At 46.2% G+C, this 72,089-nt stretch overlaps 1 protein-coding gene across 1 annotated transcript; it reads right to left on the bottom strand.

Moving 5' to 3' along the window:
• Positions 1-22,599: 22,599 nt before the first annotated feature.
• Positions 22,600-56,519, bottom strand: TUBB4B (tubulin beta 4B class IVb). Its single transcript, XM_033960151.1, has 4 exons — positions 56,362-56,519; positions 54,156-54,264; positions 53,931-54,041; positions 22,600-23,807 (listed from the first exon to the last, which is right to left on the bottom strand). The coding sequence occupies exons 1-4, from the start codon at positions 56,416-56,418 to the stop codon at positions 22,747-22,749; spliced, it is 1,338 nt and encodes a 445-aa protein (XP_033816042.1). The 5' UTR covers positions 56,419-56,519; the 3' UTR covers positions 22,600-22,746.
• Between the last annotated feature and the right edge of the window lie 15,570 nt (positions 56,520-72,089).

Consider the following 72,089-nt stretch of genomic DNA (forward strand, 5'->3'; position numbering starts at 1 on the left):
CGCGCCTTTGTCTTCCGCGGTTTTGTCTATGAACCAAAATAGTACAAATACAGAACCAGTCAAAACTTCAACTGCTCTGCTCCACAGAAAAAGACTGCTGGTTCCATGCGCTCACATTGAGCAGGAAGACACCTGTGCAACTGTTACAATGCTGCCAAAGGTTTCAGAAAATACTAGAATGCTGAATAGTATAGCATCCATTCCAGATTCCATTGGATGATTTCACCCATATGAAGTGTTGTCCTGCTTGTCCTCAGAGAAAACTTTCTCCCTTGCAACCCCTACCCACCCTTCTCAGTCTATTCCATAGCTATGGACAAATTCAGTCACGAAGGGAGGTAGAAGGGTTATTAGGCTGATTTATCTAGCTGTCCCAAGGAGAGTCTATGTTCCAAGTAAGCAACTTTCTTTCTCCAGGGACAAGCAGTATATAAATCAGCCACATGTATGGATGAATCCTAAACTCAGCATGCAAGGGAACATGATAATCTAACTATATTCTCCTAACCCTGAAGTTTCACTTTACTTTCAACCCACCACAGTGTATGGAATCATGTGTGACCATAAAAACATGGAAAATAATGTGAAAGGGAAAATGTAAATAAGGGGAAGGCCATTTAATTAAAAAAAATTAAAATAAATGATGAGTTTGGACTGACAGAGAAGCACAGTGAGAGTAATCGGTCATTTAAAAAGTGGTGGTGGGGAATGGACAGACATGAAGAATAAATATTGATGTGTTCTGGAGACAAGTACCAGCAATACCCGATAACTGCCTATAAAAGTTTTCAAGGGTGAGCAAGTGGAACAAGATCTGTGTATGTTTCCCTGTCACCTCCATCTGGATACCCAGAACCCAGCTGTAAGACATAATCTGAATGCAGGCCTACAGAAACCCTGTCCCTATCTGCAGTGGGACTTCTCAAGGCCTGGTATCATTGTGGATTCTTGGAAGAGAAGGACACGCAGGAAGCAGAGGACTAGTTATGCCTGGAACCGGAAAACCTCTACTTGTAGACCTGGGAGAATTTCTGCAATGTGGCACTAACACTGCCAAGAGTGCCTGGGGCTACAAAAATTAGAATACCCTGAGCCAGGCAGTCTCTGGATGACAGTTCACCATGCTATTTATGAAATCATCCAGGCCTTTACTAAAACAGCAGCCTTTTAAATGGGAGTCTGGCAAGAGTAGCTTAACATAGAAACATAGAAAGATGACGGCAGAAAAGGGCTACAGCCCATCAAGTCTGCCCACTCTTTTGACCCACCCCATCAAGTCTGAGTGCTAATGACCCAGATCCTTAGCTTGACCTCCATAGGGATCCCACGTGGATGTCCCATTTATTCTTAAAGTCGAGCACGCTGGTGGCCTTGACCACCTGCACCGGAAGTTTGTTCCAGTGATCTACAACCCTTTCTGTGAAGAAATACTTCCTGGTGTCACCATTGAATTTCCCTCCTCTGAGTTTGAGCGGGTGCCCCCTTGTGACCGAGGGTCCCCTGGGGAAGAATATATCGCTTTCTGCCTCGACACAACCTGTGATGTACTTAAATGTCTCAATCATGTCTCCCCTTTCTCTACGCTCCTCAAGAGTGTATAGCTGTAGTTTGCCCAGTCTTTCTTCGTATGAGAGACTCTTGAGTCCTGAGACCATTCTAGTGGCCATTCGCTGGACCAATTCAGCTCGAAGCACATCTTTTTGGTAGTGTGGTCTCCAAAACTGCACACAGTATTCCAGGTGAAGTCTCACCATGGTTCTGTAAAGCGGCATTATGACTTCAGGTTTGCGGCTGATGAAGCCTCTATTGATACATCCCAACATTTGCCTTGCCTTGGATGAGGCCTGCTCCACTTGTTTGGCAGCCTTCATGTCTGCACTGACGATTACTCCCAAGTCCCATTCTTCTGAAGTCCTAGCTAGTGTTTCTCCATTTAAGGTGTAAGTTTTGCATGGATTTCCGCAGCCGAGATGCATGACCTTACATTTCTTAGCGTTGAAGCCCAGCTGCCATGTCGAGGACCAGTTTTCCAACGTGATCAGATACTGCGTCATACTATCCTTGAGATTGCTTTCACTTACTATATTACACAGTTTGGCGTCGTCGACGAACAGTGTTACTTTACCCTGAAGCCCTCGGGTCAAGTCCCTTATGAATATGTTGAAAAGGGATGGTCCCAGGACTGAGCCCTGCGGTACTCCGCTAGTCACCTCCGATGTCTCAGAGAGGGTGCCGTTGACCACCACCCTCTGAAGTCTTCCACTCAGCCAATCACTGACCCATGCTTCTCGCCTAAACCCATTGATTTCATCTTGTTTAATAGTCTACGGTGTGGGATACTGTTAAACGCTTTGCGGAAATCCAAGTATACTATGTCCAGAGACTCTCCCGAGTCCAGCTTTCCTGTCACCCAATCAAAGAAGCTTATAAGATTGGATTGGCATGACCTGCCTCTGGTGAATCCATGTTGACAGGGATCCCTTAGATTCCCTTCATCCATTATCGTGTCTAATTTACCTTTAAGTAGAGTTTCCATGAGTTTACACACTATTGATGTGAGACTCACTGGTCGGTAATTCGCAGTCTCTGCTCTGCATCCCTTTTTGTGCAGAGGAACAACGTTAGCTGTTTTCCAGTCCAGGAGGACTCTCCCCGTACTTAGGGAGAGATTGAAGAGCATGACCAACGGTTTCGCTAGAACATCGCATAGCTCTCTGAGCACTCGTGGGTGTAAATTGTCCGGTCCCATGGCTTTGTTCACCTTGAGTCTCGACAGTTCTCTGTACACATCAGCAGTTGTGAACTCAAAATTCTGAAATGGATCTTCCATGCTTTGCTTTGTTTCCAGCCTTGGCCCGTGCCCTGGTGCCTTGCAGGTAAAGACAGAGCAGAAGTAATCATTCAGCAGTTTGGCTTTATCGGAATCTGTTTCCACATAATTCTCGTCTGGCGTTCTAAGGCGTACTATCCCATTTGTGTTCTTCTTCCTGTCACTAATGTACCTGAAGAAGGATTTGTCCCCTTTCTTAAAGTTCTTCGCTAGAGTTTCTTCCATTCGAAGTTTGGCCTCCCTGACTGCTGTTTTGACCGCTGCAGACTTTGTCTTGTATTCAATGTTTGCTTCCTTCTCCCCGGTGCGTTTGTATAAGAAAAATGCTCTTTTCTTCTCCTTGACGCGGTACGAGACCTCATCAGTGAACCATTTGGGTCTCTTGTTTCTTTGTTGTTTATTTACTGATTTAATGTAGCGGATAGTTGCCTCATGAAGGGTCGATTTCAAGGTTGACCACATAGCTTCCACATTATCAGTTACTTCTTGAACCTGTAGTGTCTGATGACCAAAATCTCCCATGCGTGCAAAGTCAATGCCCCGGAAATTGAGTACCTTTGTTCTTGTTTGAGATCTAGGGAAGCCTTTCCTAAGGTTAAACCATACCATGTTATGGTCACTGGTGGCTAGCGTTTCTCCCACCGAGACCTCCGAGACGCTTTCCCTGTTCGTAAGTACCAGGTCCAGGATGGCCTGAGTCCTAGTAGGCTCTAGCACCATTTGTTTGAGCTGTACTCCCTTCATGGACGCTAATATCCTCCTGCTATCACAAGTTGTCGCTGAAAGTGTGTTCCAGTCTACATCAGGCATATTGAAGTCTCCTAATAGAACAACATCCCTCCGCAAGGTGATATTCTCAATGTCTTCGATTAATTCTGCGTCTTTGTCCTCCGATTGTCTGGGAGGTCTGTATACCACACCAAGGTACAGGCATTTTTCTCCGCCTCTGGCCAGGTTTACCCAGATGGATTCCCCAGTATACTTGACATCCGTGATCCTGGTGGAATCACCAGCCCATTGTCTGATCCAGAGCATTCTATGATCAGAAGTCAAATAAGCCGACACTTCATCCAGGACATAAAGAATGTCATACAGAGCAGCCCTGTACTCAACACCAGACAAAAGAAGCTGAGGAGGATGATCACCCTTACTCTCCAAAGTGCAGAGTCTGGACAGACAAGCCCATGTGACAATGTTCTCGCTCTGAGAATCTCGGAGAGAGCGAGACCAGAAGGCCTTGAGCATGCGCAAATGCTCAAGGCCCAGTCTAGCCCAGCACAGGCAAGAGGGAGGATCTCGGGCGCACCGCCCAGCCCAGCCAAGAGGGAGGATCTTCAGGCACTGGCACGTCCTGTGCGTTGGTGTTAGTGCCAAATCGGGCTAAGGGATGTTATTTCAGTGCTCCGGGGGGGATGTAGGATTACAGGGGGGGGGGGGTGACATGACTTGAGCGGGTGGGGGAGGAGATACCGGATCGCTGGGGGTGGCGCTCGTAAATCAAATCAAACCCGGTTTCCGAGGCACCGATTTTGCGAATGTTTTGCTCGTCTTGCAAAACACTCACAAACCAGTGCACTTGTAAACCGAGGATTGACTGTACTTGGAGGGCCGCAGAAAAAATAGTTAATGTCTTAAAGAAATGACAACTTTGCATGAGGTAAGACTCATAGTTTATAAATCTTTCCTTAATTGCTTCTGATTAATTTCAGCTCTACACAGCTGAAAGCAGTGCAACATGCAGAAAGTGGGGGGAAAAAACCCCCACTATGTAAACTTCACTTTCTGCATGTTGCACTGCTTTCAGCTGTGTAGAGCTGAAATTATCAGGAGCAATTAAGGAAAGATTTATAAACTATAAAGTTTTACTTCATGCAAAACTGTGATTTAGATTCTAATCTAAAATATCAACTGCAAGAGACAAGATTTTGGTGTAGTCCTCTAGGCTTTTTGTAGAGGGGAGAATCCATATCTACCTGTGCTCAAACATGCACCTACTTTTGCCTTGTGCCTGGAAAACTTGTGTCTTAAGTATCCGGTGGTCACACGATTACATACACACCCACAAGCTGCACTGCCTCCAATGGTTACCTTACATTCTGGAACATTGCCAGCCTCACTGCTGTAACCTCACGCAAGCGCTTTCCTGTGTCTTTATGCAATTGTCCTCTCCAATTCCACCTCGCAATCGTGTACAGACACAAGAAAGCGCTTGTGTGAGGTTACAGTACCTGACAGGCGGCATGCGGCCCATGGGCTGCAAGTTTGAGACCACTGTTCTAGACAGATGGGTAATAGCCCCATAGCCGCGTGTATCTGCAGAAGAAATCCACTCTGGATGTTTCCTTTTCCCTTTGCTGTAGTTCACTGGGTTCCTTAGCGCCACCTACAGTTAGGACCCAAGCACTGAGAGCCACCCATATGTGAGTAGGAGGCACCTGTAGCAACAGGCTTAGAAACAAACTGTTCTAGTCAAAAAGTAAAAACAGTAAGGGCAATCGCCAAAGACTTCAAAAGGAGCACAGAACTACTCCCCCATAAAACAATCATATACAAAATGCTTCCCAGCTCCAAGGGCTGACAGACATCCAAGAATCAGCTTGGCGAAGCATAAACCAGGTGAAATGGTAGGCAGGCGCAGGAAGGACTGGGCAGGAGTCTAGAATGACTCAGCTATATACTGGAAGAGAGCTTACCAGGATAAGTACATAATCTCTTTTTTCCAATGCAATAGGCGAGACATTCTAGACCAGGGGTCTGCAACCTTTAAGACATAAAGAGCCACTTGGACCCGTTTTCGAAAAGAAAAAAAAAACTTGGAGCCGCAAAACCATTATACAGTGGTGCCTCACACAACGAACTTAATTCGTTCCAGGAGCAAGTTTGTTATGCGAAAAGTTCGTTGTGTGAAACGCGTTTTCCCATAAGAATACATGTAAAACAAAATAATTCGTTCTGCAGCCCTACATTTCCCTCCCTCCACCTCACCTTATATGCAGAGTTTGCCAGCTTTCTTTTTCACCCAGCCGCACGCTTTCAAAAAGCTGTGCACGCGCAGCTGCTGGAGTTGATCAATGTTCTCCTCTCCTGCAACTTCCGGTTTCCGGTTGCGTCAGAGGAGAAGATTGAACAACAGAGCATGCGCGCATGTGCTGCTCTTTGAAAGTGTGTGGCTGGCCGAAAAAGAAAGCCGGAAAACTCGGCATCTAAGGTAAGGTGGAGGGAGATGATGGAACACTGCATTCAGACAGGAGGGTGCTGCTGTTCCCGGCTCACATTAGGAAGTGGCGAGAGTAGTTCCGCCCCCCCCCCGGGCCCCTCGGGTGACTTCGTTGTGTGAAACGAAGTTCGTTATAGGGAGCAAGACAAAAAGTTCGTTATGCGCAGCGTTCGCTGTGCGAGGCGTCCGTTATGCGAGGCACCACTGTAAAACAAATCTAACACTGCATATATTGTTTCTTATCTTAATGCTATATACAGGATCACTAAATTGAAAATAAAATCATTTTTCCTACCTTTGCTATTTGGTGATTTCATGAGTCTCTGGTTGCACTTTCTTCTTCTGACTGAGCATCCAATCTTTCTTCCTTTCTTTCAGCCTCCTGTATGTTTCCTCTCCTCCAGACCTCATTCTCTCCCCCAACTTTTTCTTTCTGTCTCCCTGTTCCCCCTTCTTTCTGTCTCCGTGCCGTCCCCCAAGCCACTCGGTTTGCTGCCACCGCAATCGGGGAACAGCCCCCAAGCCACCGCCGTCCCAAGCTTTCCCTGCAGAAGTGTTGCGCTGACCAGCATTCCGCTCCCTGACGTCAATTCTGACGTAGGAGAGGAAGTTCCGGGCCAACAAGGCATTTCTCCTCATTCCATCCAGCCTGAGCCCCATCTCTCCTTGATCCAGCATTTCCCTTCTGTGTCTGTCAGAATTACCATTCCACCTATTTTCCAGCATCACCCTTCTTTGTGTCCATCTCACCTATATCCCTATCTCACCACTTTTTCAGAATCTTCATTTCTCTCTGTCCTTATCTTTACGCCATGTTCACCATTTGCCCTTTCAATGTCTTTATCTCCCCCACACACTTTTTCAGCATTACTTCTATGTCTCTATTTCACCTCCTCTTCATGTCCCCTCTGTATCTCTATCCTTATTCAGTAGGTCCTGCTTACCCTTTCTCTTCTTTGTGTCACTATCTCCATTTTCAGCTTTCCCCCCTTTTCCTTTGTTTCTGCACCCGGTAGCCAGAATCTTTCCACCCTCCCTCCACTCCGGCCCAGCCCAGTATGAAATATTTCCTTTTGTTTCCCTCCCCTCTCTCTTTCTCTCTCTCTTCTGCTCCCTCACCCACGAGTCCTGCATCTGGCCCTCTCCCTTCTACCTGCACCTGGCAACACCCCCCTGCTCCGCGGCTCTCTTCAGCAACTTGTCAGCAGCGGTGATCAAGACAAGCTGCCAACATCGAGGCCTTCCCTCTACGAGTCCCGCCTTTGTGGAAAAAGGAAGTTGAAACAAGCGGGACTCGCAGAGGGTAGGCCCCGACGTCAGAAGCTTGTGTCGATCGCTGCTGCTGAGTTGCCGAAGAGAGCCGCGGAGCAGGGGATGTGGCCGGAAGCAGGTAGAAGGGAGAGGGAGATAGGAAGGCTGTAGATCTCCGGAGCATGACACCGACCCCGGCCAGGATTTCTTTTTCAGCGTGCACCTTACAAGTCCAGCGTCGCGGCGGGAAATAGCCATGCTGAGTAATGAGCTCAGCACTACACAGATGAAAGCCTTGCTTGCTGATTGGTCCGGCGGCACGGCGGGGCGGGGCCGCCGGACCAATCAGCAAGCAAGGCTTTCATCTGTGTATGTGCTGAGCTCACTGCTCAGCATGGCTATTTCCCGCCGCGACGCCGGACTTGTAACTGCATGCCTGCGTGACACACTACCGGAGCCGCAGCAAAGGTGGAAAAGAGCCGCATGCGGCTCTGGAGCCGCAGGTTGCCGACCCCCGTTCTAGACAGATGGGACATACAAAAGTAGTCCCCAAAAAGCTAGGGAAAGCTTGCTGCGCTGACCCTCAAGACCAAAGACCCGAAGGCAGAGTCTGGTCTTGCCGCCACATCACTCTATGAAATTGGGCAAACATGTGAAGAGAAAACCACAATGCCGTCCTTCAAATCTCCTCAGGGGAGACAGCTCAAGCTGCAGCCCATGAAGCAACCACACTACTGGAAGAACACCTTGATGGAATCAAGAGACTGTTTCTCTAGAAAGCATGCAGGCTGAAGAAATGGCCCTACAGCTTAATCTGGAAATCATGGTCTAATCAAATGAGTCATCACAAATGGTCAGACGTGAAACTCGTTAAGTGACCTCCAGCTAAAGCAGAACACTGTGCACATCCAGTGTTTTCAACAGGCGATCTAGTGTCCTGGTACCAGTAGGCTGAAAGGCAGACAAATGCACTTCCTGATTAACATGGAAAGCCAAAACCACCTTCGGCAGGAAGGAAGGAACCATCCTTAGGGAACCCCCAGTCTCTGAGAGATGGAGAATCTGTTCTCTACAAGAAAGAGCCTGTAGTTCTGATCCATCGCGCTGAAATAATGGCAACCAGAAAAAGTCAAGCATCAAGTCCAAGAGGGAAGCCTCTCGAAGTGTTCAAAAGGAGCCTTCGTAAGGCTAGACAGCATCAGGTTAAGGTCCCAGGAAGGGAAAGGTTGTTTAACCGGTGGTCTGACACGAAAAGCCCCCTTCAGAAATCTAGCGACATCATGTTTCCTACTGAAGGAGTCTGCCAGGATATTGAGTTTCCATGGAATATAGACTGCATGAAGGTCCGCTTGAAGAGAGTGTGTGTAATCCCACAGATGGTAGGCTTCTCTGCAATATCTGAGGGAACTGGAATCCCCCTTATTTATATAAAACATTGTCACTTGATTGTCTGCTCTGAATGAGAATGTTTCTTTGGGAAATCCACAGACTGAAGGCTTGCAGCACATACAAAACTGCTCAGAGCTCTAAGTGATTGATATGAAAGGACTTTTCATTTGACAACCATTGACCTTATGTCTTGAGGGTATCTAGATGCACAACCCCCCCCCCCCCCCCAGCCTTGATTGGAAGCATTAGTGGTTATGGTAAGGGAAGGCGGCAGAGGTTGAACGGACATCCTCTTTGTAGGCATATGAAGTGAATCCACCACAGCAGGGAATTTTTGATGTGTGAAGAGATGAATCAGTTTTGACAGTGAGTGGAGATGCCGATTTCCGTACAGCTTCAGGTGTCACTGTAATGGTCGCATGTAGAAACTGGCATGAAGTACCAGCGAAAGAGACACTGCCATGTGGCCTAGTAGGCATAAGATAGTTCAAGCTGGTAGGGAAGATTTTCTTGCTTGGTTTACTAGCTGGTCTTACTATTTGCTGAGGAAGATAGACCCTTGCAAAGGTGGTGTCTAAGAGTGCTCCAACGAACATGAGGAACGAACTGGAGTCAGTTTGGACTTCTAGAAGTTAATGATGAAACCCAGGGTTTGTAAGGTGTGTACTGTGGTTTGAATGGTAAGCAGTAGCCGGTCCTTGGAATGGGCCACTAGTAGCCAATCGTTGAGATAAGAAAGCAATGTTACTTACCGTAACAGTTGTTATCCAGGGACAGCAGGCAGCTATTCTCACTAGTGGGTGACGTCATCCACGGAGCCCCAATGCGGACATCTCACAAGCATACTTGCTTGTAGAAACTTTTAGAAGTTTCGAGTTGCCCACACCGCGCATGCGCGAGTACCTTCCCGCCCAATGCACCGAGCGCATCTCCTCAGTTCAAATAGCCAGCAGAGAAGCCAACCCAGGGGAGGTGGGTGGGACGCGAGAATAGCTGCCTGCTGTCCCTGGATAACAACTGTTACGGTAAGTAACATTGCTTTATCCCAGGACAAGCAGGCAGGTATTCTCACTAGTGGGTGACCTCCAAGCTAACCAGAATGGGATGGTGGTAGTGTTGGCAAGTTAGGAGAATAAATTTTGTAATACTGTTTGGCCAAACTGTCCATCCCGTCTGGAGAAGGTATCCAGACAATAGTGTGAAGTGAAGGTATGAACCGAGGACCAAGTGGCAGCTTTACAAATCTCCTCAATCGGTGTCAATCTGAGGAAAGCTACAGAAGCTGCCATTGCTCTGACCTTATGGGCTGTGACTTTACTGTGAAGGGGTAATCCAGCCTGGGAATAGCAGAAAGAGATACAAGCCGCCAACCAGTTGGAGATGGTGCACTTAGAGATAGGGCGTCCCAACTTGTTCGGATCGAAGGAGATGAAAAGTTGAGGAGCAGTTCTGTGAGGCTTGGTGCGTTCCAGGTAGAAAGCTAAGGCACGTTTACAGTCCAGAGTGTGAAGAGCTGATTCTCCAGGATGAGAATGAGGCTTTGGAAAAAGCACAGGAAGAACAATGGATTGATTCAGATGAAATTCCGAGACCACCTTGGGGAGGAATTTGGGATGAGTGCGAAGGACCAGCTTGTCATGATGAAACACTGTAAAGGGCGGATCCGCAACCAATGCTTGAAGTTCACTCACTCGACGAGCAAAAGTGAGGCCAATGAGAAGCACCACTTTCCAAGTGAGAAATTTCAGAGGAGCCTTGTTAAGAGGTTCAAATGGAGGCTTCATAAGTCGAGAAAGAACAACATTGAGGTCCCAAACCACCGGAAGCGGGTTTGAGGGGAGGACTGACATGGAAAAGTCCTTTCATGAATCTAGAAACCACAGGATGTGCAGAAAGAGGTTTCCCTTGAAGAGGCTGGTGGAAAGCAGCAATTGTACTAAGATGGACTCTGATCGATGTAGATTTGAGGCCAGATTGAGACAGGTGCAAAAGATAGTCCAAAACAGAGGACAAAGATGCATGTTGAGGCTCCTTTACGAAAAGTAGAGGAAGGACTAAATTGTTGAGCGATCTGAAGGACACACTGAAAGTTTGACTAGCTGAAGAATCTTCCTTGAATTGTATAATGGTGGCCTATACTTTTGCCCTAAACAGGGAGCATCTGCCAGTCTGTCATGAAGATCCTCTGAGGTCCAACGCTCTTATCCATGCTGTGCATCTGGTGGCTGTAGCAACTGTCACCTTTCTAGTTATCTAATCTAATCCTTAGGTTTGTATACAGCATCATCTCCACGTTCGTAGAGCTCGACGCGGTTTACAGTAGGAGAAATAGGAAGGAACTACAACAGAGCGTTAGAGGTAGAAGTGTGAAGAAAATTTAGAGGACTTGGGATGCCAAGATATAAGAGTTTCCTTGATTCCTAAGTTGGAGGGAGACTTACATTTTTTGAGAAAAGCCAGGTTTTCAGGTGTTTGCGGAAAACTTGGAGAGAGCTCAAGTTCCGAAGAGGGGAGATAAGGTTGTTCCAGAGCTCAGTGATTTTGAAGTGGAGGGAGGTCCCTAGCTTTCCTGTGTGGGAAATGCCTTTTAGCAAGGGGAAGGATAGTTTTAATTTGTGGGAGGATCTGGTGGTATTAGGGTTTGAGGAATTCCAAGAAAGAGAGATAAAGGGAGAGAGGATACCATATAGGATTTTGAAAGTTAAACAGGCGCATTTATAGTGGACCCTGGCGATTATCGGAAGCCAGTGGAGCTTGGCCAGGAGCGGGGAGACATGGTCAAATTTACTTTTAGCGAAGATGAGCTTGGCCGCGGCATTCTGAATCCGTTGGAGTCTGTGGAGGTTTTTCTTAGTTAGGCTTAAGTAGATAGAGTTGCAATAGTCCAATCTGGAGAGGATGATGGATTGGACAAGGAGGGTAAAATGTTTTTGATGGAAGCAGGATCTAACTTTCCTCAGCATGTGAAGGCTGAAAAAGCATTTTTTTTTACCAAGGATTGGAGGTGGTCATTGAAGGACAATGTAGAATCAATGATGATGCCCAAGACCTTGCTCGAAAACTCAAGCTGCAGAGAGGAGCCAGAGGGTAGTGGGATGGAGGTGGGTAGGTGATCTAGTTTTGGACCGAGCCAAAGAAGTCTTGTTTTGGATTCATTCAATTTAATTTGCAGTGTAGGCCCAGGATTGTAGGTTCATTATACAAGAGAATATGTTCTTAGACAGGTCGGTGAGGTTCGAATCAGTCTCGAGGACGAGGATGTCGTCTGCATAAGTGTAAATTGTTCCAAGGGGGGATAGGTGGAGGAGTTTTAGGGAGGACATATAGATGTTGAAAAGGATAGGGGATAGTTGAGAGCCTTGCGGGACTCCACAATTCGGTTTCAAGGGGGAGGATGAGGTGCCATTCATGTTAACAATGTAAGAACGAGAGCGGAGGAATTTAGAGAACCAACCTAGGACTGTGGAGTTGATACTTATCTCAGAGAGTTGGTAAACAAGAATATCATGGTGAACAACGTCGAAAGCAGCGGAAAGGTCAAATTGTAGGAGGACGGCGAACTTGTTTTGAGAGTGAAGTTGTTGAACCCTTGAAATCAGGGAAGACAGTAGGGATTTGGTGCTGAAGTTAGGACGAAAGCCATATTGATAGGGTAAAAGAATAGAGAATCTCTCTAAGTATGATGAAAGTTGGGAAGAAATGATGGACTCTAGCATCTTGGTTAAGAGAGGGATATTTGCAATTGGGCGATAGCTGGATGGTATGGAAGGGTCAAGGTCAGATTTTTTCAGTAGTGGGGTCAAGGCGATATGACCCATTTCTGGGGAGAAATGGCCCGACTGAAGGGCGGAGTTTATGAGAATGGTGATAGAAGAAATAGCCTGAGCGGGAATGCTCTCGTATAGGTAGGAGGGGAATGTGTCCAAGGAGCAATTACAGGATTTCAGTTTGAGGCAGAGATTAAAGACCAGGGATTCAGATACGCGCTCAAAGGTGGTCCAGGATCTGTCAGCTGGGATAGGGTTGGAGACCATTAAGGTGGGAGTGGAATCGGTGGGCACTAGGGAGTTGTAAGAGACTGAAGAGGGAAAGAGCATCTCAAGGAAGAAACCTTATCATTGAAGAATTTTGCTAGAACATCGGCTGAGGGAGAGGAGGGGAGCAAGGTGGGGTCTCTTTTGGAGGTTAAGGAGTGCCAGATGTTGGACCTGGATATTTTGTCACCATAAAAGTTCTTTCTTGCTTTTTTTAGTGCTATATTGTACAGCTTGATATTGACTCTCCAGGACTGTCTGTCTATAGGACATTTTGATTTTTTTCCATATGTGCTCCAGAGCTCGACATTTCTGTTTTAGCTCTCTGTGATATGGGAGGAACCAAGGGGCCTTGCGGGGATAGGAGATGGATTTAGTGGAAAGGGGGAAAGGGAAAGATAGGTGGATTTGGAGAGAGCAACCCAGTTATGCCAATTAGTACCTGAATCTGCAGGCTTAGGGGCAGAGGAGGATAGATTGAGAAATTTAGACCAGAACAGGTCGCTTGTGATTTTTTTGCGGAAGGTAATGGGGCTGGAAGTACAGGGTGGAGCCCCAAGGTGCGACATAAAGATGGGGAGACAGAAAGCCCCTAGGAAGTGGTCAGACCAGGGGACATGTTCCCAGGGAGTGTCGTCAATTGACGTCTTGTGAGCGGTAAGGTCGAGGAAGCTAATGAGCATCATAATTGTTTTTTAATCAAGTAATAAGTGGATTCTTGTAGAGCAACATGCAGATTGGGAATGGCCTCAGGCAAAGCTGTATCCAGCTGCTGTAGAATTGAATGTTGAAAATGTAAAATTAAGCCACTGCGCCATGATTTTTGCTGAAAGCATAGAACCCTGGTAAACCTTATGGCCAGTAGAATCTAAAATATGGCAGTCCTTCCTTGGAGGAGCATTAGGAGTTTTTGATGCCTTGCACTTCTTGATGGCTGTCTAAGACCATAGAATGGTGGTAAAGTTAAAGGTCATGGCGAAGCGCCTTTTGTACTTTGTATTTTAGCTCAAGACGTTTAGAAGCCAGAGACTGATAGAGGCTTCTGCCAATTATCCAGTTATAGATCCTTCAGGACCTGATGTACTGATAAGGAAATCATTTCTCTCACTTGAGTTACAGGATTGAAAAATAGATTGAAAATCCTTACTCCCTGTGGGTGTGGTGTCATAACCAAGACTTAGAGAAGATACCTTTCGTAACTGTTTGGATGAGTGCTCCTCCCATAGCTGGTTGCAGAAGAGGCAGCGTAGGTTGATCCAAGTCTACATTGATGACATCTTCCTGGTCAGACCACTCCTTGGGAAATGAAGGTCCTTGAGCTGGAAAGGACCAGATGGGATACAGGGCCCAAAGCCACAGCCTATGTAATATCCACCAAGTAGTCTGTATGAAAGTGTTCTACACAGCCAGGCTACTGGAATAGCAGCAGCAGGGTCTGAAGGCTGAAGCACACTCCCACATAAAAAGGGGAAAAAACGTACAACTTGACAGGGACTGAATAGAAGCTAGAGCTTGAGATGAGGTTCTGGGATTAAAGTAGGAAGAGCAATATATTTAGAAGGTACCTGTTCAAGGTCCAATGATAGAGAAGAGGCAATTAGTTTGGTCTTTGTCTGAGTTTTTGTCTGCTTGGCTGAGGCCCCAGCCATTGGAGGCATATCCTGTAATATAATGATAGGAGAGAACTGCGAGGCCGAAACTAGGCCTGGGGGAGCTCTCTAAAAAAAATGCCATTAACAGAACTGTCCCTGAATCTCCATAAGGGATGTGCCATTGAAGCCATCACCGGGAGTGTCAGGTCTCTGTAAAACTAGGAGCTTCTTTACTGTGGTGCTGCCATGGCAGAGCTTTTATTTGCTGTGGGAGTGTAGCACTTCCCTCCCCTGCTGGTACTGAGGCAGGGCCCTGAGGGGAGGAAGCAGACAGCACAGTTACTTACCGTAACAGGTGTTATCCAGGGACAGCAGGCATATATTCTCACATGTGGGTGACGTCATCTACGGAGCCCCAGCGCGGACAGCTTTTCAAGCAAACTTGCTAGAAGTTTCAAGTTTGCACACTGCACCACGCATGTGCTAGCCTTCTTGCCACTAGAGGGCGCATCCCCACCTCGTGGTCCTCAGTTCCATAACATAGCAAAGAAAGCCATCCCCGGGGAGGTGGGCGGGTTGTGAGAATATATGCCTGCTGTCCCTGGATAACACCTGTTACGGTAAGTAACTGTGCTTTATCCCAGGACAAGCAGGCATGATATTCTCACATGTGGGTGACCTCCAAGCCAACCAAAAAAGGGCAGGTGGGAGGATGGCAATTATGAAAACAAATTACGTAACACCGACTGGCCAAACCGGCCGTCGCTTCTGGACAAAGTATCCAGACAGTAGTGGGAGGTGAACGTATGAACTGAAGACCAAGTGGCAGCTTTACAAATGTCCTCCATAGGTGTAGATCGGAGGAAAGCCACAGAAGCTGCCATCGCCCGGACTTTATGACCCGTAACGCGACCCGCAAGCGGGAGACCAGCCTGAGCGTAGCAAAAAGAGATGCAAGCAGCTAACCAGTTGGACAAGGTGCGCTTTGAAACCGGGTGTCCCAAACGATTAGGATCAAAGGACAAAAATAATTGAGGAACCTTCCGATAAGACTTGGAGCGTTGGAGATAAAAGGCCAACGCCCTCTTACAGTCAAGGGTATGAAGCGCCGCCTCACCAGGATGAGAATGGGGCTTCGGAAAAAACACCGGAAGGACAATAGACTGATTGAGGTGGAAATCAGACACAACCTTAGGTAAAAATTTGGGATGGGTGCGAAGAACCACCTTATCATGATGAAAAACCGTGAAAGGAGGATCCGCAACCAAGGACTGTAACTCACTGATTCGACGAGCAGATGTGAGTGCAATCAAAAAGACTACTTTCCAAGTAAGAAACTTAAGATGCGACTTGTCGATGGGTTCAAAGGGAGGCTTCATAAGCTGAGCCAAGACCACATTAAGATCCCACACCACCGGAGGAGGTTTCAGAGGAGGATGGATATTCACTAGCCCCTTCATGAAACGTGTCACCAGAGGATGAAGAGAGAGAGAACGACCCTCAAGATGCCGATGAAATGCTGCAATGGCACTGAGATGCACCCGAATGGAAGTCGTTTTCAGGCCAGACTCAGACAAATGCAAAAGATATTCCAGGATCGAAGCCACAGGCACCGAATCTGGTTGCAGACTATTCAAAGAACACCAGGATGAAAACCTGGTCCATTTCTGAGTATAGCAAAGCCGAGTCGAGACCTTACGCGAGGCCTCCAAAACGTCCCTCACGGCCCGAGAGACCGGAAACGAAGTCAGAGGGAGAGAAACCAAGCAGTCAGATGTAAAGACTGAAGATTGGGATGCAACAGCGAACCCCGACTCTGAGACAGCAGAGAGGGAAACACCGGTAGAAGCAGAGGTTCCCTGGTACTGAGTTGAAGAAGTAGGGAGAACCAGGGCTGCCTTGGCCACCGAGGTGCAATGAGGATCATGGAGGCTCCGGTCGATCTGAGATGAACCAGCGTTCTCAAAATCAGAGGGAACGGCGGAAACGCATAAAGGAACCTCCCCTCCCATTCGAGGAGGAAGGCATCCGCTTCGAGACGATCCGGAGAGTAGATCCGAGAGCAATAGAGGGGTAACTTGCGAGTCTCCGGAGAGGCAAACAGATCCACTTGAGGAGTTCCCCATCGGTCGAAAACCTCGCGAAGTACTCGGGAGTTCAGAGACCATTCGTGCGGCTTGAGAAGACGACTGAGTTTGTCTGCCAGCTGGTTCTGCTCTCCCTGAATGTAGACCGCCCGCAGGAATATATTCTGGGAAATTGCCCAGTCCCAAAGACGGAGAGCCTCTTGGCATAGAGGCCAAGAGCCCGTACCCCCCTGTTTGTTGACATAGTACATCGCTACCTGATTGTCCGTCCGCACGAGTACTACCTGGTCGTGCAGCAGGTGGACAAAAGCTCGCGCAGCCAGAAAAATGGCGCGAAGCTCCAGCACATTGATGTGGCACCGACGGTCCTCGGCCGACCACAGACCCTGCGTCCCCAGACTGTCCAGGTGCGCTCCCCACGCGTACTCGGAAGAGTCCGTCGTCAAGACCTTGGTGTGAGGAGGAACGCAAAACAGCAAACCCCCTGACAAAGTGGAAGAGTCGGTCCACCAACGGAGCGATCGACGTAAACAAGGAGTTACTGATATCCGGGAAGACACCGGATCGCGATCCTGACGCCACTGCGACGCCAGAGTCCATTGCGCGATTCTCAGGTGCAAGCGAGCGAACGGCGTGACGTGAACCGTCGACGCCATGTGACCCAGCAAAACCATCATGTGCTGGGCCGACACCTGCGATTGCCCTCGACAATGACGACTCCACCGAAGCAGAGTCTCCCGCCGGGGCGGGGGGAGAAAAGCGCGAAGGCGAACCGTGTCCAGCACGGCTCCAATGAACTGGAGAGACTGCGCCGGACGCAATTGAGACTTGGGGAAGTTCACTTCGAACCCCAGGTCCTGTAAAAGACTGATAGTCTGTCGGGTCGCTAAGATAACCCCCTCCCTGGACGGGGCTTTGATCAGCCAATCGTCCAGATAGGGAAAGACCTGTAGACCCCGCGAGCGCAGGGCCGCCGCCACCACCACCATACACTTGGTGAATACCCGAGGGGAGGATGCCAGCCCGAAGGGAAGAACCCGATACTGCAGGTGCAAATCCCCGACCTGAAAACGCAAGAACCTGCGGCAAGCGGGATGCACCGGAACATGGGTGTAAGCTTCCTTCAAGTCCAGGGAGCACATCCAATCCCCCTCCTCCAAAAGAGGATAGAGAACCGGGAGCGATAACATACGGAACTTCTCCCAGACCAGGAACTTGTTGAGCTTCCGGAGGTCCAAAATGGGGCGCAAGTCCCCGGTCTTTTTTGGGACCAAAAAGTAACGGGAGTAAAACCCCAGGCCCCTCTGATCGCGAGGTACCACCTCGACCGCCCTGAGGTTCAACAAGGCCCTGGCTTCCTCCAGAAGAAGGGCCAGCTGGTTCCGATTGGGAGGGCAAGCCCCGGGGGGCAAGTCCGGAGGCGGACAGGAGAAGTTCAGCGAATAGCCGTCTGAGATTATCCCGAGCACCCAGGCGTCCGACGTGATCACCGACCAGGCCCCGGCAAAGGCCGTCAGCCGACCCCCGATGGGGAGGGGGTGGCTCGATATTGCGGTGAGGGCCCGCCCCCAACCGCCTATCCCGTCAAAAGGACGGCGCGGCCTTGGCGGCCCCCTGCGCGGCAGGTTTAGAGGGGCCGCCTCTACTCTGCTGGGGCTGTCTTCGAGGGGGCGGTCTGGAGAAGGCCGGTGTGGACTTCTGAGGGTATCTCCTCGGAGGCTGTCTGAAGGGACGCTGGGCAGGAGCCTTAGGCTTTGGCTTTACCAGAGAGGCCAGGGAGCGTTCCTGTTTGGAAAGTCGCTCCGTCGCCGCATCCAAAGTGTCATCAAACAATTCCACCCCAACGCAAGGCAAATTAGCCAGGCGTTCCTGCAAATTTGACTCCATCTCGAGGGTACGCAGCCACGCCAGCCGGCGCATGGCCACTGCACAGGCGGACACCCTCGAGGCGAGTTCAAATGCATCATAAACCGCGTGGAACAAATATAGGCGCAGCTGGGTCAGGTTGGAACTAAAGGTGGCGAACCGGTCCCTATGCGACTCAGGCATCACCTCACGAAAGGAGGGGAGGTCCTTCACCATCGTACGGAGGAAGGAAGAGTACGAGAAGGCATAGTTCAGGACCCTGGTAGCCATCAGAGAGTTCGCATAGAGACGGCGCCCAAATTTGTCAAGGGTCCGGCCCTCCCTACTAGGCGGGACCGTCGCCGAGACCCGGGAAGGCTGAGATTTCTTGACCGCCGATTCCACCAGGAGCGAAGTATGGGAAAGTTGCCCCTTCTCAAACCCCTTGATGGGAAGGGTGCGATACTTAGACTCCATTTTGGCGGGGACCACAGCAACCGTCAATGGAGCCTCAAGATTCCTCAGAAAGGTCTGACAGAGGACCTTGTTAATTGGAAGGCGCGGCGACTCCCTGGGGGGGGCAGGAAGATCCTGCTCCTCCAAAAACTCCTTGGTGTAAGTGGACCCTTCAGACAAGTCAACACCCAAAGCCGCAGCCATATCCTGCACAAACCTCGTAAAGGATGAGGGTTTAGCAGGAGGAGAGGGAGACCGAGACTTCCCGGCAGAGCCAAAGGGAGAGGCCTGGTTGGAGTATCTGGGCTCCCTACCCGACCCCGACCCCAACGAGGCACAGTCCTGCGACCTCGACGGAGTCGGAGACCGGGTGCGCCTGGAGGAACCCCTCGGGGATCCCCCCGGGGTCCGAGGCACCGAGGCCCGACCCTTCGGCCCGGGCGAGGAAGCCCGAGAGCTCTCCCTGGCCGGAGACCGGAACAAAATGGGGTTATCGACCCGCAAGTCCCGTACCTGCAAAGCACCGCCCCCGGCCGGTGACGAGCGACCACGCCGCCGAGGCGAGGTCCGAGACCGCTTAGCCTTCCTCGGCCTGCGCCTCGCTCGAGACCTGCCCGAGGGAGATGAACCCCTCGAGGACCCCGAGGATGAAGACGAAAGTCTTCGAACTCGGCGCCCCTTGTCCTTCGGGCGCACACTACGCTCCGGCGGGTCCCGCGAAGCCGGGTCCGAGGGAACTACCGAGGTCGAGGCCGTGGGCGCCTCGGGAGCCGAGGCCCCGGTACCCGAGACCGAGGTCGTCAACTGCGGGGCCATCGGGGCCGAAGCCTCCGAGGCCGAAGCTGCGGAGGCCGAAGCCTGGTGCAGCTGGTCAATGGCCCCGGTGAGCTCCGAGGCGATTAACGCCCGGAGCAATTCCTGGAACACGGGGATTGACATCCCCTGCGGCAAGACCTGCCGCTGCTCCTCAGAGGGCGACCTCGGTCTCGAGTATTCCCTCGGGGCAGCGGACGCTGGCAACTTGGGCTTCACTGAGGCGGACCCACCCGCCGACGAGCCCGAGGATGGCTTCTTGGATGGAGCTGAGGAGGGAAGCGGAGACTTACCCGAGGCCTTGGAAGAGGCCAGCTGCTTCGAAGGCACCGAGGCCCGAGGCGAAGCCGACGGTCCCGAAGCTGAGGTCGAGGCCGATGTCGAGGCCGAGGTCAAGGCCGGGGCCGAACTCGAGGCCTTCCCCGGAGGGGACTCTACAGAGAAAAGTTCCGCCATGCGGGCCTTGCGGCGTTTAAGTGCCCGCTTCTGAAAAGTGGCACACTTATCACAGGATGCCGTCGGGTGTTGGGGCCCCAAACACCGCAAACAGCACCCGTGCGGGTCGGTAATCGAAAGGAGTCTTTCACAGCGCCCGCACTTTTTAAAGCCCGTTACGGGCCGGGACATGGGCCCACAAGAGAGCCGGGAACAAGCGAGGTTCCTCGGCCACGGCTACCGGGAGCCCCCGGTAGTAACGGATACGAAAGTGTTTTTTTTTGTTTTTTTTTGAAAAAGAAAGAAATAAAGCAAGAAAAAGACGAAAAAACGCAGCGACCGTGCGAAAAAACCCTACACAGCCGCGGCGACAGAAGGCACAATTAGCACAAATTCTCCACAGGGCTTCTGGCTCCGCGGATGAAAAAGAACTGAGGACCACGAGGTGGGGATGCGCCCTCTAGTGGCAAGAAGGCTAGCACATGCGTGGTGCAGTGTGCAAACTTGAAACTTCTAGCAAGTTTGCTTGAAAAGCTGTCCGCGCTGGGGCTCCGTAGATGACGTCACCCACATGTGAGAATATCATGCCTGCTTGTCCTGGGATAAAGCAAAGTATGGAGCGTAGTTGTTTTTGAACCCCTGTATCAGCACAAAGCATCACCAGAAGACTGCTTGCCATGGGCTCAGCCACAAGAAGTCTTCAAATTTCCACTATCCTTTCTTCCTTGTTTTGAATAGAAAAGCAAGTCTGGCTAAAGTTTACTGTTATTTAGATTTTTCTTTTTAAACTACCCTAAGGGCTAGAAAGCCATAGGCTCTCTGTTCTAGAGTTTGAAAAAATGTTTTTGGGTTTGTTTTTTTTTTTGAGGAAAGAAAAATGGGAGAGCTGTGATTGAACAGGATTGTGTCAAGAAACACAGACAAGACAAGTGGTGGGTGTCATTTTCATGACGTAAGAGGGGATTGAAGGGACACATATCAGTTATCATGTACCTTGGTAGTTTTGCTTAGGCTATATGTTTTGAAGATGTAAGAAAACCAGACCCTGTTTGTTTTTCCTTCTCTGATGCTTGATAAGATGTGCGTTATCTTGTTGTGAAGTGACTTTAATTGTTTTTATAAGCCGTATTTGCAAACAGCTTTAGTTAAGAGGCTTTGCTGGCCAAGGCTCTTCTGACCTTTTGGACTCCAGTCTTGAGATAGAAAAAAATGCTGATTTCTTTTAAGTTTCATGTGACCTGTGTCCATATATGGTTTGCATTTACGTCACATGCTGACAACACTGATTCATTTAGAATGATATAAAAAGAGATGTAAAGCTCACAATAAAATTGGACATGTTTTTGTAAGATGATTTCCGGTCTTTAAGATATGTCCCCAGGTGCACCTGACTTCCAAATGACAGAGACAGAGAAAGTATGGGGCAGGAATTGGGACCAAATCCTTTTCAGTGGGGGTTCGAGGAATAAGGCATCCTGCACATGCTCAGTAAGCATATATACAGATTGCCAGGCCAACTCTAAACCTGTCAAGTTAGGTTGATATTAGCTAGCAGTTTTCAAAATGCATAATAAAAAGGTAGAGCAGTTTACAAAGAATCTGCCAGATGTAGATGAAATACAAATAGAATTGCATAGCTTGCATGGTTGTTTCTTTAGCCAAAATTGTCCCTCTTCCCCCATCTCCTCATTTCAACTCTACCTCTTTAATAAGAACAATGCTCAATTGCTCCTGTCTTTGCTACTGCACAGCAGCATTGTCTTAACAGATACCAGGTGCCACAATGCAGCACCAGAGGAAGCAGTAAATTTCATGGCAATAACAAATCATATGTGAGTATCTAAACAAAGATGTTTAGACAAACTAGAATGCCCAAGTGTCAAAACAGAATATACAAATGGTCACTCAAATTCCCACCTATTTTAGTATATGAATACTAGAACTGTTGCATATTAACTTTAGTTTTAAACACTGGAACCCAACATGACAACCAAGCAGATTAGTTTTCTGAAAGATTAACCAAGGACTATTTTATAGTTTAGTATTACACCAAAAGAATCTGCCCATTGTGTGTTTTCTGCCATATTGCATGCTAAGAAGAAAAAAAGAGAAGTGTTTTAGTCAGTGATGAAAAAAAACCAAAACTACAATCTAAATGCACTATGTCCTTAGTCTATTTCTACAAGTATCATGTGTAACAATCAATACATGAATGTTAATCCCAAATTGTTTTTCTACATAAATCTGACTGCCATTTTAAGCTATGAATCTCATAATAATGTGAAGGGATAAGCTAAGTCACTAAATGGAAGTTGAAAGGGGTGGATGTAAAAAAAGTGTTTAGTTTTAATGTTGCTTACTTTAAAAAAAAAAAAAAAAAAGTAAAAGTCTTCAGGGTAAGAAAGGTAGGGCTGCTCTGAATATATTTCAGACAGTTGGTAAAAGTGATTTATAATATAGCTTTTAGTGAGCAAGGTTCAGACAGATAAGTTCAACTTAGCAGAAGTTACATGTACTAACCATTACGACCTTTAAAAATCCCCCCCAAAGGCTTAAGAGATGAATGCGGAGCTTCATTTACCAAGTGCTGTCAGAAGGCATACAAGCGTAATCCATTTTGAAACCCCAGCTTAAGAAGACAAAGACAAGGTGCTATGAAAGATGCTTTTAATGTAATGTAAAGTCTGTATGGCAGCCAAAGAGAACAAGGAATAATCAGGTGTACAAGAGCAACGTGTTTCAACATGAATAAAGTTCATTCAGCATTCAACATAATTTACAAGACAGCTAATGCAGTTTATGCTACTTCCTCTTCAGCCTCTTCTTCAAACTCGCCCTCTTCTTCAGCAGTAGCATCTTGGTATTGCTGATATTCAGATACCAAGTCATTCATATTACTCTCTGCTTCTGTGAACTCCATTTCATCCATACCTTCCCCCGTGTACCAATGCAAAAAGGCCTTTCTGCGAAACATAGCTGTGAACTGCTCAGAAATGCGTTTGAACAGCTCCTGGATGGCTGTGCTGTTACCAATGAAGGTAGCAGACATTTTCAGGCCACGGGGTGGGATATCACAGACAGCTGTTTTAACATTGTTGGGGATCCATTCAACAAAGTAGCTACTGTTCTTGTTTTGCACATTAAGCATCTGTTCATCCACCTCCTTCATGGACATACGGCCTCTAAATACAGCAGCCACAGTAAGGTAACGCCCATGACGAGGGTCACAAGCGGCCATCATGTTCTTTGCATCAAACATCTGCTGTGTGAGCTCTGGTACAGTTAAAGCACGGTACTGCTGACTACCACGGCTAGTAAGTGGGGCAAAACCAGGCATAAAGAAGTGTAAACGAGGGAAGGGAACCATATTTACTGCTAGTTTACGTAGGTCAGCATTAAGCTGACCAGGGAAACGCAAGCATGTTGTGACACCACTCATAGTTGCCGACACCAAATGGTTCAGGTCACCATATGTTGGTGTGGTCAGTTTCAAGGTTCTGAAACAGATGTCATACAATGCTTCATTGTCAATACAATAGGTCTCATCTGTGTTCTCTACAAGTTGGTGAACTGAAAGGGTAGCATTGTACGGTTCTACAACAGTGTCGGATACTTTAGGGGACGGTACAACGCTGAAAGTGTTCATGATTCTGTCTGGGTATTCTTCACGGATTTTGCTAATTAAGAGAGTACCCATGCCAGAGCCTGTACCTCCACCTAGAGAATGTGTAAGCTGAAATCCCTGAAGACAGTCACAGCTTTCTGCTTCTTTTCTCACAACATCCAACACTGAATCAACAAGTTCTGCACCTTCTGTATAATGACCTTTGGCCCAGTTGTTTCCAGCACCACTTTGACCTAGAAGGGGGGGAGGGAAGGAGGAGAAAAAACAACCAAAACACTTGTCAGTAGCATACCATCTCCATAACAATCCCCAATCTATAGACTCAATCCATGTAGTTAACACATTGCTTGACAGGGGAAGATTAGGTCCTTACCTTGATTTTTTTTTTTATAGTTTAAAAAAAAAAAAAAAAAAGGCATTGTCTTGAACCAGTGGCTATTCACCTCTACTGCAAGTTTGTGTAGAAAGCAACAACTACATTTTTTAGCTCCCCCTCCCCCATCTCTGTACTGCACTCTGCTTCTCAGTTTATACTAAAGTAGTTGACAGTCACTTCAAACAGGAAGGGGGGGGGACAGGACATGGAAGCACCCCTGATGAAGCCATCTGCTCTACCATTAACCAAATAGTTAAAGAAAACCAATGCCAAGGGGGGAGGTAGAACCCAACAAGCCACCTACCTGATAGAGAAGAGGTTTATAGATAAAGGCACAAAATATTTTTGCAATTGGGAGACTGCAGGAGCCACAATTGTTTGGTGCCAGTTGCAGTCAGGTAGGTGGCTTGTTGGGTTCTACCTCCCCCCTTGGCATTGGTTTTCTTTAACACACATATATATCCTCCTTGAGAGAAGAGGTTTATAGATAAAAGGGAAAAAAATAAATAAATATATATATACACATACACACACACACCTGACAGAAGGTAGAGTATCTAGAAAACATACTGTACATGCGAGACAGTAAGAAGTAGTGTTGCTTGATTCATATCGATTCACCAATTCAGTGATCTATTCAAACCAATTAGTTTCCTCCCAAAATCAGACTCACCCCCCCCCCCTCCCGAGGCTCAATACACTGCCAGGGCCTCCTAAAGCAGCAGCAGCAGCGGCCAGCTAGCAGATGTAGGCTCTGAACAGGCTTGTTTGTGGCCTGCCTGACCAGGGCTTCCCTCTGCCATGTAAGACAGAGGACCCAATGGCAGTCCTGTCTCACTACCACATCCATTCTATAAAACTTGGCAAACATGTAGAGGACCATGTTGCCGCCCTGCAGATCTCCTCAGGGGAGACAACCCTAGCTTCAGCCCATGAAACAGCTACACTCCCGAAAGAATGCACCTTAATGGAAAAGGGATACTTTCCCCAGAAAAATATAGGCAGACGAAATGGCCCTAAGGATTCAACTGGAAAATCGGGAGTACATTGCTTAACAGAATGAGTCAGCACAAACAGATAGTCAGAGACAAGTCATTAGTAGTGAAGAAACATTCTGTGCACATCAAGTTTCTTCAAAAGTTGATCTTGTGTCCTGGACAAGTAGGATGAAACTGGCAACTGCACTTCATGATTAACATGGAAAGCAGAACACACATTCGGCATGAAGGAAGGAAACTCAGAGAGGTGGAAGAACTGTTCCCTACAAGAGCCTGGAGTTCCAAAACACACCATGCAAAGGCAAAAGTGACCAGAAACAAACAGTCTTGAGTGACAAGTACAAGGAAGCCATCCCGAAGAGGCTCAAAGGGATCCATGGTAAGGCTGGACAGAACCAGGTTAAGATCCCAGGTAGGAAAAGCAGCTTAACTGGTCTGATGTGAAGAGCCCCCTTCTGAAATCTAGTGACATCAGGATGAGAAGCCAAAGAGGAACTACAATCCTGGGCTTTAAAACAAGAAAGCCCAGCTACCTTGGCCTGTAGACACTATCAAAACCACCCTGAAGAAAGGCAAGAATCACTGAGACAGGAGCCGAATAAGGGTTCACCTGGTCCCAAGTGCACCAGTGTTGCAAAGCCTTCCAAGCCTTAGCATAAATAGAAACTAAAGAAGACTTCCCAGACTGGAGAAGTATGTCAATAACCACTGCAGAAAAGCCTTTCGAGTTTTAATGCTGTGTACTCAAGAGCCATGCCATAATGTCAAAGCATGACAAACAAAAAATGCAACCAATGATTGAGTCTTTATTCAAAAACAATGCACTCTTGCCATTAGCCAAGTGTTCCCTGAGGAAGGCATCACCTATACACCGAAACAGGGATCCTTCTTGGAACTAATTGTTTTTGAATAAATACTATCATTGGTTAAAAAGACACCTCCCTTGCCTTTAGCCGAAGGTAAGGTGTTCTGTTTGCCTGTCTATAATGTCAAAGCATCCCAGGTCCTCCATGCAGACTGGACCCTGTGTAAGCAGGTCTGGATGGGTGCTCAGCCAAAGGCTGCAACCCTTGAATTCGCATCATATCTGCATACCACGGTTTGCGAGGCCAACCAGAATGATGATACAGAAATCGGCTGAATGACCTGGCCTATTATTAAAGAAGGAACCAAGTGGGAAGTAGGACAGTACATGTTAAGATTTTTTTAGTGTAAATTCAAATAAAATGCATATATAATCAGTACATAAAAAGCCCTTTGTTCTTCAAGACTCGAAATGGTCTTTCGGCCTCCAACTGGAGGCCTGCCTCAGGTGTGGTGGTGCATTTTTGCCCCCGAGGCAGGCCTCCAGTTGGAGGCCGAAAGACCATTTTGGATCTTGAAGAATAAAGGACTTTTCATTTATGTACTGATTATATATGCATTTTATTTGAATTTACACTAAAAAAAAAAACAAAAAACCCCACAAAACTTACTATCCTTAAGGTTGATGTGTACTGTCCTACTCCCTACTTGGCTTCTTCTTTAGTTTTGCATTGTGTGGGGTACACTTACTGGTTTCATTTTGTTTTCTTTTGCCTTATTGGCCAGGGAGGAATGATACAGGAGAAGCTCCTGAGGCCCCAGCTGCACTAGAGTGTCAAGACCCTCACTTCGGGCTCAGAACTTTAACTGAAGAAACGATCCACTTTCTTGTTCTTTGCCATGGCTATGAGTGAAGTGGGGCCAACCACATCACTGCACTATGATTTAGAACACTGCTAATGACAGGGCCCACTCACCTAGATCCAAAGTCTAACTGCTGAGGAAATCAGCTTAAAAATATTGTCAACCCCTGCCATGTGCTGAGTGCCAGGAGGTGGCGTTCCACCCACAGAAAAAGGTAGGGTTCCCGAGTCAAGTGGGCTCTTGGTCCTCCCTGGTGATTGACATAGGCTACTGCAATGTTGGAGAAGACCAACTGCTTGGCCCTCCAGAATCTTCTGCCATCACATCAGAGCCAGCTGAATGGCTCTCTGCAACCTCTGGATGGTATGATTGCAGTGGGCTCCCCAGCCCCACAGGCTGGCATCTGTCATCACCAGGACAGAACACCCTTGCAGAGTGACTGCGAGACAAGCCACCAAGCCATGCTGGCTCGAGCCTATGGAGCCCAGAGAAAGAGGAAGGCAGGCTGGAGGGGATGCATGTGCGCCTTGCCCAAGAAGATGAGCAGAAGCAAGCTAAGTGGAATAGCCAGTATTTTACAAAAAAAAAAAAAAAATCAAAAGCACGAAGTAGAACACAAGTTTCCTGATGTTGAGAAAATACGTTTATTAATCCAAATACAAACAAAAATCAAAGCAACCTCAGGATTTATTTAAGTACAAAAGTGTCACCGATAGTACAGGCTCATAACAGTGAGAACCAGACCCTACATGGTCCGTGTTTAGGCAAGTTCTCTGCCTTCATCAGGGATCCTTAAAAGTTATATATATTTATTCTTATGTCAATTTAACTGATAAGAAAATTGAAAAATGAAAAAGAATAAAAGCGAGAATGGGTGTAAGGTAGGAGGGTGCTGTTTTAAAAAGGTGTGCTTATGGTGAAGATGATCAATTTTAGAGTGATACTGGTGAGGAATGGGTCAATTGTGGGATGCTCAAGACTTGTGACCAAGTGAAGAATACACTTTTAAAGATGTATAGGAATACAAATCTGAACAACCAGTTTTTCATACCATAAGCCATTGACCCCAGGTCCTTAACAAACAACAAACCAAAAAAAACACACCACCCAGTCCTATGCCAAAGGAGTCGGCTGTTCCAGAAAGAAACATCTGGGAACAGTCTGCGTGATTCGGAAGATAAGACACAGTCTGCAGCCATATCAAAGAACGCTCAGATATTCTAAAGACTGTGTGGGCGTCAGATTCTTCTTTCTGTAGGTCACAATCCAGCCCAGGTCCTCCATCACCAGATCCACCATGCATCAACTCAGTCAACGAGGGAACCCTGATCACTCAGCTATCCACTTAAGGGTGTACCTGCAGCCTCATTTCCTGTTAAGTAAGCTGCCACAACCACCATCACCTTGGTTAAGGTATGGGGAGCTGTTGCCAATCCAAAAGGGCAGAGCCAAGAACTGGTAAGGATGATCCAATACATGAAACCACAAGTATTTGTGATGAGCTGGAAATCAAAATGTGCAAGTAAGCTTCCATAATATCCAGAGAAGCAACAAACTCTCATGGGGCCACCACTGCAATGACCAATGGCACTGTCTCCATGCAAAAGCGAGGAACCCTGAGAGTCATATTCATGTGCTGAAGATTCAAACAGGCCTCCAAATCTTCTGAGCCTTTCTATGCACAATAAAGTATATAAAGTATCTGCCTGAGAGTTTGTGCAGCACCGGCTCTATAGTTTGAATATCCAGCAAGCATTGAATAGTGGCTTGAACCTTGAGCGCCTCGTCTGTTTGACCTGTGGGAGTCCAAACCACTCCCAGAGACTGGGCAAATTCCAGCTTGTAACCGAACTGAATAATGTCCCAAGACCCACTGGTCAGGAATGCAGAGTGTCCCTATTTGTAGAGGGGCATTACCTGGCCTGGTATCATTGTGCCTTATAGGCAGAGGGCTGGGATTGGCTGTAGGTGGAATACAGGAGCCCTGGAAAAATCTCTGCAACATTGCACTCGCATATGGCAGGAGTGCTGGGAGACATGAAAATTAGAGCAACCAGAACCACTTAAGAGGGCCTGGGTTTGCTATCAGGTAGTGTTAGGGCAACAGTCCACCACAGAATTCAGGATGTTATCCAGGCCAAACTGCCCCTTAAAAAAGGAAGAAATTTAGACAAAGTAGCCTTGGAAGTGAAATTACCAGCCCATTGTCTGATCTACAGCATCACTTAGGCAGAAATGGAGTATGCTAATACATTACATTAGTGATTTCTATTCCGCCATTACCTTGCAGTTCAAGGCGGATTACATCCAAACTAAAACAAAAATTACATTCAAAATTTGAAGGAAAAGAATAAGCAATGACATAGAATTAAGGTAATATATGTTGGGTAAAGAGTTACCAAAGGTAAGTGGAGGTCTTTAGGAGATAAGAATAGGGTGAAATTATGAGTTTTAGATAACTGTGTTCAGTATTGGTCACCGTACCTTAAGAAGGATATGGCAATACTTGAGGGTCCAGAGGAGAGCGACACGAATGATTAAGGGCATGGAAAACCTTTCATACACTGAAAGATTGGAGAGGCTGGAGCTCTTCTCCCTGGAAAAGCGGAGACTCAGAGGAGACATGATAGAGACCTACAAGATCATGAAGGGCATAGAGAAAGGAGAGATAGATAGATTCTTCAAATTTTCAAAACATATAAGAACAAGAGGGCATAGATTCAAAACAAATGCTAGGAAGTTTTTCTTTACTCAGCGGGTGGTGGACACCTGGAAAGCGCTTCCAGAGGACGTAATAGGACAGAGTACGGTACTGGAGTTCAAGAAAGGATTGGACAATTTCCTGCTGAAGAAAGGGATAGAGGGGTATGGATAGGGGGCTACTGCGCAGGTCCTGGACCTGTTGAGCCGCTGCGTGAGCGGACTGCTGGGCACGATAGACCTCGGGTCTGACTCAGTGGAGGCATTGCTTATGTTCGGTAGATAAGAGTATTAGAGAGATCTAAGGGTAAATAGAGTGTTGGATATTGGGTTGGGATTGGTTGTGCTGGATAGGTTTTGTGTATTTTTTGAAGATTATGGTTTTAATATCTCTTCTGAAGGCTTTGTAGTCTGTAGTCAAAGATAAGAGTAGTGATTTGTCTGTCCAGTTTAGTTGCTTTGGAGGCTATTAGGTTATCAAAGTTTTTTTCGTTTGACATCTTTGGATGATGGGTGAGTGAATAGTGAGTGGGATCTTCTGTGTCTGGTTGAGGAGGATTGATTTAGTCAGTTATTCCAGTAGGTTGAGCTTTCTCTGTTGAGAGCCTTGTAAAGTAAGCAGTAGAATTTGAAGTGCACTCTCGCTTCTATTAGAGGCATACCATGACTCGCAGTCGCTTCCGTGATATGGTCATATTTTTTTAGGAAATAGACAATACTTACTACAACCCTTAGGTGGCCATACAGTGCAACAGCAACAATCTGATCCAGCCATAAGAAGTTGAGGAGGATCCACAGCCTCCCTCTCCAGAGTGTGCAGTTGGGAGATGCCGCAGCTGCATCAAAGGGTCTCCTGAGGACCACATCTACACGGCGGTCCTGCATATCTAAGTACAACACCACCTTCATTGGGTAGAGAGGTGCGCTTAATCACCTGCGCAACAAAAGGATCCACCCTAGACTGATCCAGATGCTTCTGGCACTCCTGTGCCAGAGGATACAAGCGAGACATGACTCTTGCTATCACCTTCCAGAGAGTTATACTGCTCCAAAATTAGAATGCTCATATCAGGATACCAGCTAAGTGACCAAATTCAACTCTTGCAAAGACTCCGAAACAAAATACAACAAAGCCACAGCCTGAAATAAACAAAGAACTATGGTCTCTAGGTTCCAAAACCCCAGAAGGAACTGCAGATCTGGCAGTCCCTGAACCCCTGTTCTGGCAGCTGCTGAGCCTGTAAATAAGGGTTTAGCTAGCTGGTCATCAGCATAAAGATCTCCCAGATCAGGAGCAGGCAGCTGACTGAGATGAGGATGTGCCCATAGAAGCAATGCCACAGATGCATCCAGGCAGAGCAAGAATGTACAGGGGAAGAACATCAGCTTTGAAACTCAATCCACAAATGTTTCATGAACTCTGAGAAAGCCTCAGACTCCTATTTCTGGGATGTAGTCACCTTTGATAACTGAACTCTTGCATTTCTTAAGCTGTGGAGGGTCTACAGCCAGGTGCACAGAATTAGCAGCCATGCCAAGTCCTAAAATTAAAGAAGACTGCCCCACCAGGCTAGCCAAGTGTTTGTCACCTGCTTCATCATGGGAGAGGCTAAGCTTGGCACTGCCGCCTCTCCCGGCTGCACCACAAGGATGCACACGAGGCACTTTTTTTTATAATTTATATTCCGCATATCCTACAATTCTATGCAGAATACAAATTATTCAGGTACTCAAGCATTTTTCCTTCCCAACTGTCCTGGTGGGCTCCCACTCTATCTAATGTACCTGGGGCAATGGAAATTAAGTGACTGCCCAGGGTCACAGGGAGAAGTGCAGGATTTGAACCCACAGCCTCAAGGTGCTCAAGGCTGTAGCTCTAACCATGGTACCACACTCCCATTTGTGCAATCCTAGCAAGAATTGAACAAGTTGAAGCGAAAATTGCAGTTTTGGAGAAGCAGCTTTAGGAAAAAAAAAATGGCCACCATTAAATCAGTGCCAAAATTGATATTTTTCTCATTAAACTTGCAAAAAAAAATGGAAGATTGGATTTATACCTTCGATAATAGTCAAGTTAGGTCCTGGAGGATTCCATATGCTAGGTGTTCAATCCCAACCCGCAATCCGGAAGTTGAAATCCACAACTTAGCCTGAGAGCTAGAAAACATATCCAGGTAAGTTCTAAAACCAAGCAACATACTTTAACAAATCCATGATTAGGGGGTACGGGGGAGAATCCCCATCAACATAAGTAATTCATGAACTGGTTTGTTCTGCAAAATATTAACAAGTGATAAACAAGCCAAAGGCATCTCAGAAAAACATTGAGGAACAATGCAGAACTAACCTGCTGTGTGCAGTGAGCACCCTAAGACAGGCCTTCAGTAGTGTGCATATAAGCAAACTCCCCACAGGATCTGACAACTGGCTGAAAAATCTTCAAGCCTGTAAGGAGTGTAAGAGGCAGAAAGGAGCAGGCTACTCCAAACAACTGAGTGTATACAGAGAGAGCAGGTTGTATGGAATCCTCCAGTGACTAACAAAGATTGACGTTATAAACCTAATTTTCCATTCTGTTATATCCATTCTGGATTCCATATGCTAGGCGACATACCAAAGCCATGTTAGCTAGGGAGATGCAGAAGAGCCTGCCCTCAAACCCCCAAGGTCCCAAAAACAGCATCAACATGCACTGCCACACCCACTCAGTAAAAGTGGGTAAAAGTATGAAGAGATGACCAAGTAGTTAACCTGCAACGTTCATCAGGATGACTTGTATAAGACTCCACCCACAATGCAACCACACTTGTCAAATGTGCTTTAAGCAAGATCAGTGGCTGCTTGCTGCGGGCGATGTAAGTCACAGAAATGGCCATTTGTATCCATTGAGCGATTGAGGACTTGGGACCCCCACCTACAACCGTGAAGTGCAGCAATTAGAACAAAAGGCAGAAAGCTTAAACTCAATAGTCCTCTCCAAATAATGGGAGCAAGACCCTCCATACCTCAATTTGTGTAAGATCTAATCTTGTCACTCCGAACCTGCTGGATAAAATGCAGGCAACCTAACCTTCTGGTTGACATGGAAAGCAAAGACCACTTTCGGCAAGAAGAAAGTTACATTAAGGAGGAAAGCACTTGTATCTTTAATACAGAGAAAGGGTTCCCTGCATGAAAGCGCCTAAAGCTCTGAAATACGTCATGTTGAGACGATGGCGACCAGAAAGACAGTCTTGATCATTAGGTCCAAAAAGAAGCATCCTTCAGCCTCTGAGATCCAAGGACTCTAGAAACTTCTCTGGAGAGAGCGCCGCTATAACCGTGTACTCTGTTGTCCATTGGAGGGAAAGGGAATGTGCAACAGACGGGTGATCAAGTGTCCGATGAAAGTTTGGATCCACTCCTGACAAAACTGATAAGGTAGCCTTTCAGATGAGGAAGCCATGCCTGACCCCTGGCATCATTGGTGCTTTTTTTTTTAAAGGTACAGCCACTGCACAGGAACCAGGGAATGTCTGGGATTGGAATAACTGTTTAAGTGGGTTTAGCCCTGGGAATGTCTCTGGGAGGAAAAGCCTATTTATTCTTAACGACACCTGCGAGAGGAATGGAGAGTACTATGACCCCTCCCCCCCTCCTGACATCCAGTGAAACTTGTTCACAGGGTGGCACTCGGCAACACCTGAGTAGAAGTCATCCCTTGAAAAGACATCCGCTGAAGGTAATCGTTGAGGCAGTGTCCTCAGTCCAAAGAAGGAGCGAAAGAAACTGGCATGCAGACACTGCATGAGAATATACCAAGAACTTAAATGAGATCATAAAGGGTGCCCAGTACCCAATCCACATCAACCAATGCCAGCAGAGAACAGGCATGCATTTCTGCAGAGGACGCATTGTGCAGGCCGGAATGACAGGTACATGCCATAAAGGAAGTGTCCACAGACAGTTGGCTAGTCGAGGATGCCACTAGAAAGAATGTTTTGTAACATCCACCCTGCAATCCTAAGTGTCCTTAAACTTAACTCTGCCATCACTAGGCAGGGCTGTGCCATGGTGGAATCTACCCCAGGCTGTTCAAACCTGCCAAAAAAAATCAGGGTTCAGATGATAGTGTAGACATAGCTGTAGAAGATTAGAAAGAGCTTTCCAGGGTATATCACATTTTTCTGAGAATCCAAATGGAGCTCTTTTAGAACAGCATCTGTAAAGAGGCAGACAGAAGCCTGTTTAAAATGTGAAGGGTCAGCACCCCAAATCCGGACGCCCAGGGAAGCCAAGGAGACCGTCTCAGCAAAGGCATCAGCTCCAAAATAAACAGTAGCAGGAGACAGAAGAATCAAAGTCTGCATGGCAACTACTGCAATCCAAGTCTGGCACAGCCAGATGAAAGGGCTCCTAAACAGGAAGCTTCACCACAGGTTCAACAGATTGAAAAATCCCAGACACTCCTGCCAGCTGCATCAAATGAGCAGGGTCTGAGAATATGCTATTCAGAAGAGCCAAATAAAAGGCCTACTCTGCAACCATGGCAGGACAGTCGAGGTACATTTGTTGCACAAAAAAAAAAAAAAAAATTAAATTAAAATCCAAGATGGCCATCACGAATTCATGCTAAACAGCAGAAAATCATCAAAAATAAGAAACAGCGATTTGGGGGTCTGGGAGACCTGAACCCTACCCTCAGAAACTGTGAAAAACTATTTTAAAATCATTTTACAAGCCACCCCCGAAGCTCCCATAGGAAATAATGGAGTTTACTTACAGCATGCAGTGCCAAACTGTTAGCAGCTTTAAACAGCATTTGAATGGGGGAAAAGATTTTCTGCCTCAGAAACTGCTACAAATGGATCCAGACTTACAATCTTCGGACTGCCTACCATCCTTCCAGAGACAGACTACGACCTCTGCCCCCACGGATCCTGGGGGGGAGGGGAGAAGAGAAGGAGGCAGCCTGCGCCTTTAAACCCAGGTGAGTTTCACTCCAGACCCATACAGCCTGCACTTGAAACCTATGATTCCCAAGGAAGGACTCCAAAGTCCAAAGATGGTGGCATACAGCAGGCTGGCTCCACAGATCCAGCTGCGTTTCTCTGTGAAGCAGCAGTCCAGCATCAGAGGACTGCATCCTTTCCTCCAACAGGGGACCACTGGGAAGGGGTCTCAAGGCACTGAAAACTTTAAGCATAAAAGAAAAAGCAGAGGAATTGCAAAAGACTTCTGCACGGACTGTTTGCAGAAATTTTAACTGAACATGCTTCCTAGCTCTCAGGCAAAGGGAATGGAGCATGTGCTCTGAAAAGTTGTGGATTTCTGCAACTCCCGGATTCGGATTGAACACCTAGCATATGGAATCCAGAAGGTTTTTTTAGGAGGGGGGGGGGGGGAACACGTAGAAGTCCTCAAAACTTTGTATTTCAAGCCTCACAGGCCAATAGCCTTTACTTGCTGACCTATGCTGAAGATGTACTGCAGCCTACTTCAGCTCTAGCAGCTGGAATCAGAGAATTGCTGCCTCATGCTGGGAATGCCTCTTCGGGCTGCCAGTCAGACCCTATGCCTGACTGCACTTCAACCCCTGTGGACCAACGGATGTGCTCAGGAACGGGCAGAGGCAAGAAGACACAACCGGAACCCTGCGATACCCCGCCAAATCTCCTACAGACACCCAGCAACCTGCACTTGAACCTTTGTTTTGCAGAAGAAAGCCGAGGACGGCCCTAAGCTCTAATGAAGCAAACTTAGGCAGGCTGACAGGTAGTGCCAGGGACTGGCCTGTCAGCTGAAGACTGAAGTCTGATCTCCATGCAGAGCTGAATAATGGCTCTGAGCACAAGAATCCCCCCCACTCCCCAAAAAACCCTAAACACACTGAATAAAACAAAGTGGAGAGCAGAGCTAACACGTCTGCTGACATGCACGAAATAGGGGGGGCGGGGGACCCAACCTGTAGGTGGAGCTAAGGAGCCCAGTGAAGTATAACCAAGGCAAAGAAAAAATCTGGAGTGGATTCTTTCTTCACATGGCACGTGGCCCTGGGGACATAGCCCACTTGTCTACAATGTCTCACCTACTGTACTGGAAATAAAAGTTTCAGAAATTATGGAAGGGGTTTTTGGAGGTAGGCAACCCTAATCCAAGCTCCAGAAACTCCCAAAATTACAATTAATACACCTTCTGATGTCTCCCATAGACTACAAAGCAGTTATTTACCATAACAGATGTTATCCGGGGACAGCAGGCAGATATTCTCAATCATCCATGGAGCCCGGTACAGACAGTCTAAATTTAAGTGTTCACAACTATCTGCACCACACATGTGTGACTGCCTTCCCACCTGAAGAGGCTCACGGCACCTCAGTTCTGTAAACAAGCTAAGAAGTCAACCAGGGGAGGAGGGTGGGATGTGACTATCTGCCTGCTGTCCCTGGATAACGCCTATTATGGTAACTGTGCATTATCCTAAAGCAGGCAGTATAGTATCACATATGGGACTCCCTAGCTTCCTGCAGTAGGATGAAGGGAGAGTTGGCCATTAAGAGAATAAATTTTGTAACACTGTTTGGCTGAAAGTGACCATCCCGTTTGGAACAGGATTCCAGACAGTAATGAGGTGAACTGAAGACCAAGTAGCTGCTTTGCAATGGGAGTGGAACACAATAATGTAACTGAAGCTACCATAGCTCAGCACTTATGTACTGTTACACGACCCCCGAGCTGCAGCTCAGCCTGAGTATAGCAAAATGAAATACAGGCCGCCAGCCATGTGAAATAGTTCTTTTGGATGCAGGGCAGCCCAATCTGTTAGGATCAGAGGAGTTGAACAGTTTGAGGAGATGTACTATGCGACTGAATCCTTTGCCAAGTAATAAGCCAAGGCTCATTTGTAGACCAATGTATGAAGCTGTTGCACCAAGATGAGAATGAGGTTTCTGAAAAACTGGAAGCACAATGAAGTGAAAATCTGTGCATAGGACTATCTTAACATGGTGGAATACCATAAAGGGTGGGTCTCACACCAACATCTGAAGCCCACTCACACAACGTGCAGAAGTGATAGAAATTAAAAATACCAGTGTCAAAGTGAGACTACATCCAGCTAGTGAGAACAGTAAGATCTCAAACCACCAGAGACAGCTTAAGTGGTTTGATATTGAAAAGGCCTGTCATAAACCTGGAAACAAGAGGATGTGCAGCCAGAGATTTATTGTTGACCTGAAATGGAAAGCACTGATAGTACTCTGATGGACTCTTGACTGAAGTTGTATTAACACACGAGTTGGATAAGTGAAAAATATATTCCAACACTGAAAATATGGAGAGGATGAAGCATCAAGATGCTAAAGATGACACCATGCTGAAAACCATATCTATTTCTGTTGGTAGCACTGCCGCATGGAAGGTTTTCTGGATGCAGTTAAAACGACTAATAGGATCATAGATATCAGCATCTGTTGAGGTCAAGCTGAAAGGTAGCAATCTGAGTGAGAAAAGACTGAAAGATCTGCAGGGTTATTGGATCTGACTGAGCTGAAGAAAGGAGAACCATGGTCGTCCATGGTCATCTGGGCCACCGAGGAGCTACAAGGATCATGGTGGCAGACTGAGTGAGCAGGATCAGCATTTTAAGTATGAGAGGAATAGGAGGAAACAGAGAAACTTGTCCCTCCCAATCAGAAAAAAGCATCTGCCTCTAGACAATGATGGAACAGAATTGAGGCAGTTTGAACATGGGAGGGGGGGAACGTAAATAGGTCTATCCGAGGAATTCCCCACTGAGAAAATATCTGATGTAAGACCTTGGAGTGGAGTGTCCACTCGTGGAGCCAAAGCTATCTGCCAAGCATATCGACAAGTGTATTTTGTGCTCCTTGAACATAGATAGCTTTGAGGAAAATGTTTCTAGCAATTGTCCAATTTTCAAATCTCCTCAGCTTCTTGACAGAGCCAGAGAGTCTATCCCTCCTTGATTGTCTATGTAACACATTGCAACTTGACTGTTGGTGCAAACAAGGGGAACAATATTAGATATGCTGTTGAGAACCCCCCCCCCAAAAAACAAAAAAACAAAAAAACCACACCATGTCTTCAGAGCATTCCGAATCACAATGAGTTCCAAGTGGGTTATGTGGAGTTTGTTCTTGAGCAGACCAGTGACCTGTGTTCGAGACCATCCAGGAGAGCTCCCAAAGCATATATGGACGAGTCTGGTCAAAACTTTCTGATGTTGAGGCATTTGTAAGAGTAGCCCTTTAGAAAGATATGACAACAAAATTTTCCACCACTGAAGAGATTGAGGAAGTGATGTTGACTGCAATCTTCTGAGAGAATGGATCGAGAGCTCGAGACCATTGAGATACCAGGGACCACTAAAGTGTTCCGAGATGAACGAAAAGGGGGCAATAGGCACTGTAGATGCCATGTGACCTAATAAGATCACTGGACTGAGCTGGATTGCATAAGATAGGTTTGATTGCAAAGAGGAACAAATGTTTCTGACTTTGCTGAGGGAGAAATGTCTTAAGTCTAATTGTGTCAAGCAGGGTTCCTATAAAGTAGTGGTTGAGAGAGATTTCAAAAAGCTAACTTCGAACCTAAAATGTTGACTGTAGTGCTGCAAGTTGTCAAAGCTGCTGCCACTACTACACTAAACACAACCAAAAATAGGAATCAGAGGTCCAACTGTCTGCAGTAAAAAACAATCCAAAGCAAACAAAACAAACTGCAGACCTTGTACACGATGCAGGCAGACTTTATTTATAACAAATAAATCATAAATTAAAAACCTCTTTCTAGGCAAGGGACCCAACACGGTCTGTGTTTCGTATAATCTTTATCAGGGGTCCAGTGAAAGTGACAAGCTGTAGGAACTGAACCGCTAGTTTTCTTCAGCGCGTTACTAACGTCGCAGTTTCCACAGCGTGTCACTAGCGGTTCAGTTCCTACAGCTTGTCACTTTCACTGGACCCCTGATGAAGATTATATGAAACACGGACCGTGTTGGGTCCCTTGCCTAGAAAGAGGTTTTTAATTTATGATTTATTTGTTATAAATAAAGTCTGCCTGCATCGTGTACAAGGTCTGCAGTTTGTTTTGTTTGCCACTACTACACTACCCAGCAATTAATAAAATCTTGGGAAAGAGGCCAGACTTAAGGGCAAAACTGTATTGAAAATGTAGAAGGTTATCTGCAACTGCAGATCTCAGAGGGCAGAGACCAGAGGTGTCAAATTCAATCACTAAGGGGCCCAAATCTATAACAGACTAAGTTGCAGGCCAAATTTTTTATTAAGATACTTAGGGGTCCTTTTATTAAGGTACGCTAACTGATTTAGCGCACGCTAAAGATTAGCACCTTAATAAAAAGGAGCCCCTAGTCTTACCACCTCTCCAATCCCACACCGGCTCTGTGATGTAAACAAAATAAGACTTTTCCTCTTTTAGGTTCTAGTTCACGCTTGCTGTCCCAACACCAGCTCTGGCATGATACACATTTCAAATCCAAACATTGTAATCACAAAACAGAAAATAAATTTTTCCTACCTTTTGTTGTCTGGTCATTCAAATCATGTTGGTCCCAGGCTCCGGTTGTCTTCTGATAACTTGCTTGCCAGGATCTCCTGCCCATTTGCCATTTCTTCTTTCTTCATGCCAACCATCCATCTCTGCCCTCTCCTTCCCTCCCCCGGAACTCTGGCATCTCCTTTTTTGTCTTCATCCCCACAGTTGCAGCAATGGACCCCACCATCCCCAGATCCACAATCTTTCCTTCCTTCCCCACCACCCCAGGATCCATTCTCCCTTTCTCTACTTAACTACCCTCTATCCAGTATCTCTATCCCCCTCTACACCATCCCTTCTTTTCAACCTCTCCCTTTGTTTCTTCCCTCCCTACATCCCATTGTCCACCATCTCTCCCTCACCTGTTTAGACCCATTATTTCTTCCCCTCCCTCATCTAAGTCCTGCATATGCATATCTCTTCAGACCCCTCCTTCCTTCCCTCCGCGTACTTCTATACCAGGGCCCGCTGCACCCCCCCCCCCACATGTTTTCCCCCCTTCTTTTTAGTGTCGTCCAGCTTTCCAGTCTCACCTTCAAAGCAGCCTGCAGAGGATTGCCAGTTGGCTGAAGTGAACCTAACAAGCTGCCGTTGGCCTCAGCAGCACGTTCCCTCTGCCACAGTCCTGTATGTCAGAGGTGCGGGACCACAGCACAGGGAATGTGCTGCGGAGCCCAACAGCAGCCCGATAGGTTCATTACAACCAACTGGCAATCCTCTGCAGGCTGCTTTGAAGGTGAGACCAGGAAGCTGGGAGAGAGAGAGAGATGGTAGACAATGGGATGGAGGGAGGGACTGAACAGAAGGCATTTACTCACAAGCTAAATCTAATTACCCTGCTGGCCATTGGCCCGTGGGCTGACACTGCTGATGTAGACTGTTAAGTCTAGAATTGCTGATGATTCTGAGAAGGAGAAACTGCCCCTATGGCATGTAGTTGAAGCAGAGCCAGCATTTTTGAAAGGAGAATGGAACTGCCAAGGCCTCAATGAAATGAGGTATAGTGACGAAATGAAGTAAACATCGTTGATGGCTTTTAAGAATCCACAGGTGTCATCAGAAATCAACGCTGGAGACGACCTCACTCAGAGAAGAGAGAAAAAAAAAAGGGGAGCTTTGCTCTTCAGAAGGAGCTGCCATGTGAAGATGTGAGGTTGCTGAGGCTGTTTTGCTGCTTTTGAGGCAGCAGCCAGGATGTAAAAGTAAATCACCCCCCAATATGAATAGGAAGTAGACTATGTTATTCAAAGCATTCCAAGGCCTTTCATGTTGCGATAAGTTGTGTGTGACCACCACAATAGTACGAGAGACCATTATCCAAACTAGGCGACTCAGGTCTAGATGATCTCTCTCAAAAGCATCATAGGCTGAACTTGCTATATATATCCGCCTTCTAGAAGGTGCTTTGAAGGAATATACTGCTCAAAGCCAGGCAATTTCCTTTTCAGTTGCTTTAGATCAGGGGTGTCCAACCTTTTGGCTTCCCTGGGCCGCATTGGCCCCCAAAAAAGTTTTCTGGGGCCGCACAAATACACAAACGCTGCAGCAAGACAGTAAACACCCAGGGGCAGCAGAGGAAAACACTGCATAGCCCTCAACCGGGGCCACACAAAATACTTCACGGGGCCGCATGCTGGACACCCCTACTTTAGATAAATGGTGTAAGAAAGGATTCTGGTCGCCAGCAGAGAATTTTGATAAAGGAAATATCAAAATTTTACCAAGGAACAGCCTTTAAGAACATAAGAATTGCCGCTGCTGGGTCAGACCAGTGGTCCATCATGCCCATCAGTCTGCTCATGCTGCAGTCCTCTGGTCAAAGACCAGCGCCCTAAGACTAGAGGCAAAAAAGCAGTTACTTACCATAACAAGTTGTTATCCAGGGACAGCAGGCAGATATTCAACAGGTAGGTTGACGTCACCGACGGAACCCCGCAGCAGACAGCCTCGCAAGCAGACTTGCTTGAAGATCTTTGTAAGAGCTTACAAGTGCTGCATTGCGCATGTGCGAGTGCCTTCCTGCCTGAGTCAGGGCGCGCATCTCCTGTGAGGTACCTCAGTTCAGATAACTAGCCAAGAAGCCAACCAGGGGAGGAGGGTGGTTTATGAGAATATCTGCCTGCTGTAACTGGATAACAACTGTTACGGTAAGTAACTGTGCTTTATCCCAGGACAAACAGGCAGCATATTCTCAACATTTGGATGACCTCCAAGCTAACCAGAATTGGATGGTGGGAGTGTTCGCAATTTAGGAGAATAAATGTTTCAAAACTGCCTGGCCAAAATGGCCATCCCTTCTAGAGAAAGTATCCAGACAGTAATGAGAGGTGAAAATATGAACTGAGGACCAAGTGGCAGCGTTGCAGACTTCCTCAATAGGAGTTCTGAGGAAAGCTACAGACGCCGCCATTGCTCTAACTCTGTGGCCCGTGACTCGACCCTGCAGAGGGAAACCAGCCTAAGCATAGCAGAAAGAGATGCAAGCAGCCATCCAGTTGGATATGGTTCACTTCGAGACAGGATGCCCCTATTTATTTAGATTGAAGGAGATGAAAAGTTGTGGGGCTGTTCTGCGAGGTTGAGTGCATTGCAAGTAGAAAGCCAAAGGCACGCTTACAGTCCAAAGTACGGAGTGCCACTTCTCCAGGGTGAGAATGAGGCTTTGGAAAAAATACTGGAAGAACAATAGATTGATTGATGTGAAATTCTGAAACAACTTTAGGCAAGAATTTTGGATGAGTATGGAGGACCACTGTCATGGTGGAAAACTGTGAAAGGTGGATCCGCAACCAAGGCTTGTAACTCACTGACTGACTCTTTGAGCAGACATGAAGGCAATCAGAAAAAACACTTTCCAAGTAAGATACTTGAGTTGATCCTTATCAATTGGTTCAAATGGAGGCTTCATCAATTGAGCCAGGACAACATTGAGATCCCAGACCACTGGAGGTGGTTTGAGCGGTGGATTAACATTAAAAAGTCCTTTCATGAAGCGGGAAACCACAGGATGTGCAGACAGGGGTTTCCCATCAAGAGGCTGGATGGAAAGCAGCAATCGCACAGAGATGGACTCGGATAGATGTAGATTGTGATAAGTGAAGTAAATAATCCAAAACAGAAGCTAAGGAGGTAGACATTGGCTCCATTTGGCGAGTAGAACACCAGAAAGCAGAAAATCAAGTCCATTTCTGACCGTAAAACTGCCTAGTGGACGGCTTTCTGGAAGCCACCAAAATCTCCTGTACAGATTGAGAAAACTGCAGAGAGTCAGTTAGGTTGAAAGGTACCAAGCTGTTAAGTGTAGACTGCAGATTGGAATGAAGTAAGGATCCTTGACTGAGTAAGCAGAGAGGGAAAAACTGGTAGAAGCAGAGGCTCCCTGGTGCTGAGTTGAAGTAGAAGGGAGTACCACGGTTGTCTGGGCCACCAAGGAGCTATCAGAATCATGGTGGTAGGTTGCGACTTGAGCTTGACAAGTCTTGAGAACCAGAGGGAATGGAGGGAAGGCATAGAGAAACTGACCCATCCAGTCCAGGAGGAAAGCACCTGCCTTGAGATGCTGGGGAGAATATATCCGGGAGCAGAACTGAGGCAGCTTGTTGTTGAGGGGAGATGTAAAGAGGTCTATCTGAGGAGTCCCCCCATTGAGCAAACACCTGATGGAGAGGCAAGGAATTGACTGTCCATTTGTGAGGTTGCAGAAGATAACTCAATTTGTCCGCCAAGCAGTTGTGCTGACCTTGAATGTATACAGCTCCGAGAAAGATGTTTTGATGGATTGCCCAATCCCACAGCTTCAGAGCCTCTTTATAAAGGGAGCGAGATCTCATACCTCCCTGTTTGTTGATATAGTACATGGAGACTTGGTTGTCTGTCCGGTCAAGGACTACGTTGTCGTGAAGAAGATGTTGAAAAGCTTTAAGAGCATTGAAAAATCGCTCCGACAGATTGATGTGACAAAGACGGTCTGCGGGAGACCAATGGCCTTGGGTACGGAGATCGTCTAGATGGGCTCCCCATGCATAGGTTGATGAGTCTGTTGTGAGAACCTTCCGATGAGGGAGAGTGTGGAACAGGAAACCTCTGGAAAAATTGGAAGAGAACATCCACCAGCGGAGAGACTGTCTCAAAGGAGTAGTTACCGTAATCTGTTGAGAAAATGGGTCGGTAGCTTGTTGCCACTGAGATGCCAGGGTTCACTGGAGGTATGCAAAGGTGAAGTCTGGCAAATGAAGTCACGTGAACTGTATAAGCCATGTGACAAGAGTAGAATCATCATTTGTCTCGCTGAAATTGATGCGAGATAAGACACTTGATAGCAAAGGCGAATGAGGGCACCCTGATGTGGTCGAGGCAGGAACGCTCTGAGTTGGACAGTGTCCAGAGTGGCCCCAATGAACTGAAGAGACTGAGATGGGTTCAACTGGGATTTTGGAAAGTTGATTTTGAACCCCAGACATTGGAGGAACATAAGTTTGTCGGATCGCTGTAATAACTCCTTGAGAGGTGGCTTTGATGAGCCAGTTGTCCAGGTATGGAAAAACTTGAAGACCCTGAGTACAGAGAGCTGCAGCTACTACCACCAGACACTTCGTGAAGACTCTGGGGATGGGGCAAGTCTTAAAGGAAGACCTCTGTATTGTAGATGAAGATTCCACCTAAAATCTTAAATACTTGCAAGAGGCTGAATGAATCGAGATAAGAGTGTAAGCCTCTTTGAGATCCAGAGAGCATAACCAATCTCCCCAATTCATCAGGGAATACAAAGTTGGCAAAGAAAGCATCCGTAACTTCTTTGACTAGAAATTGGTTGAGGGCTCCGAGGTCCAGAATGGGTTGCAAGTCCCCCGTCTTCTTTGGGACTAGAAAATAACGAAGAAAAGCCTGAGCTTCCTGAAGAAGGGAAAGTTGCGATGAACTGGAAGGACACTTTTGGAGGGCGATCTGGAGGCACCTGAAGAAAGTGAAGAGAATATCCCTCCCGAAGGATGGTGAGAACCCAGAGATCTGAGGTGATCATCTCCCACTGGTGATAAAAATGGTGAAGATGACCTCCTATGGGCAGAAGAGAAGTCTTATGGAGGGAGGTTGGTATGCTCTGACTGGGAATGTCAAAAAGACCGAGCTGGTTAAGCCGCAGCAGGAGTCTGACCTTTCTGCTGTCGTTGCAGTGGCGGTCGTCTAGGCGGAGGTCTGGAGAAAGCTGGTGTCATTTGAGGATAACGATGTGGTCGATGCTTGTATGGCAGAGCAGGAGGAGTCTTAGGCTTCAGCCGAATCAAGGAAGCAAAAGCGCTCATGTTCAGAGAGGCGCTTTGTAGCAGCTTCAATGGAATCAAAAAGTTCATTTCCCTGGCAAGGCAAGTTCACTAGATGGTCCTGCAAATTGGGATCCATATCAACAATGCAGAGCCAAGCGAGGCAATGCATGGCTACTGCAAAAGCAGAAACTCTGGGAGAGAGCTCAAAGGCATCATATGTGGCTTGCAGCATGAGGAGTCGAAGTTGAGACAGAGTTCGAATAATCTGCTTGAATTATGAAAGACACTGTTCCTCAAGAGCCGGATTAAAAAAAAACAAAACAAAAAACAACTTAGGCATTATTTTGAGGAAATGATTAAAATAAGCAGTGAAAGTGTAATTGTAATTGAGAATTCTGTTAGCCATCATGGAATTCTGATACAGTCTACAGCCAAACTTGTCCATGGTACGGCCCTCCCTGCCTGGAGGGACTGCAGCGTAGAGCTTAGATAGTTGAGCTTTCTTTAATGAAGATTCCACAACCAAGGACTGGTGAGATAATTGATTTCTCAAATCTCTTACAAGGTACAATGTGATACCTGGATTCCATCTTAGATGGAATGGCTGTAATGGAATAAGGAATTTCCATATTCCTGAAGAAAGTTTCATAGGGAGCCTCAAGGTCTCCTTGGGTGGATGAGGCAACTCCATGTCAGCCAAGTATTCAGAAGTGTACTTGGAATCAGATCCAGCTGAAAAGCTTTCCCTGTGTCAAAGACAAATCTCATAAATGCAGACTGAGGCAGAAGAACCCTCAGGAGAAGGAGAGCGAGACTTAGGAGCCACTGAATAGGAAGAAGCCTCTCTGGAATATTGAGAAAGAAGCTCAGAATCCAGCCATACAGTCACCGAAGAAGCTCCACTACCTTATGACAGGAGGAGTCAAGAGTGTTTGCGCTTAAGAAGCCTCGATGGTGAAGTCCCTGGGTCCGAGGAACAGAGTGGGTCAAGGCAGGAGGAGGAGACTCCCTCTGAAGCGGTCTCGATGGAGGAGTCTTCGACCTGGACGGACTTTGAGGAGAAGCAGCCGATGAGAAAGTTTTACGAGACCTATGTTTAGGTTTTGAAGAAGTATCAACAGCCTTTGATAAATGAGGCATAGAAGACTCAGTATCCGGAGGAGAGGTTTTCTGCTTGAGAAAAGACTCGACTGCGCATGGAAGCAAGGTGCCTCAAATGCCTCGAGCGATGCCTCGATCAAGGCTCAGGAGAGCGTGTCCCAGGAGGAAGCAAAGAGTCACTGGATGATAAGCGACAAAACTTCTGAGGCTTGCCATGAGGTGCCTAAACAGGAGGCTCAGGTTGAGGCTGGCTCGTAGGAAGCAGGGTCAAGACTGGGAGGAGCTAAGCCATGACCGACGAAATCTGAGCGGTCAGAATGGCTTTCAACATGTCCTCTAACATAGGCACCGAGACGAAGGGATCAGGTCTTGAAGATGCAGCAGTGCACTCCAAAGAGGGCGACCGAGGATGAGTATTCCCTATATTTGGAGGCACGCTTAACTGGAGGTCTCGATGAGGCTGGCAGGACCATAGGCAGGGCCTGGGATGCCTGAGACTCTGGAAGCTTCTTAGGAAGGGTACCTGAAGGAGAAACAGGAGACTTACCCACAGATGAAGACTTAAAAGGGACTGCATGTGAGGCCTTCGAGACCGAAGGTGTCGGGGGTCGAGGTCTTGGAAGTCAAGGCCATCCCCGAAGCTGAGGTCAAGACCCTCTCAGACTGCTCCATAGTGCCAAATAGTTTAAGAATTTTGGCAAGGCATCTGCGAAGGGCTTGAGGTTGAAGGGTAGCAACGCGAACAAGTGTCAGGGCAATGTTCGGGACCCAGGCAAGCAATACACCAATGATGAGGGTCGATGAGTGAAATTACCTTGCCACACTGGCTACACTTTTTGAAACCGGTAAGAGGCCGGGACATAGAAAAAAGAAAGGCCGATGAAAGAACGAGGTTCAGCGGCCAGGCCTAGACCGAAAGGCTGCCGGCCAAAAAGAAATTTATTTTTTTTTTTTTTAAAGAAAAAGAGAAAGACACGCAGGCACAGCAACTGGGAAAAACAACAAAGCCACGGTGTGAGAAGGCAACGAAGTAGCTGCAGAGCTGAAGTGAAGAGGACTTCTCGGCTCCGCGGAAAACGCTGAACTGAGGTACCTCACAGGAGACGTGTGCCCCGACTCGGGTGGGAAGGCACTTGCTCATGCGCAGTGCAGCACTCATAAGCTCTTACAAAGATCTTCAAGCAAGTCTGCTTTCGAGGCTATCCGCTGCAGGGCTCCGTCGGTGACGTCACCCACCTGTTGAGAATATGCTGCCTGCTTGTCCTGGGATAAAACGACATACTGGAATATTTGTTAAGGGTTGATTCCAGCAGTAATGAGTGATGTGGGCCAGACCATGGACAAGAATGAATCCAGTGTTCTTGGAGCAACCACGATACTTAAAGGTGTGTCTCAATTTGTTGAGAAGTGTCTCAGTAAGCCTGCCATATAGTGGCAACCTAGAAGCCCTTTGGGAGACTCTGTATAGTCCAAGCATGTATTAACTCAGTAGGTAGTGTCAGCTTCCAATTTAGCAGGTAGGGCTGCACTCAGCTGCCAAATATATTCAAGAAAAGAGCCACTGAAGGTCTTCGCCTGAAAGGTAGTTCCTGTAATGGTTTGAAAGGAATGCTGTAAGACAGGCTTAAATAAAGTATAAGCACCGTCAAAGTCCAACTGGAAATTTGAATTAGAGAAGTTCATGTCTTAAAAAAAAAAAAAAAAAGTCCTCCATACCGATCCGATGAAAACTAGGATCGTTGAGTATCTCTTGTTCGGTCAGATGCATAAGATGAACACGATAAAGACAATACCTCAGCTTTGAACGCATCTATGCTTCAAAGCAGTGGATCATGTTTGATGGAGCGCCAATCTTGGATTAGATCCACGAGATAGCACAATACTCCAATGGATAGCAGACACTGGTACCTTGAAATCTTGTAGCACTATGCTTAAGTGGGCGGTACCAAGGGAATTGATGCTAGCAGTAGCATTTTGTGCAAATTAAGCATGCTACTGAGCTCTCTCCGGAAGAATTCATGGAGTGTATCCCAGAAACATGTACTGGTACCGATGGTTCAACAGGTTGTCTTTGAGTGCGCAACGTGAAGGAGAAACAACCTGTAAGGATGAAGAACAATGTTGCTATTCAGTCTGCATCAAAAGGACTCGATACTGTCGAGACCAGCGACGCCTTAAAAGAAAGCACCAGTATTTATAGCTCAGCTAGTACCATCAGTACAGCAGGTTGTCTCAAATTTGTTGACCTCAATGAGTATGCATACCATGAGGGAGAGACAACCTGTGATGCAGGGGAGTGTAGGTATCTATGTTCGGTCTACATCAAGAGACTATACCATTGAGATCAGCAATGCTGTTGGAAGTGGATGTTTCTGAGCTGGCTCCCCTGACATTGAAGTCTATATAGAAGCTTTCGATGTAGACAGCTGAGAAGATTTGGCAATGTCCATGGTCACGCCAAACTGCTCCTGCTAAGCTCAACAGAGTGTGATTTGAAGAGGAACACCAAGTACAAGCCTCAATGTGGAGTTCAGGGTCTAAATCTGAAGACAGCAATTATGAGGGTCAGCTACAGAAAGACCATTCTCAAAACCCAAAGGTTTCAATATGGACCAAAAAAAAAAAAAAATAAAATTTAACTCAATACTGAAGCCCAAAATCTGCTGAGTAAAACGTGCCCCCCCCCCAAAAGAAAACAGAGGAAAAGTTATCTACTCACTTGACTTAAGAAAAACAAATGAAAGAAAATTATGCAAAGCAGGGAGGTAGCACCAACTGAACAGAGTTCAGTCAAAAACAGACTTCTTTGTTCTGCAAAAACACAAAGAACTGAAGTACTTCGAGCCTCTTTGGGCAGGAAGGCAGTTGCGCGTGTGCAGTGCAGCTAGTCGCAAGCACTTAAATTTAAAGCGACAGTTCACTTTCAAACTGTCTGTACCAGGCTCCATGGATGATGTCACTCATATGTGAGAATATGCTTCCTGCTTCTCTTAGAATAATACACTGTATTCATAGTTCTGCTGGTGCTATGCCCATTTCTTGTTTCTTTCAGCTGCCAGTCAGACCACGTGAAAGCCTGGGAACATAGCAACTGATAAAAATTTACCAGGACCAATACAGATGCCACACAGCCTGTGCTCAAGTTCCACTAATAACTTGAAGTGAGCCTCACTACCATAGGAACAGTCCATGAGCCACCAAAAAGTGTCAGTGCAGGCTGGCTAAGTAGGTGCCCTGAAAAAGAAATAATTGCCCTCCCAGCTAGAGACCTTAGACAGCGAGGGTCTGTCTTCACTCAGGAAACCTGGGAATCTCTGTAGTACTGAGAAACCTCTAAATTGAGACCAAAAAGTCCCAAAACAAACTGAATCAAAGCAAATCAGAAAGACTCCTTCAACAGCACAGTTACTTACCGTAACAGTTGTTATCCAGGGACAACAGGCAGATATTCTCACACATGGATGACGTCACCGATGGAGCCCCACAGCAGACAGCCTCGAAAGCAAACTTGCTTGAAGATCTTTGAGCTTTCGAGTGCTACACCACGCATGTGCGCATGCCTTCCCGCCTGAACTAGGGGGGCCTGAACTGTGAGGATCCTCAGTTCAGATACCTAGCTAAGAAGCCAACCAGGGGAGGTGGGAGGGTTGTGAGAATATCTGCCTGCTGTCCCTGGATAACAACTGTTACGGTAAGTAACTCTGCTTTATCCCAGGACAAGCAGGCAGCATGTTCTCACACATGGGTGACCTCCAAGCTAAGCAAATGGGATGGAGGGAAAGTTGGCAATTTAAGAAAAAAAGATTTTGCAAAACAGATTGGCCAAAATGGCCATCCCTCCTGGATAAAGTATCCAGACAGTAATGAGAGGTGAAAGTATGAACCGAGGACCAAGTGGCAGCTTTGCTGATTTCCTCAATAGGAGTTGATCTGAGGAAAGCTACAGACGCCAACATAGCTTGAGCTTTGTGGCCTGTCACTTGACCCTGCAGAGGAAGACCAGCCTGAGCATAGCAGAAAGAGATGCTAGCAGCCATCCAGTTGGAGATGGTACGCTTCGAGATTTGGATCAAAGGAGATGAAGAGTTGAGGAGATGTTCTGTGAGGTTGAGTGCGTTGGAGGTAGAAAGCCAAGGCACATTTGCAGTCCAAAGTATGAAGTGCCACTTCTCCAGGATGAGAAGAGGCTTTGGAAAAAATATTGGCAGAACAATATTGATTGATGTGAAATTCTGAAACAACTTTAGGTCAGAATTTAGGATGAGTACGGAGGTGAAAATTCTGTTGTGAGAACCTTCTGATGAGGGAGATTGTGGAACAGCAAACCTCTGGAAAGATTGGAAGAGAGCATCCACCGACGGAGAGACTTCTGCAACAAAGGAGTTATTGTAATTTGCTGAGATGGCGGGTCCATGTCATTGAGATGGCGGGACCGTGCCATTGAGATGCCAAGGTCCACTGAGGAATGCGAAGGTGAAGTCTGGCAAAAGGAGTCACATGAACTCTAGAAGCCATGTGACCGAGCAGAAACATTATTTGCCGTGCAGAAATGGATGGAAGACGAGAGACCTGATGACAAAGTCGAATGAGGGTATCTTGACGTGGTTGTGGAAGGTATGCTCTCAGGTGGACAGTGTTCAGAGTTGCCCCAATGAACTGGAGAGATTGAGATGGGGTTAACTGAGACTTGGGAAAGTTTATCTGGAACCCCAGACTTTGGAGGAATATAATAGTTTGTTGGGTCGCTGCAATAACCCCTGGAAGAGAGGGGGCTTTGATGAGCTAGTCGTCTAGGTATGGAAATACTTGAAGACCTTGGGTGCGAAGAGTTGCAGCTACCACCACCAGACATTCTGTAAATATTCTGGGGGATGAGGCCAAGCCGAAAGGAAGAACTCTGTACTGCAGATGAAGATCCCCCACTTTGAATCTTACGAAAGGCTGGATGAATGTGGATACGAGTATAAGCCTCCTTGAGGACCAGCGAGTACATCCAATCTCCCTGATCCATCAGGGAATACAAAGTCAGCAAAGAGAGCATCTGGAACTTCTCTTTGACTAGGAATTTGTTGAGGTCCAGAATAGGTCACAAATCTCCTACCAGAAAGTAGCGGGAATAGAACCCCAAGTTCCGCTGGGACAGAGGAATCTCAACACCTCGAAGAGCCCGGGCTTCATGTAGAAGAAGGGGGAAGTTGCAACTGATTAGAAGGACACTCTTGGAGGGTGATCTGGAGGTAGCTGAAGTAAGCGAAGAGAGTATACCTCTCTTAGGATGGTAAGAACCCAGAGATCTGAGGTGATGAGCTCCCACTGGTGATAAAAAGTGGACATGCGACCCCCTATGGGAAATGGGGAATTCTGAAATAGGGAGATTGGAATGCTCAAACTGAGAACGTCAAAAAGGCTGAGCTGGCTTGGTGACAAGCAGGAGTTTGTGACTTCTGTTGACGCTGCTGCTGCTGAGGATGGTGAGGTGGAGGCCTGGAAAAAGCAGGAGTGGTTTTCTGAGGGTAACGACGTGGAGTCTGTTTATACGCCCTAGCTAGTGTAGTCTTGGGTTTAGGGCAAATGAGAGAAGCAAAGAGCGTTCATGTTCTGAGAGATGCTTTGTGGCTGCTTCAATAGAGTCATCAAATAATTCATTCCCTTGACAAGGAATGTTTACCAAACAATCCTGGAGATTGGGATCCATGTCAACATTACGTAGCCATGCCAGTCGACGCATGGCTAAGGCAAAGACTCGGGAAGACAATTTGAAAGCATCATATGAGGCTTGCAACATGAAGAGTCTGAGGATTTGCTTGAACTCAGAAAGACGTGTCTTGGAAACATCAGGATAAAAAGAAGGCAACTTATTTGAGAAAATGGTTGAAATAATTGGTGAAAATGTAATTATATTTAAGAATCCCATTTGCCATCATAGAATTTTGGTATAACCGGCGACCAAACTTGTCCATAGTACGACCCTCCCTGCCTGGAGGGACTGCAGCATAGATCTTGGGCTTTCTTCAAAGATGATTCCACCACCAAGGATTGATGAGAGTTGGGACTTCTCAAATCCTTTACAAGGAACAGTGCGATAACGGGATTCCAGCTTAGATGGAATAGCAGTGATGGAATAAGGAGTTTCCATGTTGTGAATAACAGTCTGTTTAAGAACTGGAGTCATAGGCAATCTCAAAGACTCTTTAGGTGGATGAGAGAGTTCCATGTCTGCCAAATATTCAGGAGTATATTTGGAGTCTGAATGAAGGTCCAGTTTGAGAGCTTGTCCCATGTCAAACACAAACTTGGCAAAGGAAGTTGACTTGGAATCAGAGGCTTCATCTGGGGAAAGACTCAGACTTTGGAGCCGCCGAGTAGGAAGGAGAAGCCTCCCTAGAGTATTGAGAGACTGGTTCAGACTCAAGATGCATGGTAACAAAAGAAGCTGCACAGTGAGGTGGAGTCATGGAATGTTTTCACTTCAGGCTCCACGATGGAGATGCACCCGGAGTGCGAGGCACAGAATGAGTCGAAGCAGGAGAGGAGTCCCGGCGAGCCAGCTTCGAAGGAGGAGTCTTCGACCTGGATGGACTTTGGGCCGAGGCAGAATGCAGTCGAGACCTGTGCTTTGAGGTGGAAGAGCAAGGCAGAGAAGTCTCGGTGTCCAGAGAAGAGTGCACTGAAGAGGTCTAACGACGAAGCTTGGAAGCAAGGTGCCTTGAATGTTTCGAGTGATGCTTCAAACGAGGTAACTCAGGTGAAGAATCACTGGAACACAACTGCTTCGATGCACGAGACCTGCCTCAAGACACGAGGACTGGAGGATCCGGTTGAGTCTCAGGCTGGTCTACCCGAGGCAGAGTCGAGTCCGGAAGCAGTTGAGTCACTACGGAGGATATCTGAGTGGTCAAGATGGACTTGAGCATGGGCACCGAAACAGAAGGATCTGAACTCGTAGGTGCAGCAGTGCGCTCCAAAGAGGGCGACCTCGAAGGTGAGTGAGTATTCCCTTATCTTGGAGGCACACTTAGAAGACGTAAGGAGGACTCTGGTGGCTTCTTAGGTACGGCACCTGAAAGAGACACATGAGACTTACCCATCGAGGACCTCTTCACAGAGGGCACTGTCGAGACCTTCAAGGGCATCAAAGTCGGTGCATGAGTGGAAGTCACGGTCGAGGCATCTCACCAAAAAGTTGTCAAAAAACTGGGCACACCTCCGACGAAAAGCTCAAGGTGTAAGGGTGAAACAATGGTTACAATCTTCCGGTGAATGGACTGAACCCAAACACTGTAAGCAACGACAGTGAAGATCGGTGACAGAAAAAACATGATTACACCAACGACAGCGCTTGAACCCGGTAAGAGGCCGGGACATAGAAAAAAATTAAGTCCGTGTCGAACGAAGTGAGTAGTTGGGCCTAGGCCCAAGGCTCACCGACCGGACGAAAGGAGACGGAGAGAAAACAAATATTCTTTCTTTTTATACAGAAAAGAAAAGATACACAGCGACCAAACTTTAAAAAGAAAAGAAACAGCCACGGTGACTAGAAGGCAAGTTTCGCTGCAGAGCTGAAGAAAAAAAAAAAAAAAGTCTTCTTGGCTCCGTGGAAAATAAACTGAGGATCCTCACAGGAGACGCGCCCCCTAGTTTGGGCGGGAAGGCATGTGCACATGTGCGGTGCAGCACTCAAAAGCTCAAAGATCTTCAAGCAAGTTTGCTTTCGAGGCTGTCTGCTGCGGGGCTCCGTCGGTGACGTCACCCATGTGTGAAAATATGCTGCCTGCTTGTCCTGGGATAATCACATATAGGAGAAACTAAGGAGCATAGCACAGTGAAAAATGTAGATGACACCTACACAAACTCAAGTAGAGTTAAATAACTCAGTGGTTCAAGACTCATGCCTTATGCACTAGAAATTCTATTTAGGAACCACTTCTTCCTGCCTACTATGCTCCACTAGATTTTAAGTTAAATAAAGTAGGGGCATTCCTCACTTACCTGGAGCAGCAGAGCTGGTCCTGACAACCCGGCAACCTTCCCCCCCCCCCTTTACCCAAAGCAGTAGCGACATCCAACAAGCAGCGGAAGTGCCGTAAACAGGCTGCTTCAGGCCTCTGTGTCAGAAGCTACAGGGAAGGTGGTTGTTGGTGCTTCAGGTAAAGGAGGAATAGGTATTATCAGAACCAGCTGTCATGGATGCTGGACCGGTATGGTATGGTGTGGGAAGAAAGGAAGGGAAGGAATGCTGGACCCATAAGTGTGGGGGGGGAGAAGGGGGAAGAGAAAGTGGCCCAGAAAGAAGGGAAAAATGAAAAACTTTACAGTAACTCAAGCAATCAGAAGCTACAGTTATCCGACATCCACCAATCCCCATGGGTGCTGGATAACAAGTTTACTGTACATCCTTGTTAAAAATGGGGAGCAACCCCCCACCACCATGAAAGCATGCTGTCAGAACATTTAAGTCATGCAGCATCTAGTAGCTTCTTTTATTTTCTAGTCTTAGAAACACTATGTATTTTCTGTACTATACAGCTCAACAGCAGATGGTTTCCTTGCTGCCAAGGCAACCAGGATTTAACAGAAAGAAGACAAAATTCAAAGTCCAATTTGTAGGCACTAAGGAAATCTGGTACCTGGGGGATTTACAAAGCTCTGGATTGCTACATTTTTTAATGTCTAAAACTAAATAGCCCCACTTACCAAACACAAAGTTGTCAGGCCTGAAGATCTGCCCAAAAGGTCCAGAACGCACAGAGTCCATTGTTCCAGGCTCAAGATCTACTAATACTGCACGAGGAACATACTTCCCACCTGGAAAGAAAGGTCAAGCATTTTAGCTCCCAATTGTCAAATTCTATATACTGACAATGTGTAAGCCTTAGTCATTTGATACTAGACTAGGTTATATTTTCTCAACATTTTTACCTGTAGCTTCATTGTAATAAACATTAATCCTTTCCAGCTGAAGATCACTATCTCCGTGGTAAGTACCAGTAGGGTCAATTCCATGTTCATCACTGATCACTTCCCAAAACTGAAAAAGAAATAGGATTGATTGGATTTACACCAACTACAGCTGCAACTACAGAGTTGAGAAAAACAGACCAAGTTTAAGATCACCCATCCAATTTGTTAGGTAATGTCTACGGGGTTTTAGTTTTCTCAGAAGCCAATTCTCTAAAGTTGCCATGTATTTAACAATGGTGCTAAGCCATCATTAAATGCACAGATTTTACTACCCGATTATTAAAATGGCTCACTGATTTTTTCCATGCTTTTTGACAGCCTCTGATCGTACTATGCAAATTTACTAGTGTCATAAATATTAAATCTGTAGTCTAACAATGCCATCATTAAAATGACCTCTCTTGGGGATTCTTAAAAAATGAATGCCCCTACATTTACAAGGAATCAGGGTTGATATTTACCAGCAAGGTCTGAACTATCATAGCCTTGCTTTCCCCATCAGTGCCTTAGCACCGACTGGCTCAGGCACCAACAGGAAAATAAAGTAGCTCAGACCTGCCACCAACCCCGATTCCTTGTTGCGCCCCCCCCCTCAAAAAAAAAATCCCCCCCCCCCAAGATCAGCAGGAGGGATGGCCATTAACTCTTGCTGTAGGCTTTTTTTCAATGGGTACAGCTATTAGGTGTGCACAACAGCTACACACAAACCCCCCCTCCAACCCCCCACCACACAAGCCTGGTGTTCTAATACGTCACCCCCCTCCTGTCTCCTAAAGCTCCCACCACCACCACATCAGCCTGGTGGTCTAGTATGCTGTACTCCTCCCTTTTAGAAGGCTGGCAGTAGGGGAACTCACTCCCTCTCACCAGCAGGCAACCTGGGATGCACTGGGAGGGAGAAGAATTAGACGCCAATTGGCCCAGGCCCCTCCTTAGGAGAAATCTTAGGCCCCTCCCTGGAGAAGGAATGGCCCACTATACCATCAGGCTTAGTTGGTGGGGGCTGTCACACAGCTGTGCCCATAAAAAAAAGAGGTATCACCTGCTCTCCTTGGGGTCTGGGTTGTTTTTTTGTTTTGTTTTTTAGGGGCATGCAGGAAGGAGCTGTGCTAGCATTTTTTTCTTCTCAGCAAAACTCCTGACCCCTCTTTTTACCAGTGACTTTCCGCACACATAGTATGCATGTAATTTGCATGTTATTGTGCCGAAAATAGCCAGTAAAACAAAAATTGCTCCCACAGTATTTTTTAACGTGGTGTCGGAACTTAGAGAATCTGGGCCTTAGTATCTCACTTCTTTTCTTTAACTACCTTTCTGTCTCTTAAGCTGACAACTAAGACTCTATAATAATATTGAAAATAAACCAAGTTTATTTACAGAACAGTACTTTCTCACCGGGGGGATGAGGGTAGGAAGGCATTATATTAAAAACGAAGATCGCATCCTAATACCAGTACGTTCCCACCCTAGGCAAGGACGTATCGCTTTAGCGCGCCATTTTACAAGTTCAAAATCTACGATCATTAGATTTTTTAAAAAAAATATATATATGGGCTTTATTTATTTGTACTCCACCTACAACTTAGCGGCTTACAAGAAATATTTCTTGAAAACTGCCCCCGCATTAGGACACACACTCCCAAACACATTTCCACGGTGGTCGCGAAACTTCAACCGAGAATCTGGACTTTACAATTACGCCAACAGTACAGCTAAAATTAGTTTTCTTTTAAAACAGCCTCAAAACACATTGCGTACATGAACTACCGAGACTATCCAGAAATTGAGACTTATTTCTACTGCAATGCGACACCAGAACGTAGAAGGGTGGGGCCTTGCGCAATACACCACGGGAATTCGGAAACCACCAGCACTTCATATGTATATACCTGTATACCCACCAAAGCAAAAACTAATTTCCACATGGGACAACAAGCTAGATCCACCCAACATAACATTCTTTTTAGTTTCTTTCTGCTAGGGATATGTAAAAACTCAACCTTTAAATCCATACATCCTCCTCACCCACCAAGTAGGAACCCTACCCATTTTACATATACATACATTATCAATTTCAACAATTACCAACACCAAGAAACTATAATTAAAAAACGGGTTATAAAAGAACTCTAAAAGGGAAAATGCTTCGTGAACCACAACCTACCTTAGCACCAATCTGATTACCACATTGGCCAGCTTGGAGATGAACGATTTCTCTCATGATGCTACTAATAAAAACACTACAGAACTTAAACAAAAACGGTTACTATGCATACACTAAACTTTTATCCCACCGAGCATTGCACTATATAGAGACGCAACGCTGCTCACACCCACTGATGCGGTTTACTTTACTTTCTATTGGCCGTTTAGAATCAGGTTTTACAAATCGTTATCCGATTCGTCAATATGCTGACAATCAAGAATAATAGTACCGCCTCGTCCGCGCCAGACGTTTTTATTGGTTAGTTGATCTTCTTAGTCCTGCTGTCAAAAAACTGCATCGTTCTGTGAAATTTGCTGCCGATTGGGTCTTTTCAAATGATTGATTTGCTCGGTGATTGGTCAATAGTGTTGGGGAACGTTGTTAGTTTAGATAAGATCCGCAGCATCTGCGTCCTAGTAACGGAGGCAGTAAGGGAAATAAAGGACTAGTAACTACGTTGTTAGAGTAAAGTTCTTATGAAAGAAGCTGGTTAATGCATTTTTATGGCGTAAACTCTGGTGTTCTGTAATGGTTGCGTTATTTGTGTTATTCAAGAAAACTCGATTCGTTGTGGCACACACATTGGAGTAGTGTTCTGCAGATCTCGGTTGGGTTGATCTGTTTGTTTTAGTTACGGATCATATGGAAACGAGTGACTAATACAAGTTAAAAATGAATGAATAGAAAGACATTCCGAAATAAACCGTAGCCATGGTTTTACTCATCTCTGAACAGCCATCAGGGACATAAGAACCAACTTTTGAAAATAAATGGAGGTGCTCAACTCATAACACAACAAATTTCCCTCATCCAAAAAGGAAAAAAAGAAAATAAAAAAATATATATACGATAGTGAGTGACTAGCTTGTATCTAAATGTTTATATATCAAATGTTAGATCCCCCTACTATACTCAGGGCAAAAGTTAAAACATTAATTTTATGGATCCGCTGGATTTCCACAGAGCCTCTAAATTTTAAAATTTCAGTGTTTCCTAACTGTTATAAAGATGTGGGCTATGGACATATTTTTTAATTTTCTTTTTTATTCAGATGTCAGTAAAGCTATACTTAAGTTTCCTACATTTTCCTGCAATTCCAGTCCTTCAATGTCCATCTTAAAAGTCTTCCCCTCTTGCATTTTGCATCACAGGGAATAAGAACATAAGAATAGCCTTACTGCGTCAGACCAAAGGTCCATCAAGCCCAGCAGCCCGTTCTCACAGTGGCCAATCCAGGTCACTAATACCTGGCCGAAACCCAGAGTAGCAACATTCCATGCTACCGATTCAGGGCATGCAGTTGCTTGCCCCATGTTTTTTTCAACAAACTGGACTTTTTTCCTCCAGGAAATTGTCCAAACCCTTCTTAAAACCAGCTACGCTATAGCACAGTTACTTACCGTAACAGGTGTTATCCAGGGACAGCAGGCAGATATTCTCACATATGGGTGACGCCACCGGCGAAGCCCCTGTAACGACCACTTTAAAAGTGCATCACCACTTTAAGTCTTTAGAAAGTTTGCGATAGCCCAAACCACACATGCGCGAGTGCCTTTCCGCCCAACGTAGAGCACACGGTCCCTCAGTTAGGATAAGCCACCTAAGAAGCCAACCTGGGGAGGTGGATGGGTTGTGAGGGACTTCATTCCACATCTCTTTCTTATTTCTAATCTTAATGTATATTTTCTGTAAACCGCTTAGAACCTAACGGATGTAGCGGTATATAAGAAATAAATTACATTACATTACATTACATCTCTGGAACCAACTTCCCCCTCAACTCAGACAACAGAACTCATTACTGACATTCCGTAAAATGGTAAAAACCATCCTCTTCAACTAAAGATCACCCTCAGTCTTCACCCCCCCTCAAGCCCCACCTCTCTCTTCTCTCTTCTGTCCATCTTCTCCCTAAATCTCAGTACAGCCCTCTCTCAGTCTGTACTCTGATAAATTGTATCCAAACTCAAATAACTTGTACCAAACTAAACTACTTATACTTAAACTCTACTCTTAATGGCTGTATACTCCCTGTATTTGAACTACTACTCAGTCTTGTATGCCCAAATATTTAAACCTATTGTATATCTTATGTCTAATTTCGCTCCATTGTGTATGTTCACTTGTTAGACCGTTCTGAGCTACTGGGAGGACGGGATAAAAATCTAAATAAATAAATAAATAAATGAGAATATCTGCCTGCTGTCCCTGGATAACACCTGTTATGGTAAGTAACTGTGCTTTATCAAAGGACAAGCAGGCAGAATATTTTCACGTATGGATAACGTGACCATTTATTTTTTTCATCAAAACAGAACATCTATTAATTGTCAGTCCCACCCCCAATCCTGCCCTAGCCCCGCCACCAATCCCACCCCCAATTTCTTCCATTCATTTTCATGTACACATAATATCTTATTAATTCATAATGGTAACCATAAAATTTAAAAACACTACAAAGCACACTAAACGCAGAGAAAATGTTTTATATATTTATATTTGGGGGGTTACAAAGATGTCAATGACTTTAAAATATGCAGATGACTTTAAAATATGCAATGTCACCTCAGGAACTATAGAAAAATAGACAAATATAGTGCAAAATATAGACAGCAGATAAAAATTCTCAAAACTGACACATTTTGATCACTAAATTGAAAATAAAATCATTTTTCCTACCTTTGCTGTCTGGTGATTTCATGAGTCTTTGGTTGTGTTTCCTTCTGACTGCGTTTCCTTTCATTTCTTTCTGCACTCAGGCACAATAATTGTCCCTTTCTATTCCCTCCCTCCTTCCTTCCTATGTCCTTAGTGCCCCTTCCTATGTCCTTAGTGCTCCTTCCTATGTCCTTAGTGCCCCCCGTGCCTCCTTTCCATGTCCTTAGTGTCCCTCCCTATGTCCTTAGTGCCCCTTCCTATGTCCTTAGTGCCCCCAGTGCCTCCTTCCTATGTCCCTCAGGTCAGGAAAGGATACCGTAACAGCAGTATGTAGCACTGACCTAAGAAAGGAGATTGTGGCCTCTGCAAACTAATTGAAAATTGATTTCTTCAATAATATGGCATCTTGTTTTCCATTTTTGTTTCTATGTGGTGATTGGTATTTCTCAGTCTTTTCAAATGTACATCTTCTGTCTTTATATTTTGCACAGTACTAGTGATTGGGAACATGCATCACTGTTTATGTGGTGCTGCATTCTATGCAGAATCTGGCTTAGGGTACAGTTTCAATGTTGTCTACATATTCTATTTTTAGTTTGCAGTTACTTATTCTATACTGGGTGAGAGTGTATCTGTGTTCTATGCATGGAAAAAAAGACATGCTCTTTTGTTGGCATTGACAGTATAAGGACGCCATTCTGCCATTCTGAAACAGGGCGAGATCGGCATACTGATTTCACCGCCCCTGTGAAAGAATTATGAGCCCCTGTGAAAGAATTATGAATTCCCATTCCCTCTCCCCTCATTAAGCAAGGAAAGTGTTAGCACTTTGTAACAGAATGCTGTGGCATTCCCCCCTTCTTTCTTGTCACAAGACCCCTGTCACATATTAACCCTTATCTTAATCAAGCAGTCCTTATTTGGAAAGGACATCAGCTGACAGGCATTGAGGATGTGCAAAGACTCAGGTTCTGTCCACGTGTTAATCAGGCCCTTGTCTAAGTGCTGAATTGGAGAGTGATCACGAGGTAAAGCATGAGGCAAAGGGCAGGTGATCAAGATGTAAAAGCAAGTACCTGTGTTTCCACCAATGTAAAAGCATGTACCTTTGTAGCCACCAATCATTAGGTGTGTAAACGAGGGAGTTACTATGATGTCATTAGCTTAGAAGCATAATAAAAGGGACTCGGAGCTAGCCCCTGAGAGTGCCTCCATCCCGACTCTAAGACTGCGTGTATGTGTTTCCTGTGTGACATCCCTACAAATGGCACTGGGAACTGGGACCCTTGCCCTGCTTACTCCGTCTGACGATTAGACTTGGTGCACCTCATCCTCCAGGATCCCTTCGAGTAAGTATGGGCAATTCCCTGTCAGATTTGCAGCATGCTCATATGAAAGAGATAGGAGAGCACTGCTCTCAGTATCCAGAAAAAGGATTATTAAAATTAGAAGATTGGCTTAGAGTCGGGAAAGTTATGTATGCTGAGCCTAGGGTCTCGGCAGCCATATTGGTATGTGCCTTGGAGAAGGTAGGTACAAAGGCGCCTTCCAAGGTGGCAACAGTTTCATTAACCATCCCCCCCCCCCCCCCCGACTATTCAAGTCAGAACACATAACCAAAAATCATACCTCCAGCACAGGTATCCCCAGTTCCTTTAAAGGAAAAAAGGCAGAAACATTAGCGCAACCTTTAAGTGCCTTTCAAGCAATGATAAAAAAGGCTAGAGAGGAAGGACAATTAACAGCAGAGGACATCAAATATTTAATTCAAGCCTATCCAGTCACATATGCCCAAGATCCTAATGGTCCAGGACAGATAGCTACTTATCAACCATTATCCTTTGCAATGTTGCGAGAAATTCATAAATCTATTTTAGAGACAAGTTTAAAAAGTAATTTCACAGCCAGGTTATTTGAATCCATGGCTGGAGCGCATACTTTAATACCACAAGATTGGAAAGACATTATGCGCATGGTATTGACTATGGGTCAATATGTTATGTGAGATATTGAATATAAGAGGGAGGCTCAACGGAGAGCTTTACCCCCCAGATCAGTTAGCCTCAGGAACACCAGTTAAAAGTTATACAAGCATCAAACAGGGAGCCACCGAGCCCTATATAGAAATTAAAATCAGGTTACAGGAAGCAATGGACACTTTGGCAGCTGCAGTGCAGAAAGGTTCCACTCCAAAGGGCTATTGTGGCTGTGGCAAGCCGGGACACTTTGACCACCTGATACTTGTCCAAAATGTAAAAAAAAATTTAAAAAAACAGGAGATGGGGGTTAGAGGTTTGTAGATGCAGGAATTAGTTTAGTGGAACAGGATTTAGAAACTGCATCTGCCTGAGAAGGACAGGATTGTTTGCCTGCTTTAATGTGTGGGGGTTTTTTGTTAAATTTCTAGATTCTCTCTGACACTGTGGCTAGGGTCATTTTCTTCCCCAAACTACCTGATCTTTGCACTTCTTATCAAGTTTGTTGACGGGCTTCTCTCCCCAGGTCCTTTGTTTGCAACTCTTCAGTACTGATAACTTTGATGTTATCTAGGTGTATCCAAAATTAGATATGAAAGATGTGTCCTTCCATAGCATTTGCTCACTCTGGTTAAGCCAATCATTAACTGGATGGTAGGGCTCACTCAGAGCTTAATTTAAACTTTTTTGACAGGTAATCTCTTTATGATAGGAGCCTTCTATGGTGATATTAATGTTTAAATCTTAATGAACTTGCAATTTATTTGTGAAAAGAAAATGTTTTACAGAAAAAGTAGGTAAGTGATTTAGTATCACTGACTGAACTGTCACCAGATATGGAATGCCTTCCAAGATAATTGCAATTAAGGTAAGCTATTTCTGCATCATGTTATTACAAGAATTAATAGACTCCTCATTGAATGGACACAAATTAATATTTGAATATTAATAGAATTTTGGTAATTTGTTGCAAACAACCTGCAGATTTGATCTATATAACACCAGACTTTAAAAAGTGATAGCAACTATTAACCAGCATTTATTAACGCAAGGGGTTGATAGGATTCAAGATAATATAGCACTTTCCTTATTAATCCTTCCGTAGAAACGCCAACCTATTGCGGTTTTAGGCCAGCTAACCCCAGATCATCGGTTACATATAGTGGAATGGATCTAATTACCACATACGCCCCCCTAAGAATATCAGCTCTCCTCAATACATGTATAGTTCTCTAATTTGTAAGGCAAGCAAGAAAGCCTTAAACATTATGGGATTGGACTTGCTATCTATCACCGTTCCCATTTCACAAGAGCAATGGGAATTTCTTTTTAAATCTAATGAGGAATTGCAAATTGCATTAATAAATTACATCGGTGTTCTAGATTTTCATTCTGCACTAAGCTTAACACCTATAATTGACACGCTCACTGTCTATAGAGACGGTCGCAGGACACGCGGAGTCGTGCATTGGACCCAAGAAAATGCTTCTCGGGTCTTATTCACTCCCCTGCAACAATCCGCTCAGCGCTCAGATGTAGCCACTGTTATTCTTGCACTGCAAACCTTTTCCCACTGTCCATTGAACCTAATTACAGACAGTCTGTACGTTCATAATTTAGTCTACCAGCTTCCTGGTGCCTATGTCACCCCATCAATTGATGACAACTTACTATCATTGTTTCTTGAATTACGCTCGTTATTGTCAACACGTAAACACTCTCTTAGTGTGTTTCACATTTGTAGCCATCAAAATCTTCCTGGAGATAATCTTCTACAGGAGATAATATTGCAGACGCTGCACAATTTATCACTTCCATAGATAGTCATGCATTCTTCCATCAAAATGCTAAAGCTTTGGTAAAAATGTTTAAAATTCCCTTAAATCAGGCTACAACTATAGTTCAATCTTGCCCACAATGCTCACAGCTGCATTCGGCTGTTGAGTACGGGGTAAACCCCAGGGGACTTACAGTAAATCAAGTGTAGCAAATGGATGTCACACAATATCCCCCTTTCGGGAAATGGAAATATCTGCACGTCACTATTGACACCTATTCTGGCTATCTTTGGTGACATCCCAAACAGGAGAAACAACGAATCAAATAATTAATCCTATATTACAATGCATTGCAGTTATGAAAAAAAAAAACTTTAAAAAATAGACAATGGTGTTGCATATTCTTCCAATGCTTTTTCTGAGTTTTGCTTACAATGGGATATCCAGCTGATTCACGGTTTGCCTTATAATTCTACAGGACAAGCCATTGTAGAACATGCCAACCGTACATTAAAATCTTATTTATTAAAACATAAACCAGTGAAATATGCTGTTCCTAATTTGAGACAGATTCAAATATCTTTCTCCATTGTTTTGTTCACTATTAGCCATTTGAACTATTTTGCAGAGTATCCTGTCTGGCATGCACCTGCTCCCTTAATAACCTGGGGAAGGGGTTATGCCGCTGTCTCAACTCCTATAGGTTCAGTCTGGGTGCCGAGCAGACACGTGCGACCGGCACGCGCAGCCACGGACCGGCAACCTGTTCCAGTCTCGGAAACTACAGAAGCAGAAAGGAATGTCCTGGCATCAACAATTGCAGGATCCTATTCCTGAATTAAATTCCATCTTACAGAGACCACAAGTTCCCATATCACAGCAAGACGACCGGAAAAGAAAGCGTTATTCTAAGACTGATCCTGTGACTTGGGGACACGTTAAAAGCTTCCATTCTCACCTTGAACAAGACTGATAATTTTCATATTAGGTGTGCAACTGTTGTGCTTTTCCTTTTTTTAAATTGAACAAACCTGTACTATGGTTTAATACCTTTCTGCCAAAAAATACACCTACACCATGCAAGCTCTCTATAGTAGCACTGCAGATCTTCAGAGGATCCTCTCCATTTATTGCCAGTACAGTGGTACCTTGGATTACGAGCATAATCCGTTCCAGGAGCATGCTCGTTTATTAAAGCGAGTTTCCCCATAGGAAATAATGGAAACTCGCTTTGATACGTTCCCAGACTACGACGGGAACTCCCTACAGCCATTTCCTCATGGCGATCTGCACGGGGCAGGAGCGTAGGAAGATCGCTCCTGCCCCGAAAGCCCGCTAGACCATCAGGTAAGGCTGGGAAGGCGAGAGGGACGTAAAAAATATGTTTTAATTTTCCCCCTCCCCAGAAAAAAATTGCGATTATGTGAAATCGCGAGTGCAGAAACCGCGAATGGGGAGGGGGAAGTGTATGCTTTACTGCGTAATCTCATAGGCCCATTATGATATTCTGTTAGCTGTTGTATTATTTCTTTATTGTCTCATGCATTGTTCTCAGAAAAGAACTATTTGTTTATCCCATATTTTTATGTACTGTAACACCTGTCGCAGGTAATAGGCCTGTCCCAGTGATTTACATTTTTGATTATTTACTGACTCATCACAAGTTCTTTTAACAATTTAAATTTAATTTGAGAACTTGGCCCTTGCACCACACTCAAAGAAGTGTGTGTATTCATTGCTTGTATCACCTTCACATGAGTTAACTGTACAAATTATGCATATATTTGGGCTTTTTAGGGTTTGCACTGGACATTTCTTCTTCATTTTAATGCATTTAATTCTAGGTTACTATGCCCGGCACTTCTGGGTATAGGGAAAGTAATCTTGAGGTTCTCTTATTTTAGGGACATTTAGGGATTTTTTTTGATATGCCTCACATATCTACTAGGGAACACTAATTAATGCCAGACCTCTCAGTCTGGCTTAGGCAGATATAGGGACTCACATTTTTTATTATAATATATGCACCTTAGTAGTAATTATTGAATATGTGATAGATATGCATGTGACGTGTTTGGGGCCCCAGACTCTGTGTGTGTGAAAATGTGTTTGATTAGGTGCGTGAATTGTGGGTGTGTCGTTATATTTGAAATGTGCATATAACAATTACATTACTACCAACACTTTAGATTTTGAAACTTCCAGAGGCACTACTAACAAATTTTATGACTGAAAATGAAGTATCATATACCATGTTTACATCATGGGGAAAAGTTGCCAGAAAATTACCCTGGGATGCCATGACCATTTATACCCCCATAATAGCAAATCATAAAAATCTGTCATATGCTAGGGTACAAAATTGTACTAGAAATTGCATTAAAAGTGGACTAGCTTTGTGGAACTGTTCACATTTTGCAAATATTTCATATATTAATGCTCCCCTTGTCCTACCAGTAGGATGTTCCTGCTAATTTAACACACAATATCCCATGCTTCAACTAGAGAGCTGCACGGGAACGGGGATGACGGGAATCCCGCGGGACCCGCGGGGATCCCGCGGGTTCCCCCTTTGGGTCACGGGGATCCCGTGGGGACGCCCCCTAGGGTCGCGGGGATCCCGTGGGGATGCCTCCGAGGGTCGCGGGGTTCCTGCGGGGTTGGATCGCAGCGGGGTTGGTCGAGCCGCGAGGGTAGTCTCCTTCTCCTTACCTGCCCTGTCGCAGCACACATCCGAACGGAAATCTTCCCGATGTCAGCGCTGACGTCGGAGGGAGGGCTTAAGCAAAGCCCTCCCTTCCTCCGACGTCAGCGCTGACATCAGGAAGACTTCCGGTCGGCTGTGTGCGGCAGGGCAGGTAGGAAGAAGGCAATGGCGTACGAAAGAGGGGGGAGGGGGCGGTCCGCCCCGGAGAATGTGCACAGCCGGTCAGGTCCCCCGATCGACCGACAACAGGCCCGGCCGACAAATCTCCCTGCCCTGTAGCCGCGAATCTAAATTACCTCTTACAGCAGCTTCACTACTCCAGCTGCTGTAAGAAGGTAATTTAGATTCGCGGCTACAGGACAGGGAGATTTGTCTGACCGGGCCTGTTCTGTTGTCGGTCGGGTGCAAAAGCGCCACAAAGGTGGAGGCAGGGAGGGAGGAAAGGTGGAGTGGAGAAGAAAAGACGCTTAAGGGGGGAGAAGGCCGCTGAAAGTACTGGGGAAGACAAAGGGGTGGAAAAGAACGCTGAAAGGACATGGGATAAACGGGAGGAAGGAGGGGGGAAGGACCCTGAAAGCACTGGGGAAGACAAAGGGGTGGAGAATGCCACTGAAAGGACATGGGGAAGACAGAGAGGGGAGAAGGCCGCTGAAAGGACATGGGGAAGGCAGAGAGGGGAGAAGGATGTTGCCTGACAGGACATGGGAAAGATGGTGGGGGAGAAGGACACTGAAAGGAAATGGGGAAGAGGGAATGGGAAGAAGACGCTGGCAGGGAAGAAGACAGAGGTGCCAGACTATGGGGGGAGCGGAGGGAAAAAGATGGGTGCCAGACCAATTTGGGAGGGGGGAGAAAGGGAGAGGCACAGTAACAGAGCAAATGGAATACACAGAGAGAAGAGAGGCAGTGGATGGAAGGAATTGAATGAGAACATGAAGAAAGCAGAAACCAGGCAATAAAGGTAGGAAAAAAATTATTATTATTATTTTTTTTTGCTTAAGGATAAAGTAGTATATTAGTTGTGTTGATAAAAATTTATAAACATTAGAGGCTCTGGTAGAAACCCGTTTACAAAGTATGTATTCTTCCCAATTAATATTTCCAAATTAATAAAGTCTTTTTGCTTATTTTTAAATGGGTTTCTACCAGAGCCTTTAATTTAGTAGCATAATTAAATGAAATAACTATTTCTGTAGTTTATAGGGACAGGCGGGGACGTAGGGGATTCCTCGCGGGGACGGGTGGGGACGTAGGGGATTCCTCGCGGGGATGGGTGGGGACGGAGGGATTCCTCGCGGGGACGGGTGGGGACGGGTGGGAGTCCTCACGGGGACGGGTGGGGACGGGTGGGACTTTGGCGGGGACGGGTGGGGACGGGTGGGATTTCTGTCCCCACGCAACTCTCTAGCTTCAACTCTGTCTCTATCACCTCTGATAGTTATGCCTTAACTGACCAGTGTTATTTTAATGTTAACTTGATATCAAAAGCTAAAATTATCTCTTTGGCTGTCTCTTTAGTTGGTGTACCGGGGTTAGCATTATATAATTTAAAAACTTTACCCTGATTAGCTTGTGCATTTACAAAAAACATCGATCATACCTCACACAGCACTTAGCTTGTTAAATCAAGAACACAATAACTCACCAGAGTGGTGGAATGCTCTATGGTCTGGCCAGTGGTTCCAGTCATTTTTCAGTCTACTCATTGGAATAGGTCTTTTGATTACTCTCTGTTGTCTTATTCAATGCCTGCCTTCCTTGTTTGCTTTAAGCATCAGTCCATATCACAATTTATCCCAAGCAGATTTGCCTCACCTCTATAAGCCCTTAAAAATAGTTAAGTAAGGGGAAATGTAGGGACGCCATTCTGCCATTCTGAAATAGGGCGAGATTGGCACACTGATTTCACCACCCCTGTAAAAGAATTATGAGCCCCTGTGAAAGAATTATGAATTATTCCCATTCCCTCTCCCTCATTAAGCAAGGAAAGTGTTAGCACTTTGTGACAGAATGCTGATGCATTCCCCCCTCCTTTCTTGTCACAAGACTGCTGTCACAAGACCCCCGTCACATATTAACCCTTATCTTAATCAAGCAGTCCTTATTTGGAAAGGACATCAGCTGACAGACATTGAGGATGTGCAAAGACTCAGGTTCTGTCCACGTGTTAATCAGGCCCTTGTCTAAGTGCTGAGTTGGAGGGTGATCACAAGGCAAAGGGCAGGTGATCAAGATGTAAAAGCATGTACCTGTGTTTCCTCCATTGTAAAAGCATGTACCTTTGTAGCCACCAATCATTAGGTGTGTAAACGAGGGAGTTACTATGATGTCATTAACTTAGAAGCTTAATAAAAGGGACTCGGAGCTAGCCCCTGAGAGCGCCTCCATCCCGACTCTATGACTGCGTGTGTGTGTTTCTAGTGTGACATCCCTACATGACAGCACAGTTACTTACCGTAACAGGTGTTCTTGTACAGTAACCTCTGGAAGCTTCACCTGTGGGTTGTGCATCTATTCCAGCCTTGGCTGCAGAACTTAGAAATAAAACCAACCCCCTCTGCAAGGTCACTTCTGTGGACAGTCCCCTTGAAGCTCAGTTTGTTTCTGCAGCCTTGCTGAGAACTTCTAGTTTTTCTGCTCGTGATTTAATTTCTCAATTCCTAGTCTTTAATTTTCTTTGGTGCCGTGGGTATTGCCCAAGTGCTATGGATTCAGTCTGAGAGTGTTCCTTCGGCGGGAGATCCCAGACTTTTCCTTAAAGACTGTCTGCTTCTGGAGGATGCTCTGTAAACTTAAACTGCATACATAAGCCCTCTAGATAGCCTGCAGATTGGATCGGGTCTTCAGGATCGAGAGCCATCTCTCCCCTGGTTCATCCGCAAAGGGGTAGAGTGCAGGCCGCTGCGATTCCGTGGAGGCACACCAGGATTGGAACCGGACCTTGTGTCTTCCTTAATTCCCCTGAGGGGTCCTGGTGGACGTGATCTGTGGTGACAGGGAAGGTGAGGCGGTCAGAAGACCTGAAAAATCCAGTTTAATCAGCTCCTGAGATACTGATCTCCTTATGCTTGCACTGTGTATTGCTGGCTGCCATTGAAATGCTTTGCAGCACATGTATCAGAGTTGTCTGTGTACCTCTGGGTTTGGCAATTTTGGAGGGGTGCTGAAATCAGGGTTTTGAGTGGTTTCCCTGAATGCCCTGGTCCCCCCACACACACCTGTAAAATATTAAAATCGCCATTTTTCACAGTTCCCTGCATTTTTAACGGGCCGTTTTCAGTCTTAATCGGCACCCGCAGCGACCATCTTGGATTTTCATTACACTTTTTAAAAGTGTATTTTTTAAACTTAGAAGCTTCGTTTTTGCTCCAAACCACATGTGGCCTCCTCAGGACAAGATGATGGTGGCCGTGTATCCTGTGCACCGTGGGCCGCATGGGAGGGTGAGATGTGCAGATCCCATGCTCCCCTCCTCCTGAGAGGCCCTAACTTCCTTTAATTTCACCGGAGTCGCAATTGCTGCATTCAGGGCGCCTGAACTGGGCGCAGATGGCACTTTTGCGAAATGCAAGGGCAGTTCCGGGGAAAAGTCTCCTCAGTCTGCTAATCTTGTAAGATCTGAGATGCACAGAGCGGTTCCGGCTACTGGTGACTGTTTTCCCCAGAATTTGTGGATCTGAGCTATCTGGCTGTATTTAAAAAAAAAAAAAAAAAAAAAAGGGGCTTTGCCTGTTTCTCCTACTCAGACTCCAGTACAACAGTCTGTTCCACCTTTGGATGCCAGCATGTCGATTTGTTCCTTTGTTGAGGTACCAGAAAGCAGGCGGCTCGTCCCTGCCCTTGCTTCTGCTTCGGTGTCTGTGCCTTTGCTGTCGCCTGTTTCTTTGGCAGAATCAGCAGATGTGGCTAACTTACCGGATCTGGGTGATACCCAGAACAATGGGTTCCAAGACCTTGCGGATCACCAGGCGGTGTGCCGGCTCTTCAAGACTAGCCACCTGCCTGACCTTATTTCTGGGTCACTGAATATAGAATCTGGTTGCAGAACACGCGGTTCAGGCAGTTCTAAGCCTCAGCTGTCAGCCTACTTGCTGGACAATGCGATTTTGGCAGAAGTGCTATTAGAGGTCTTGGAGTCCCCGGAGGGTTCCCTTAACCTTGGACCATAGCAAAGTTGTATCCCATGGCATTGGACTTCATCAAGCGCCTGGTCCCACCAACAGTGGATTCGGATATGGCTCAGGTTGCTAAGCGTACCTCACCCTCGGATGGAGGTGTTGGCCTGCAGGATGTTCAGGACAGAAGAGTGAATTTTGTTCTCAATCGTCTTTCTGTTTCCGCTATGGCGGGAACGTGAGCTGCGGCGGCCACTTCCTTGTGGCCTTTAATCTGAATTTTTTTGACAGACGCACTCTATGGCATCTTGAACTAAGCTGGGAGCTTCTTCAGTGTCCCCTTGGTGAATGATTTGGATTCACCAGTGCTCAAGTGCTCCTTCATCTAAAGCAGGGGTGTCCAGCCTTTTGGCTTCCCTGGGCTGCATTGGCTGAAAAAAAATTTTCTGGGGCCGCACAAACACTAACACTAGCTGATGAGCCAAAAAAAGGTTGAGCAGGTCCCAAATTTGCAATCACTAATACAGAAAATGTATGTATCTAATAATAAACCTTCATTAAAGGGACACTTTGGAGAGGAACCCAAAAAAGCAGTAATACTTACCCTGACTGAGTGATCCTCCACATACACCACTGACAGTGGGAGCAGCCATAGGCTTCCACATCCCCATTCTGATGAGCAGGGATGCGTTTTCCCATTCACTTCTATTATAGCTACAGTGAGCCTCTTCAAAGGTGAGCCTCATCAGAGTGAGGATGCTGAATCAGCTGTTAACAGCGCACATGGAGGATCGTTTAATCAGGGTAAATATTACTGCTTTTTTGGGCCTCCCACTTTGAGCTTAGGCTCCCTCAAAATGAATATCTCTCCTGCTGTAACTAGTAGGGATCCCCAACTGACAGCCACCTCCTCCCCCTCCAACTTCCCAAGTTCTGCAGCAATATTGCAGAACTGCTTCCCACCTCCCTGCCCCCCCCCTTTGGCTTTCATGCATGCATTAAAGCAGGGGCAGCTTGAGGATATTGCCATTGGCTGCAAAGCTTGGAGATTTTGAGTTTGAGGAAGATGTCTTCAGTTGGCAGGGCTTGGGAATAGCTGAATGGAGACGATGGGAATCCTGCGGGACCCGCAGGGATCCTGCAGGTTCCCCCTTCGGGTCACGGGGATCCCGTGGGGACGCCCCCTAGGGTCGCGGGAATCCCGTGGGGACGCCCCCTAGGGTCGCGGGGATCCCGTGGGGATGCCTCCGAGGGTCGCGGGGTTCCTGCGGGGCTGGATGTACTCAGCCGCGAGGCTCGTCTTCTCCCTACCTGCCCTGCCCTGCCCCGATGTCAGCGCTGATGTCGGAGGGAGGGCTTAAGCAAAGCCTTCCCTCCCTCCAATGTCACGCTGACATCGGGAAGACTTCCGGTCGGCTGTGTGCTGCGGCAGGGCAGGTAGGGAGAAGGAAGTGGCATACCAAGGGGGGGCGGGGAGGATGGTCTGCCCCGGATGCAGCACAGCCGGCCAGGTCCCTCGATTGACCGACAACAGGCCCGGTCCAATAAACCTCCCTGCCCTGTAGCCGCAAATCTAAATTACCTTCTTACAAGAAGGTAATTTGGATTCGCGGCTACAGGGCAGGGAGGATTGTCGGACCTGACTTGTTCTGTTGTCGGGCGGGGGGGGAAGCACCACGAAGATAAGGGGGCAGGGAGAGAGAAAGGGAGGAAAGGTGGAGTGGAGAGGAAAAGACGCTTAAGGGAAATGGGTAAAACTGAGGGGGGAGAAGGACGCTGAAAGCACTGGGGAAGACATAGGGGTGGAGAATGACGCTGAAAGGACATGGGGAAGACAGAGTGGGGAGAAGACGCTGGCAGGAAAGAAGACAGAGATGCCAGACTATGGGGGGAACAGAGGGAAGAAGATGGGTGCCAGACCAATTTGGAAGGGGGGAGAAAGGGAGAGGCACAGTAACAGAGCAAATGGGAGACGCAGAGAGAAGAGAGACAGTGGATGGAAGGAATTGAATGAGAACATGAGGAAATCAGAAACCAGGCAACAAAGGTAGGAAAAGAATTCTATTTTTTTTTTTTTTTTGCTTCAGGATAAAGTAGTATATTAGTTGTGTTGATAAAAATTTATAAACATTAGAGGCTCTAGTAGAAACCCGTTTACAAAGTATGTATTCTCAGTGGCGTACCAAGGGGGGGGCGTGGGGGGGGCGGTCCGCCCCGGGTGCCAAGCCATGAGGGGGTGCTCCCGGTCCGGTTCAGCCCCCCCCCCCTGCGTCCGGTTCAGCCCCAACGTCTCGCATCTGGATTCCTCCCCGCACCATTTACCTGAAGCAACCTGCAGCAAGATCGCGATCCCAGCGATCTTTGCACTGCTTCAGCTGTTTCCTTCGCCACAGTCCCGCCCTCCTCTAACGTCAGAGGAGGGGCGGGACCGCGGCGAAGGAAACAGCCGAAG

The sequence above is a fragment of the Geotrypetes seraphini genome, chromosome 10 (assembly GCF_902459505.1).
Source record: "Geotrypetes seraphini chromosome 10, aGeoSer1.1, whole genome shotgun sequence".
In the NCBI taxonomy this organism is placed as follows: Eukaryota; Metazoa; Chordata; class Amphibia; order Gymnophiona; family Dermophiidae; genus Geotrypetes; species Geotrypetes seraphini.

Excerpts from the sequence above, each read along its gene's own strand:
- TUBB4B (XM_033960151.1), bottom strand. The coding sequence starts at position 56,418 with ATGAGAGAAATCGTTCATCTCCAAGCTGGCCAATGTGGTAATCAGATT. Across the intron at positions 54,042-54,155 it reads TTATTACAATGAAGCTACAG|GTGGGAAGTATGTTCCTCGT; the intron begins GTAAAAATGTTG and ends CTTTCTTTCCAG. Across the intron at positions 23,808-53,930 it reads GCCTGACAACTTTGTGTTTG|GTCAAAGTGGTGCTGGAAAC; the intron begins GTAAGTGGGGCT and ends CCCCCCTTCTAG.